Consider the following 72,089-nt stretch of genomic DNA (forward strand, 5'->3'; position numbering starts at 1 on the left):
TCCTATCAGCTTACAATTTTTCTGAAGTTTGACGGAGTGTTACCTGTCCTCAATTGTTTTATAAATGTATATAAAGTTCTTTCGACTGGTTAAGACCATGTGGATACATTGTCCTCAGCTTGATGAGGTACCTCGATTCTTTTTGGCGAAGTTCTCTCTCTCTGTCACCGCCTCTCTTCATTTGTGGCACTGTGTCTATTCGAAAGAATCTTAATTTCGTCCAGTCACCTTGATGATGTGATTCCATATGTGTCGCGATGGCATTTGCTCGATCCTTGTGGACCGTCGCCCTGACATGTTCCAGGATTCGTTTTTTTAATTCGCAGATTGTGCTGCCAACATATTGTAGTGGGCATGGGCATTCCACTATGTACACCACATATTGTGTTTTACAAGTTATTAGTTGTCTGATTTCCCATGACTTGTTATTGTTCAATTTCAATATTTTAGTCTGTTTAGCAATCTGACACACGTTACACATGTGGCATTTCACGAATCCTTTAGTTTTAAGCCAATCATCTTCCTTCTTTTTGGGTTTAAAATGGCTGTGGATTAGGTGATCCTTAAGATTTCTTGATCTACGGTATGTCACTACCGGATGGGTCCCCATCAATTCTTTAACTGTGCTGTCCATTTGTAAAATGTTCCAATTCCTCCTCAGGATACTTAGCACTTGTTTGCTTTCCACTGAATAATCAGTTATGAATCTTATTGGTTCCTTGTTGGTAACGTTTATCTTTGGTTTGGGCTTTAAGCACTCCTCCCTTTGCTTTTTGTTTGCTTTTTCCCAACTTTTCAGGACTATTTTGTTGTTGTACTTTCTCCTTTTGAAGCGTTCTGCTGTTTGTTGGCCATGTTTCTGCCATTCTTGGTCCTCACTACAGATTCTTCGAATTCTGAGGAATTCCCCATATGGGATACTGGCTTTTAGTGTTTCTTGACGGAAACTGGTTGCTTCCAAGGTTGAGTTTGTAGATGTACTTTTGCGATGCAGCGTGGTGTGGATCTGGTTTTCCCTGATGTAGATCTCTGTATCCAGAAATATTACACGTTCCTTACTGGATTCAAACGTGAATTTCAATTGGGTGGTGCTGTTATTTAAAATTTCGAAGTATTCTCGAAACTCTTCACTTGTTCCATCCCAAATTATAAAAAGATCATCTATGAATCTTTTCCATGAGATGATTTTGTTCAGATAGACATCATTTTCCGCTTTCCACGCCACTTCCTTTTCCCAGTATCCCATCGTGAGACAGGCATAGTTTGGACTAAAAGAAAAGCCCATGGCTGTCCCATTTCTTTGCCTGTATAATTCTTCACCAAAGAGAAAAATGTTTTTGTTCAAGCACATTGTGATCATCTGTCTCAACATGGTATTATGATCTTGATACATTATATTTCTCTCTTGTAAGAAAAAACTGCATGCTTCAATTCCAAAGTCATTGTCTATTGTCGTATATAACGATACAACGTCCATCGTTACCAACAAGTAAGATTCCTGCCAAGGTGTATTCTGTAGCATATTCAGTATATCAGTCGTATCCTGTATATAGGAGCTGAGTTGTTTTACATACGGTTGTAAAAAGTAATCAATGAAGTTAGCTAATGGTTCCAGCAGAGATCCCCCCGCCGATAGTATCGGTCGGCCTGGTGGCTTTTTTTGGTCCTTATGTAATTTCGGCAAGAAATAAATTGTTGCCAAGATAGGGTAATTCACAGTTAAGTATTTACACTCTTCCTCATTGATTAGATTTTTGTTAGTCCATTCCTGAAGTTTTGTATCCAACATTTCTTTAATCTCCTTTGTTGGGTTATTTTTTAGTTTTTCATAATACCTGTTATCCCAAAGTTGTCTGTGAGCTTCAATGACATATGCTGTTTTATCTTGAATTATGATGTTCCCACCTTTGTCAGCAATTTTAATTTCAATGTTGTCATCATTCATCAGATTTTTCAAGGCCTCTCTCTCCTCCTTGGTCAGATTGTCTTTGTAATTTTTATTTTTTATTTTGTACACATCTTCAATTACAGCTTCCTGAAATAGATCTACTTTGTTGCCTGGTGCCAGCTGTGGATAAAATTTGGATTTGGGTTTCAATCCACTCAAACCGCCTCCCTTTTGTTCAACCACTTCATTCAAATTTATTTCATCACCTTCAACTGAATCCAGGTTCATTAAAGTCAGATAGCATGAAGCATCTTTTGCTTGTAATCCACTAGTAATTTCCTGTGGTTTGTTTCGTGTTATTGCATTTGCTTTTTCTGCAAAAAACTTTGCTAATTTAATTTTACGAAAATAGAGGTAAAGGTCTATTCTTACTTGTGCCAAGTCCATTCTTTTTGTTGGACAGAATTGTATTCCTTTTTTTAGTAGTAAAATCTCATTGTTTGATATTTTACGATTCGACAGATTCACCACTTGTAGTTCATCTCCTATGTTTTCTTCAGGCGCATGCTCCTGGTTTCTGGGCCTGTTTTCTCCGTACTTGGTCCGGCGCCTTTTACCCCTTCTTGTGGGTTTCTTTGATACCTTGGCTTGCCACGTCCTCTTCTTCCTTGTTGCTGGAATGTGGGATGAGATTGATCCCATTGTCGTTGTTGCAGTACGAGGCGCATGTCCCCTAAAAAAGAATTCTTGCGTCTGTTCTCCTCACTGTCTTCGTTCGATATCAACGATGATGCACTGCTCGTGCAGCTTGTAGCACTACTCCAGGATAGTTGTTCCTTCATTGCATCGTATTTTCTGGCATACGTAAAGATTCGCCCTTCCTCGTAATCATTAGCATCTCGAATGAATTTTGAGTGTTTTCTTTCCCTTACAATGTCTTCATGTTTTTCAATCTGAACTTCCAATTCTTCTTTGAATTTAGTCATTTCACTTGATAACTTCATTGCTGCAATTTCTTTTTCAATTTCGTTCAGTTCATCCTTTACTTTGTTGAGGTTAATTTCGATGTGTTTAACCAAGATGTCGATCAGCCCTAGTGATGATTTTAAAATGAACTCCCCCCACTCTTGCAATAACTCGTTTGTGGAGTCTTGATGGCTGGGCATTAGCGTGATTCTCAACCCTCGTGGTACCCTTTGGACTTCAAGGTACTTCTTTAGTGTGATTAATTCCCATGACTTGTTAATTTCTTTCCGGCTTAATCTCTCCCAGGCACGCAGCTTGGATTTTGCATCCACTTTTTCCACCCTGCTCGAAGAGCCAGCCATTGAAGTTTCACTAATCTTTTCCTTTGTAAACATAGTTGTCAGTTTTTCACTCCGTTTTTCTTCTCTCCGCTGCATTCTTGCTATTTGTATAATTTATAACTTGAAAAATAATTATTCTGTGAGAACGTGCAATATGACGTTGTACTGGCTTCAAATTGGGATATTATCACCGCTTGTTCTGTTTAGAACTTTCAATTGCGGACTCTCCCCGCAGTCTTCGTCTTGCAAGCTAAGCTGGCAGCACGTTAATGCGCATTTGCTGATTCAATCGCACTGGCATTTGCAATTTCAGCCGTTTCACTCACACGCTTACCTTGTCTTCGGTCTGCGCGGTGTGAGGCTTTCCAGGCTTCGTTCAATCCAGCGATCACTGCTCCCGGCTCATAAACTTCTGGCTTTCAGTTCCTTGTGCCCGGGAATTGCAGCGCTCGGCGCTCGGTTCGAAAACCCTGCAGCAGAACCACGCTGCTAAAAAATTATACACATAAACCTCCCCTGACGGCGAGGAATAATGGGACGAACTCTCGTTCTCACTTTCTTTTACTGTTTTTATTATTTTTTAAGCCTTCAATTAAGCATTAATGCAGAAAACACACAGATCTACGCGTTTCGGGAGCACCACTCCCTTGCTCACGATCAACTGCTTCACAGGAGGTTAGTCACTTTAAAGTCCCATTTTCTCTTATTTCCTGTTTGGTGTGTTTTCTTAGCTCAAGGCATTCTGGAGGCTGTAGTTTTTGTTAAAACCCATGAGTGTAACTCATGCTGAATTTCATCATGTAAGCTGGTCCAAATTCCGACATCAATACTAATATTTGGCATAGTATGACGCCATTAAATTCATTTAATTTTAATTATTGCAATTTATTTCAAAAAGTCTCATTTATGTATGAAAATGAATCATACATAAATGAGACTTTTTGAAACCAGCTTACATGATGAAATTCAGCATTGCACAAATGGCCCCTGTTAAACTTTCTCCAGAGCCTAATGGTTGCGACAGTCCGAGGGGACTCGAGGGGACGCTTTGTGACATCGTATTCAGCATGAGGGAGCCCGCTTCAAGTATATTTCGCCCCACAAACTGACATTTGTTTGGCCTCCGTCATCACCAACCAGAGAGTGTATTCCACAGCATTCTGGGAGCTGTAGTAAGTATTGGACTTCAGAAACATCAGCAGGTGATGGGTATTTTAACGGGGGTGGAGCGACACACCTCTTTCAAATCTGTGAATGAGAGCGGGACTGACAAACACTCTCTTTGTGAAGGGCGCTGATGAGGGCACATCCATTCGCCCGAAATGCATACGCCGCCACTATGTTTCGCTGTGCCTTTTTAATAAAGCCTACCTTTGGATTCCCCTCTGGGCCCCAGCCTGCTTTCTTGGGAGTGGGATGTTTTGATATATTTTGCGCTGGCCAGTAGCGCAATGCTGGGTGCCCCTGACGCACAAGAGGCCCGGATTCTGCTGGCTTTGCTCAACGGCATTTTCACGAGTCGAGGGATCGACTACTCCGGTGTCCGCCACAACGCCTTGGAGGGACCGACCAGGTCCGAGGTACTTACCCCGGGAGGCTCGCGTGCATTGCACAAATGGCCCCTGTTAAACTTTCTCCAGAGCCTAATGGTTGCGACAGTCCAAGGGGACCCGAGGGGACGCTTTGTGACATCGGATTCAGCACGAGGGAGCCCGCTTCAAGTATATTTCGCCCCACAAACTGACATTTGTTTGGCCTCCTTCATCACCAACCAGAGAGTGTATTCCACAGCATTCTGGGAGCTGTAGGAAGTATTGGACTTCAGAAACATCAGCAGGTGATGGGTATTTTAACGGGGGCGGAGCGACACACCTCTTTCAAATCTATGAATGAGAGCGGGACTGACAAACACTCTCTTTGTGAAGGGCGCTGATGAGGGCACATCCATTCGCCCGAAATGCATACGCCGCCACTATGTTTCGCTGTGCCTTTTTAATAAAGCCTACCTTTGGATTCCCTTCTGGGCTCCAGCCTGCTTTCTTGGGAGTGGGATGTTTTTGATATATTTTGCGCTGGCCAGTAGCGCAATGCTGGGTGCCCCTGACGCACAAGAGGCCCGGATTCTGCTGGCTTTGCTCAACGGCATTTTCACGAGTCGAGGGATCGACTACTCCGGTGTCCACCACAATGCCTTGGAGGGACCGACCAGGTCCGAGGTACTTACCCCGGGAGGCTCGCGTGCATTGCACAAATGGCCCCTGTTAAACTTTCTCCAGAGCCTAATGGTTGCGACAGTCCAAGGGGACCCGAGGGGACGCTTTGTGACATCGGATTCAGCACGAGGGAGCCCGCTTCAAGTATATTTCGCCCCACAAACTGACATTTGTTTGGCCTCCGTCATCACCAACCAGAGAGTGTATTCCACAGCATTCTGGGAGCTGTAGGAAGTATTGGACTTCAGAAACATCAGCAGGTGATGGGTATTTTAACGGGGGCGGAGCGACACACCTCTTTCAAATCTGTGAATGAGAGCGGGACTGACAAACACTCTCTTTGTGAAGGGCGCTGATGAGGGCACATCCATTCGCCCGAAATGCATACGCCGCCACTATGTTTCGCTGTGCCTTTTTAATAAAGCCTACCTTTGGATTCCCCTCTGGGCCCCAGCCTGCTTTCTTGGGAGTGGGATGTTTTTGATATATATATATATATATATATATATATATATATATTCACTGAAAAAACCATAGGTTATAGACCATATATAGTTAGGAATTAGCATTTAAAAAACCTTATTTTACTCACACAAAACCATTGAAATTCCATATATAGTTAGTTGCACTAACTATATATCGCGCACCTGCAATCCACTGCTGATGATGTCACATATTACATCATTCATGACATGGTCAGTGACATCACTGATGACATCACTGATGACATCTCAAATGACATCACTGATGACATCACTGATGACATCTCATTTGACATCAATGACCACATCACTGATGATATCATTCATGTGACAATACAATGCATCTCCTCACATTTTAATATAACCTCTGTTTCACCCAGTGTTAAATACAGAATATAATTTTTGAAACCATTGACACACCAATACTAGTTACTACATACGCACTCACTGATTCCTACGTCTACACACACCTTCACTCATTCACCCATACTATCATTCATACATACAATCACTCATCTTTACAACACTATCATATGCACTCATACACCTATACAGACACTCACAGTCTGCCACTCATCCATGGAGTTACTCACACACCTAGTCAGTCCTGTAAAGAATCAATGACACTTCCATTTTCTTGTCTATACAGTTAAACATAGAGCACCTTACATTTTCAAACATATACTAACACATACTTACCTTGTTATACAATCATTGATACAAGTACACATTGATCTGCACAGAGTCACACACCTCCCAGCCAGCCACACACACACTCAGTCTCCCATACAAATACTTGGACAATCAATCAGTAACCCATATAGTTAATTATATAGCTACTGATCAAAACATGCAGCAGTTTACAGAACAACAGACATAATGATGCACAAATTAAGACACTTTAGTCACTAACCCATGCACTCAGTGAGACACATTTAATCACTCACTCATGCATTCAGTCATGCACCTACTAAATCCTTTGTCCAGACACTTATACTTCCACTCATTCTTCAATATGTAAGACACATTTTAACTTTACAGAAACATACAGTCACTGGATGTTGTCATCAGTGATGTCATCAGTGATGTCATTTGAGATGTCATCAGTGATGTCATCAGTGATGTCACTGACCATGTCATGAATGATGTAATATGTGACATCATCAGCAGTGGATTGCAGGTGCGCGATATATAGTTAGTGCAACTAACTATATATGGAATTTCAATGGTTTTGTGTGAGTAAAATAAGGTTTTTTAAATGCTAATTCCTAACTATATATGGTCTATAACCTATGGTTTTTTCAGTGAATTTTCAAGGTTTTGTAAATGCTAATTCCTAACTATATATGGTCTATAACCTATGGTTTTTTCAGTGAATTTCAATGGTTTTTTAATAGCAAATATCATAAGCTGTCGAATGTCAAGTACGTGGTAAGTGAAAACATTTTCGTGTTTATGCACACTGATCTGCTTTGAATGGTGCCCCCCCCCCCTCATTTCTATTAGGAGTACTCTCTCTTTGCAGATAGTGAAAGGTAGTTAACGCAGGTCTTTGCCCCCATTGTAATCCGTCGTGCCTGCTTCTCTCTCCATTTGATTCATTGTTATCCAAGTATTTACTGTTTTAGAATTAGTTCTCTTTGGTTCATTCTCTATTTACAAACAAACACAGAGTCGCAATACTCTGTTTAGTCTTTGCAGATAACGAAAAATCGTGTAAAAAAAAAGAAAAGGAATCGAGCAAAATCAGTAGGCCACTAATAGGATCTCTTTTTGACCTCGCTAAAATAGAAACATTAGGAACAACCCCTCATGACAAATACAAAACTAGTGAGATGAACTGAACTCCACACAATGATGGCTGCAAAACAGCTCGGCTCCGCCACCCACCCCGCCCAAAATAACGATAAAGAACGGCTGCCATGATTGGTTGCGGAATGACCACGACGGAGCTACGAAATGGTGCTGCTCTCATGCTAACCCCAGCTTCAGTCTGAAACATCCAGAAACACTGTAGACTACCAATTCGATCAGTTCCGGTAGCGCCCCAATGTAACCCGGTAGAGAAGAACTAGCCCTCCCCTCTTTGACTGATGGTTCTTGTTGCCTGTCCCTTCTGTTGTCATTTAACAGAACTATTTAGCCTGCTGAAAGGGGTTGTGTTCCGACCGCTGGTTGGTGGAGACATTTTGACTATATTCTGTACCTGCGTTGTCGCGTAATGCGTCATATGACACGCCGCGTTAGCGCATCCGGAAGTCATCCGGGGCGCGCAGCGCGTAACGTAAGCATAACAAGTCATGTGACTTGTTAATAAAACTTTTCATTGGTTCATTTTACTTTTCTTATTGTAATGATGAAAGGCTTGGTCATATGACCTAAAAATTACGCTTTTCATTACTTCCGAACATTATTTTTTCTTAAATATATGTTATAATGTTCCAGGCTAATGTACTTTCCCGGAAATTTTACAACTGTCCTGCAAGTAAAATATATTCTTTTTTCGAGAAAAGGAGCGTTTCTTCGTCCCATGACGGAGCCGTTGAGCAAAAGAGGGTCGACCTGCTGTCTTAGTCGCCGATACGCCTGAATATGAGATTCTTATCGATCACTTTATGTTGCAGGAATAGAAAATACAACAGCCCTTGACCATTTATCTTTACTGCGTTCCTTCGTATTATACCTTTTACCCTTCATGTAATTGGTCTGCTTTATTTCACTTGCCTTTTAATGATTCTAAAACAGTGACTATTATTAAAAACTTTACCAATGTATATACTACTACCATGTTTTCTTTTAAAAACCTTTATTGTGAAAATTTCATTATACAAATACGAGCCTATAACCACGTGGGCCGGCCACGGAGCAAACTGTAATCGTATATGATGAATAGACATTTACACTGTAGAGGAACGTAACGGGCGGGCCATTAGGTTGCAAGAACTAAGGTGTCTAACAGTTACGGAATCGGTGGACGTACATTTTATAATTAAAATACGACAGGGCCAGTTACAATAAAATTATCTAGATATACATTTGCGGGCAAGTACCATGGGTGACGTTAATTCGAACTTTCAACAGTACAGTAATCAATAACACATCAGAACTTAATATCAATAGGGATGTCGAAATATTCAATCAATTCTCGTCCCCGCCCGCCATGTGCTTCAAAACTGCATACGTATCTCGTGATTTCAAGGTTCTGCAACCAGTACACAACAAGGAGTTACGAGTCCCATTTATTCTGGCGCCATTTTGGGCGAGGACGGGCAGGTCCAGGATATAGTCAAAATGTCTCTACCAACCATCGACTATGATGATGTTCATATGCTGTATTTATTAGAGTAACACTCATCTGTCCACATGAAATTAATTTGCCACAATCTAAACATGTCATTTTAATCTTTCCAAAGTTCTTCTAAATATTTGGGACCGTTTCCCTTGCCTCTGAAGCTCTCAGTGCCACTTCTTTGATGAATGTACTAGCAGGTCACGGGTTCTCCTCCAAATCTCTCTTTTATGCAGCACTATAATTAATTGGTGCCACCTCTCCATATGACGATGCATGGTATAGTTACCACAACTATATTTTTTTTCGGTTCCTCTGGAGAGTTCATCGTGGCAGATGAAGCGTGTAACGTACCGGGCATTTACCTTTTTTTGCATGTACAGGAAAGGAAAAAAAAATCGAGCGTCCGAGTTCTAAGGTGTCCCAGGGCCATTTTAGTGGACCAGGCCCAAATCCAAAGAACAGGCCGCCATTTTGAGAGTCCTGTTGCAGCCGCCTGTCGCTGTAGCATCAAGAGCAGCCGAAACTCAGCTGAATGGCAACTGAAACGGTAAAGGGGCGCCCCACTACAGCAGACGAGCCAGGCCCAAATCCAAAGAACAGCTATCTCACAGGCTAATGGGGCGACCCACGCCGAGTTTCAGCATTGTAGGATGACCACACAAGTACAGCAACTTGCTAGACATCACCTCGGTGCCATCCGGATCTCGGCGCCCCACTGCAGATGAAGTGCCTCTCAACTATGAAACCACCACGGTGACATCCGGATCTTGGCGCGTTGTGCTGCCTTCGGCCTATTCGCACATCGGTCCGCTACTGACGCCATCTCACAGGCTAATGGGGCGACCCACGCCGAGTTTCAGCATTGTAGGATGACCACACCAGTACAGCAACTTGCTAGACATCACCTCGGTGCCATCCGGATCTCGGCGCCCCACTGCAGATGAAGTGCCTCTCAACTATGAAACCACCACGGTGACATCCGGATCTTGGCGCGTTGTGCTGCCTTCGGCCTATTCGCACATCGGTCCGCTACTGACGCCATCTCACAGGCTAATGGGGCGACCCACGCCGAGTTTCAGCATTGTAGGATGACCACACCAGTACAGCAACTTGCTAGACATCACCTCGGTGCCATCCGGATCTCGGCGCCCCACTGCAGATGAAGTGCCTCTCAACTATGAAACCACCACGGTGACATCCGGATCTTGGCGCGTTGTGCTGCCTTCGGCCTATTCGCACATCGGTCCGCTACTGACGCCATCTCACAGGCTAATGGGGTGACCCACGCCGAGTTTCAGCATTGTAGGATGACCACACCAACTTGCTAGACATCACCTCAGTGCCATCCGAATCTTGGCATCTCAACGCCTAGTGGTATCTTCCATACAAAAAATATTGTTACGCTGCCTTTGGCCCCATTCGCACATCAGTCCGCAACTTAGACATCACCTCGGTGCCATCCGGATCTTGGCATCTCAGCGCCTTGTGGTGTCAGTCAGAAAATATTGTTGTGCTGCCTTCGGCCTATTCGCACATCGGTCCGCTACTGACGCCATCTCACAGGCCAACGGGGCGCCCCACGCCGACTTTCAGCATTGTAGGATGGCCACACCAGTGCGGCAACTTGCTACACACCACCTCGGTGCCATCCGGATCTTGGCATCTCAGCGCCTTGTGGTGTCTTCTACACCGGAAATATAGTAGAAAATATTGTTGCGCTGCCTTTGGCCCCATTCACACATCAGTCCGCTACTGACACCATCTCACAGGCCAACGGGGCGCCCCACGCCGACTTTCAACATTGTAGGATGGCCACAGAAGTGCGACAACTTACTAGACACCACCTCGGTGCCATCCGGATCTTGGCGCGTTGTGCTGCCTTCGGCCTATTCGCACATCGGTCCGCTACTGACGCAAACTCACAGGCCAACGGGGCGCCCCACGCCGACTTTCAGCATTGTAGGATGGCCACACCAGTGCGGCAACTTCCTACACACCACCTCGGTGCCATCCGGATCTTGGCGCGTAGTGAAGCTGCAGCAGCTGCAAATAAGCTTCAGACAGTGTTACAACCGCTGCTCAGAACTCTCAACTATGACACCACCTCGGTGCCATCCGGATCTTGGCGCGTTGTATTGCCTTCGGCCTATTCGCACAACGGTCCGCTACTGACGCCGCCTCACGTGCCAACGTATTTTCTCCGCATTTTATACCCTATGCCGCATAACAGGTCATGTGACTTGTTTATAAAACTTTTCATTGGTTCATTTTACTTTTGGTTTCCTAATGATGGAAGGCTTGATCATATGACCTAAAAACAACACTTTTCATTGGATGAAAACTTTTTTTTTCCCCCAAACGATGAAAGCCCCACCTTGTTTCTGGATGTTTCAGACTGAAGCTGGCGTCAGCATGAAAGCACCACCATCTCGTAGCTCAGTCGTGGTCATTCCGCGAGCAATCATGGCAGCCGCTCCCCACCAGAAGCCTGCAGGAGTCGGAGCCCCCAAAACTTTTGATGAATTCTCAAGGCGGAGGGGACGCTTTCGAGAATGGGGTCCAAGACCTAGCAGACAAGCGTCCGATTTCCAAGGTGTCCCAGGGCCATTTCAGTGGACCAGGCCCAAAAAGGAAACAGCCTGCCGCCATTTTGAGAGTCCTGTGACAGCCGCCTATCGCTGCACCGCAAGAGTGGGCGCAACTCAGCTGAATGGCGGATTTTGACACAGTGGACCAAAAGCGGACGGAATGGCAACTGAAACGGTAAAGGGGCGCCCCACTAAAACAGATGAGACTCCACCTGGAGAGGCCCGTTCACGCCGCCTCCCCCGGGGCGCTCCACGCCGTTATTCGGAGCAGCATTGTAGGATACCAAAACCAGTGCGGCAACTTACTGGACATCACCTTGGTGCCATCGTTCTGCTGCCTTGGAACTATTCGCACAACAGTTTGCTACTGATGACCCACCCCCCGCGACGCCCCACGCCGTTATTTGCTGGGTGGCAACTTACTAGACATCACTTTCGTGTCATCTAGATTTCGGCGCGTTCTGCTGCCTTGGAACTATTCGCACAACAGTTTGCTACTGATCACCCACCCCCCGCGACGCCCCACGCCGGAAATCTGGACGTTGTGCTGCGTTGGGACTATTCGCACAGCCGACCGCTACTTCGTTGTTTTTCTCTAAAAATGTTTATATGTTATTACTATTTTTGTTTTCTTGTATATATTTATAAATTATTAAAGTTTTATAATCTTACTACTTTGTCGGAGTGCTATATATTTTTAATGTGACACATAATTGTAAAAACTTTGATGTACAAAGAGTCATCCCTGGAATCTTCCGCTTCACGCTCGGTCCCCTCCCCAATCACAATACAGGATGGTTTTCAGATAATAGCAACGCTTCTGCTGTGACGGATCTCATCGAGTGTGGGCCTTGATCTACTATAACTCCTTTGAAGACGGGTGATTCTTTACAGCTGTGGCCATAAACTACATCTGCAGGGCTAGCTGATAGCCTAGGACCGGCCTGGACAATCGGACACAGAGGAAAAGGAGTGTCAGAGGGTGCGGTAGTGAATAGGGCGAAAGGGAGGTGTCGGGCGGGCACAGGGTGTGATTCTCAGGGAAGAACAGCGCAGATGGGGGGAGGTTTATTACCCATGCATAAAAAAGAGAGCGGGGGTGACCACTGCCTGGGGGAGATGCTTGCGAGGGTGGGGAGCCATGCTAAGGATCGACAGCGTGCACAGAGTGGATCTGGTCAAGGCATCTAAAATGGCTGCCGTGCACGACAAAAGTGTGGCATTTGAAAAAAGACAAGATGGCGCACACAATGTTTTTCAACAATTCCTGATTTCCTTCGAATCGAACGTTAACAGACGTTGGGGCATATTACCAAAGTTAAGCGATATTTATCCCTAACGATGCATTGCAAAGATTTTTTTACCGTCAGAAATTATCGCAGATAAACCTTGCTATTATCAAGGTTTATCGCAAATACGATAAAAAACGAGCGCAATGCATTAATATCGCTGAAAACTCCGCGATATTCATGCATTACCGAGCTAATGCTCTTAGCCATGTTATCCACCTCCCATTGGATAACATGGCTAAGAACTGCTCAGGGCAGCTGTTACTTTTTGGAGATATTCGCGCTTATCTCGAATATTTCCAAAAGTTGATAATAGGAGATAGCGATGTTAGCGACTGTTTCCAGTCGCTAACATCTTGGCATGCCCACTTTGCATGTCATTAGTGATAAATATCACTCACATGCAAAGTGGGACCCAAGATGGTCGCTATCTCCTACTAGCCGTCGCTAACTGGTGTTAGCAACAGCTAGGTAATACACATATAATTTTATCTCCGCGAAGCGGAGCGCTGTTACAGATATATATCTTGTTTTTGAACGTTAATTTCTCAAAATGCACTGAAGCACATATATTGAGACATAGCAAAGGCACATCGGGCTACCAGTCCCTAATATTTTACCAAGTTTCGTGCAAATCCATTCAGCCGTTCGATTATTATTATTATTTTTTTTTTTTGCCCCGCGGGGCCCTTTTAAAACCTCCACATCAAACCTAGGGGGTCAGCGAGGATCTACTATGCCCCCTTATGGTCATCAGCCGTTCGATTATTATTATTATTTTTTTATTTTGCCCCGCGGGGCCCTTTTAAAACCTCCACATCAAACCTAGGGGGTCAGCGAGGATCTACTATGCCCCCTTATGGTCATTTGCCCCTTCGCTTTGGCCTCCTCTTGTCTCTCGATCCTACCGAGAGACAAGATGGCGGCCGCTACGTACTGTTTGGAATGTTTACAGACACCGGAGAGCCAATCAGCTTCGCTTCGCAAAGCTCCGTAACGCGAAAAGTACGCGAAGCGGTGCGCTGTTACAGATATATATCTTTTTTTGAACGTTAATTTCTCAAAATCCACTGAAGCACATATATTGAGACCTAGCAAAGGCACATCGGGCTACCAGTCCCTACAATTTTGCCACGTTTCGTGCAAATCCATTCAGCCGTTCGATTATTATTATTATTATTTTTTTTTGCCCCGCGGGGCCCTTTTAAAACCTCCACATCAAACCTAGGGGGTCAGCGAGGATCTACTATGCCCCCTTATAGTTATTTCCCCCTTTGTTTTGACCTCCTCTTGTCTCTCGATCCTACCGAGAGACAAGATGGCGGCCGCTACGGACTGTTTGGAATGTTGACAGACGCCGGAGAACCAATCAGCTTCGCTTCACAAAGCTCCGTTGCGCGAAAAGTCCGTGAACCAGAGCGCTAACCGGTCCGCTGTTACAGATATATATCTTTTTTTAAACGTTAATTTCTCAAAATCCACTGGAGCACATATATTGAGACCTACAAAAGGCACATCGGGCTACCAGTCCCTACAATTTTGCCAAGTTTCGTGCAAATCCATTCAGCCGTTCGGGCTAAAAGTGAGGCCAACCGCCCTATGGAAAACTCAATGTTAAAAACACGTTTTGGGACCCCCCTTTTTTCTCGGCCCCCACTGGACGAACCCCCCCCAAATTTTCAAGGGCTGCTCAGAAACAAAATGTGCCATTTTCCTGAAAATTTCAGCCGATTCCGTCCACAAACGCCAAAGTTATTAGACATAGAATTTTCAAAAAACCCATAGAGAAAAAATCCTAACTATATATACCTACTGGCGACCGCCAGTAGGTAATATATATATATATATATATATATATATAGTTAGGACGTATTATCCATAGGAAATCCGCAACATTCTATTTAGAATAACTTTGGTGCCGGTTGACGAATCTTTGCGAAATTTTTAAAACTTTTGGCCAGCTCTAGTCCGCTCCTATCCTGAAAGTTTCACTGTGATTCATCATGCGGGGGCTGACAAAAAAGGGGGTCCCAAAACATGCCCCCTCCTTGCACCACTCTGCAAACGCGCCCCTTGGCATGTTTGCAGAGGGGGAACAAATTCCCCTTGAATACTGGGGGTCCATGGGGGCCAACTAGCCCATCAGGAACCTCCATTATGCGCCAGGGGTATGCGTTGCAGAGAGGTGTTCAGAGGCCATGCCCCTTTTTACACCTCTCTGCAACGCAGCCTTGTGGCGCTTACTGGAGGTAACTGGTGGGCTAGTTGGACCCCAGGGACCCTCAGGATTCAAGCGGACATAATCCCCCAATTTAAAATGCACCACGGGGTGCGATTGCACAGTGGTGAAGGTAAGGGGCGGGGCCTGAGGTGATATGTGGGGAATTCATTCCTCTTCAATCCTGATGTCCCCTGGGGGCCACCTTCTATCATCGCAAGAAGGTGGGTTGCCACCAGGATCAGATTGGTTAGACCCAACAACTGATTGTTGTTTGACCAATTCGAAGAGTTTCTTGGGGCGGTTTGCCGCTGGGTCCAGTTGGTGCCTGAAGTACCTCGCCTTAGCACTCTTGATTTGTTTGTTGTATCGGCTCTTGGCATCTCTAAGGAGTTTTAGATGGTCCGCTGAGGGATTGACCAGCCATGACCATTCAAATACCCTAATGTTGCAGCGTTTTGAGTTTAGGTTTTCATTATACCAAGGTTTGGATATTTTTGTTGAGGCATTTTTTAGTTGAAGTGGAGCAATATTCTCCATGGTGTTGGAAATGGTTGAATTGTAGGCATCAGTGAGTGAATGTACCTCAAATATATCAGCTTGGAAGGAGAGGGCAGATTTACAGTGGGCAGCTAGTTCGTCAGAGTTTATAGCTCTTATGTCCATTTTCCAGATCTTAGATTTTAGAGGTTGAACCTTACTAATCAATACCTCCCTGTTGATATAGAAGAGGATGCAGTGGTGGTCGTACCAGTCACAAGGGCTTTTTAGAGATAATGAGGTCTAACATTTCTCCTTTGTTATGAGTTGGTTGGATACAGTGCTGAGTAAGATCTTGATCAGTTAAGAAAGGTTTATTGCAAGATACAGCGGGGTCATTGCGATTAAACCAATGAAGGTTGAAATCACCAAGGAAGATTTATTTGTGTTTCGGATGAGCCATTGCACTGGCCATTTTTGCGCACACCAGCGACCTTCCCAGAATATACCAAAACCTTTTGCACCAGACGCATTTGAGAACATTTGTATTTGCCAGATCATATCTTCATCCACAAAGAACAAAGATACTCCATTAAAATCGACAAGAAACTTCAACCAGATGTGAAGGTCAGACCTAATAGCCATGGACATACGCACTCTGTGGTGAGGGAGATAGGCACCAGACATGGAGATGCCCAAACGCCTACAGAAGGTTCTGCCTGCCCTGACCACTCTACAAGCAAAATTCAGATAACCCGTTAATCTCTGCACCTTTCTGAGCTCAGTTTCTTTTCATTATTCACAGATAACAAGAAAGACGTTATCTCCTGCACTTACTCTGCTTGTAACATGGCTACCATCTCCTTTGTGTCAATTTCAATTCCCATGAAAATCAACTTTGTGCTTGGACCTTCTGTTTTTTCCGGTGCAATTGGTACACCAAGATCATGGGACAAATCCTGGAAATGGTGCAAAGCTTTTTGGGATTGTTCAGTGTTCCTCACACCAATGAACATAAAGTTGTCCAGGTAGTGACAAACAAGATTATGACCACTAATCTGTGTAAAACCCCACTGCAAGAAAGTGCTAAAGGTCTCAAATAGAGCACATGATATTGACCAGCCCATAGGAAGCACCTTATCTACATAGAATGCACCATTGAAATGCATGCCTAAAAGTTCAAAATCAGAAGGATGGATGGGCAAAAGATGAAAAGCTGACTGTATATTGCTTTTAGCCAATTCTGCGGCTCTCCCAACTGACATGACCAACTTCAGTGCATCATCCACTGATGCATAGGACACACTAGAGACCGCTTGAGAGATAAAGTCATTAACTGACGAGCCTTCTTGCTATGAAAAGTGGTTTATTAGGCTGCACCTGGGACCGAGCGCTTTCCCTCCCATACCGCGCTGTTCGTGGAAACAGCGTTTCTTCAGGCTTTCTTGCTCCTTCCTGCTAAGTCTGCACTACAGGACCTCGCCGGACCCGCTTCGCGGGTCCCGCATCGCCCTTGGACATAGGCGATAGCTTCAAGACTTTTGGGGGCACTTAGTGGGCAACCGGCAGGGCTGCGAGCATTGGCTGGGACTCCAAGGACCAGGAGTCCCTGCGCGCCCTTGGGAACAGCTGGGCTGCTCTCCCTGCCGGCCCCGCCCGCCCGCTCCTGATTTAAAGGGCGGCTGCACCTGGGACCGAGCGCTTTCCCTCCCATACCGCGCTGTTCATGGAAACAGCGTTTCTTCAGGCTTTCTTGCTCCTTCCTGCTAAGTCTGCACTACAGGACCTCGCCGGACCCGCTTCGCGGGTCCCGCATCTCCCTTGGACATAGGCGATAGCTTCAAGACTTTTGGGGGCACTTAGTGGGCAACCGGCAGGGCTGCGAGCATTGGCTGGGACTCCAAGGACCAGGAGTCCCTGCGCGCCCTTGGGAACAGCTGGGCTGCTCTCCCTGCCGGCCCCGCCCGCCCGCTCCTGATTTAAAGGGCGGCTGCACCTGGGACCAAGCGCTTTCCCTCCCATACCGCGCTGTTCGTGGAAACAGCGTTTCTTCAGGCTTTCTTGCTCCTTCCTGCTAAGCCTGCACTACAGGACCTCGCCGGACCCGCTTCGCGGGTCCCGCATCGCCCTTGGACATAGGCGATAGCTTCAAGACTTTTGGGGGCACTTAGTGGGCAACCGGCAGGGCTGCGAGCATTGGCTGGGACTCCAAGGACCAGGAGTCCCTGCGCGCCCTTGGGAACAGCTGGGCTGCTCTCCCTGCCGGCCCCGCCCACCCGCTAGACTTCCTAACAGGGAGTTATTTAAAGAAGGCGTAGACCCCGCTGCGCGGGAGCGTGCGGGAGGGCACCGGGAGAAGCCCGGGACAAGGGCGGGACCGTCTGTGGCCGTCCGGGGCCGAAGGAGGCCGGGCTGGGCCTATTCTCTTCGTCCTTTTCATTTTGTTTTCTTTTCTCCCTGTCGAGCTATATTAGTGTGCGCCCTTGATCGGACCCTGTCACCGTAGTACCGGACACTGCTGTGCTTTTGCAAAGGACATCATTATTACCTCCTCCCCCAACGAGATGCCTAGCTCCGAGGCAAACTCTGTCCAAGGAACGTCAGGGTGTTCTTCTTCCTTCTTAGGCCCCCTGGACAAATTTTTTGCTAAGATAAAGAATGAAGCCGGTAGGGAGCTTACTCTCGCAGAGAAACGAGCTGAGCGACGTCTCTCTATCGAGAAGTTAAAACAAAGACCACTTCAGTTCCAGGAAACAGTTATAGGACCTCTAATAGATTTAACTACACCTAAAGATGTTGTTAACACTCCTTCTTTTATAGAAGATATCCCTCGTATTTTTCAAACTCAGTCCCCCGACCAGATAGACACCATAACTATTTCTGATTCAATCCCTCCTCAGTTACCAACCATACAGTCTATAGATTTAAGTACCATCCAAAACGAACCAGCTCCTCTTTATGATATAAGCATACCTTCTCCCGTATTTACTCCAATTGGGCCTGATCAACACCCCATTAACATCCTCGATGGAAAGCCTTTAATATCATCTACTAAGGTCCCCAATAAACATCCTAAGGGTTCCTGTGGCTCTCCGCCGAGGAAGAAAAGAAGAAAGTATCTATTAAAAAGGAGAATTGTTCCTCCCATTAATCCGACAAATCCAATACTTTCCAAGCCTACTACTCCCCAAGAGGATGGAATAACGGAGTCTACGAAAGACACGATTTCTAATTCAATATCTGTTCCTAGTTATGCAGGGTTATTGAATGATATTAATTGTCTCATAAAGGCTCTGATCCTTCCTCTTTCAGAAAGGATTATTAGATTAGGTGAGCGCGTTGATCAAATCCTTCAAGATCAGAAGGGTATATCGCCCGGTAAACCTCATGCCCCTAGCAACTTAACCCAGTCCACAAAAGCTCCTAACCAACTTAAGACCTGGAGTGGTACCCCTAACGTAAATCCATCACCATTATCTGGGATCCCTAAAACAGTTCAGGATAATAATAAATCTAATGAAAAACTTAAAAATAATTGTGCCACAGTTACTAACATCATAAGCAAAAATACAGGGATCCATAATACTCATTCTAATCAGATAAAGCCTCCACCTACCACATCTTATAATGCCAAAAGAAGCCCAAGGGACATCGCTGACTTACCACCAGAGAGCCTAAACTTTGTCATTGTATTAACAGGGGTTCCTCCCCCGCCAGCTGGTAAGCATGAACCTCAGGACAATTTAAAAAACAAGGTTATCTACTGGCTGCGGAAACACAGACCACTTCCTTCGCACCTAAACGGCGATATTGTTTCGGTTAGGCGATGCAACTGGGTAGGCACTAGACCTAAGGATATAGACGGCAACGTGATTATAATTAACTTTAAAGATCACAGACTAGTCACTTTTATCAGTGACTGGTTTCCCGGGATGGGTAAGGGGGGGATTTCAACGCACAACCTAGGTTATTTCTACCCTGAATCCATGCTGAAGCCACCACCACCTAATAAATCACAACCGAGGAATACAATTCCCAACCTTAGGAACAACTGGTATTTAAAAGGCTTGCATGGAGCCATAAAACCTCGGTTTCCAGCACAAGGTCCGCACATGGGACATAATCCATCTTGAGCACACAGAAGGATACAAAGTTCCCCAGGGAAAGGGGTTGTGGAGAGGTAAAAAGGAAATACAGTCAAGGAACTGGGGGGTTCCTCTGTCGGAACTAGAGAGCCTCACACACCCAGAGCGTTAGGTGTGGAACACACCCTGACTGTAGGGTGTCCAGTGTCATCATCGGCTCACTGCTCCTCGTCAAACCGGCGCTGCAATGTCTGACGGGGTGCCGAAAGGCACCCTTTTGACGGAGTTCTTTTGTTCCTTGCCGATGGTGTGTGTGAGTCAATAGGAGATAGTGTAGTCAGTGCAAGGTGAGTGAGTATTAAAAAGGGATAAACAGTCCACTATAGGTTTTATTGGCGTGGCTGCTTCCCTGATTAAAAGGGGGTGAGAGGGGAGCTGGAGACTGTGGTGAGGTTCAGACTCTAACTCAACCCCCTGGTGTGGTCAACATGTTTCTCGCCATCTGGCGATTCGTCAGGACCAAAAGAAAAGTACTACACGTGAAAAAGAAGTGGTAAGAAATTTCAAACACAGGGTAATAAGAAAATACAACCTCACTGGGTCTGGTAAAGAGAGGGCCTGGGATCCTGCTCTAGTTAAGCGACCTAAGAGTTGAGGGAAAAAAACAGGGGAAGCAAAGTAAGCCATATCTCAAGGTTATTATTATGCATTGAGATAGTGAAGGTGACTATTAGATATATTGCTCTCCACACTGTGGGGTAAAAAAGGGGGGAACGTGCAGGGAGTACATTCATACAGGTCATTCATAATCGGTCTAAATATGGCACGACTATAATCTCTCGGTGGAGACCTCAGAATCTTAGCCGTGAAGCCGAGTCTTATCCATGCAGCACCCAGTACCTGGAGACAATCAGGAAGATCTTACCCTAAGAAGGAGTAACAAGGCCTCGCAGTATGCTCCCGTGAGGCCAGCGCTGTCTGATGGATATACCTGTGGGATGTCAAGGGGCAGGTATGCATGTGTAGGTAAAGGACATAGGAAAGTCATGTGTGCCTGATAATCAGGGTTCCTACTTGGGGGGGGGGCGGAAAGAACAAAAACCCGGGACCAGTCAGTGCAAGGCGCTCAAAGGGCCAGGGTGTAGATATTTTGGAGCCCTCCCAGTTAAACGTGCCCTGTGGCAAGGCATACAGTGGTCTGGTGAGTATGAAGGCAGAGCCTCTATCTAAATGGAGAGTAGGCATACCGTAGGCGTCCCCAACGCATGGCATAGTTCGCACGGAGGGCGTCAAAGGGCAACTCGCGCTCACCGTCTGTTGGCACAGCCGTGGAGAGCGCCAGGAACCCTGGATATGCCACGTCAGGACCGACCAAAACAAAGCCACCCAAACAACACAATAGAAAGCTCCCATAGTACAGAGGCATTTGCGGACTCGGGCAGGGAGGGAGCTCCCTCAATCCTGCACCGACGTCCATGAAGTGGTAAGGGAGCGGGGGAAGGGGATGGATGGGCCACTTGTAAAGCTGACAACTAGGTCCGCGCTCGACACGGTCGCGAGGTAGCCAGAAATGGAGGCAACCTTCAGGACATCAAGTGAGCGGCAATGGGAGAAGGCAGGCAGGAGTGGGACAGCGAAGGGAAGGAAGGGAGGGGGGGGGGAAGAGGGGAAAAGGGGAAGGGGAAGGGGAGGCTTACCTCAGTCCGTGCGCTGGGATGGTGGGGACACCTACCCCTCACGCTCGCGGCACCTGGTCAGGGTGCGGAGCAGCTGGTGGCGAGTTCCGGTGGTGACCGCCTATAAGGGGGCTGGCAACACGTATCTGCACGCGTCATCGCGACAGTGGCGACTAATGCGCGTCATGCGCATGCGCACCGGGAAACTAGATCCCGGGGCTGGGGAGAGGGTTGTGATAGTCGCGGCCATATTGGAATGGTCTAATTTGCGAGTGTCATGCTTTATGCGCATGCACCCCTGTGGCCCAGGGACTAGAAGGGTCGGAATTTTTAAGGGGCGATCGTGGCAGCCATGTTCGAAATGATCGCTGGTGAAAGCAGTAGTAATATAAGTGGACTGCTGAGGGCCCATGGGGTAAATGTTCCGTTTGGATTAGTAAATTAATTAACAGATGTGGGGTCCAGTGAGATCACCAGTCAAGAGGTGAGGCTGCATGACCCTATTGTCGAGATGCTGGGGACCATAGTGATGGAGGGTGAAGGGGGGGTGGGGGTTGGAGTGGAAGAGGACTGGAGTAATGGAGGGTATCCATCTTCCCTTCAACCTAGGCCCACCCCTTTTCAACCTAAGAGTCACAGACCACACGTTCCCTATAGAATAGATTTCCCAGTGATGATAGGGGGTCAGAACCCTCATGACTTCTCTTATGTCCCTCGCTTCCCACCCTGCCAGCCAACCTATCAACAGCCAAAATATCAAAATCCTATTTCTAGTGACTATTGGGATAACTTTCAATCTTATAACCCCAAGGACACCTGGAGTGTACCTCTGGCTAATCTATTCCATCCTCTTTCTCAACTGGACGAAAATGAATGACATTTTGAGCCTCTCACAATAGAAAAGAGACCCGAGGGGCCCCAGAAACAACAGTCTACCACTATCCAACATCCTCTAGTAAGTCCATCGAAGGCAACCAGAGCTAATATGTGGTTGGGGAAACATCCATCTGGAGATATTACGATGTCTAGTGTTGTCCCTTACTATTCTCAATTAATTCCCCAGATTTGTTCCATCGTCACTCCTAGGACCCCTACTGCCATCATAAACACACCATCTTTGCGACTCCAAAATTCCCCAGTAAGTGTAGACAGCTTACATGCGGTTACCAGCAGGGTACCTTATTCCAACACTCTCCTATCATGGAATGTCGCAGGGTTAGCTAGTAAAGCCACCAACCCAGTTTGGTTGGATGTCATACACAAGCATGATATCCTGTGCTTTCAAGAGACATGGCGTTGTGAAGAACTACACCTGCTAGGGTATCAGACTATTCATTCTCCGGCCAAGTTGTCAACACTGGGTCACAACAAGGGTGGGCTCTGTATATATGTCTCATCATCTGCAGAGGTAAAGGTTAATAAAGTGCTCTCCAGCACGTTTTTTCAAATCCTATCTCTCACTTGGGGCCAAAATGGGAATATTGTATTGGTGAACTTTTATAACAATATCCCTAATAGTGAAATGGAGTCCACCATGTCTAATATGTTCCGGCATATTGCTAGAGCTGTCTATCTATTTAAGGGGGCAAGAATAATCTGGGTCGGCGATTTTAATTGCACTATTTGTCCACACACCGATTCGGGTCTATGTGGTTTGGATGACCATGGGGGGGAGGAACCGACACATTTCGTCCACATAAAGATGGGGACGTTGTTAAATGGTATTGTTTTTAATTTCGACTTTTCCTTTGCTAATCAGAATTGTGTCCTGCCCGTACCTTTTGAGCCAACCTTCTTTGGAAGGGGCTGTAAATCAACTATCGATTTTATACTTATAACTCGTGCTAACCAAGGGTTTATAACCTCGTGGGAGGTCGGAAAAGACCTATCCAGCGACCACTATCCCTTGATAATCGGTATAAATATAAAAGGGCGCTCTGAAAATAAGGGAATCTCCTGCACGTATCCATACAAGGTTGATCTAACTAAAACTAATGGCTACGTGATAAAAGGGGAAAAAATTATTCCTAGTATGTTCTTACAAAAGCTGATCACTAACTGTGCAGCGGATGTGAACATATGTTTGGAGGAACTTGGGGAGCCCACTACTGTTATGTCAGCTTTTGCTAATATATACCACATTAAAAATTTGCTGACTCGTGTTTCCCAAAAAAATCCCACTAGCCCTGAAGGTTGGTTTAACGGAAAGTGCACAAAAGCATTAAAAGCTCTAAAAGATGCACTGGCCCTGAAACCAAGATCTCCCTATAGAATTCTTGAGGCCAGGAAACTATATAAACTTGCATTGAAAGAAAGAAGACTGGCCATAAAAAATCAGGCCTGGGAAACACTGAGAGAAGCTTCTACACAGAAAAACAGTTCACAGTTTTGGAGGCTGGTCAAAACCCTATACCAACCGAGGGACAATGGAAACAAAATAGACCTCGCTATAACTGCGGAAAGATGGCTAACCCACTTCAGGCAGCTATATAATCAACCAAGCTTAGCAGATACTTCCTTACTCCCAGGGTCTAGTTTAACTGTGGATAAAAGCTCAACCAATAGTAGAGGCACACATTCCCCGTCTTATCCATTTCCGATAGACTTAACCTTCACAATAGGAGAAGTCCAAGAAGCTATCAGGGAAAGCGCACCAGGTAAAGCAGCAGGCCCCAACTGTACCCCGGTAGACGTTTATAAGGCCGAACCGGATTTTTGGGCCCCTCTGCTTACTAATGTTTTGAATTTGGGAAATCGAAACGGGTTTATTGAAACCTAGTCGGATGCCATAGTGGTACCCATTTTTAAAAAGGGCAGGCGGGACGATCCGACCTGCTACAGGCCAATATCCCTACTGGACGGCCTAATGAAAGTAGCAGGAAGGATCATATTAAAAAGACTCCAAGTATGGGAGGAAGACAATAATGTTGTGTCAGACTTGCAATATGGGTTCAGGAAAGGTATAGGGACACTTGAACAGTGCCTAAACCTGTCCCTCCTCTCCTCCAAGTACACACAGGCTAGAGGCGGAGCACTCTTTATAACCTTTGTGGACTTGAGTTCCGCTTTCGACTGCGTGGACCACTTATTATTGTGGTCCACGCTGGATGATCTGGGTATTGATGTCAGAATAATTACCTTCATTAAGGAGCTATACAACAACTCCGGGGCAAGAGTGAGATACGGCAAACAGGGGGAGTGTACGGATAAATTTGCACTGTCAAGAGGGGTAAGACAAGGCTGCATTTTGGCCCCACGGCTTTTTACGTATTATATAAATTCAGTGGGACAATATCTTTCCCTCTTTCCAAATGATTACCCTACTGTGAAAGGACTACCAACACCTATCCTCCTTTACGCCGACGACGCGGCAATAATGTCTCAAACTTAAGTGGGCTTACAGAGGGCGGTTACCAAGTTTGCAGGTTATATGCAGGAGAGAGGCCTTAAAGTAAACATATCTAAAACATACACCATGCCATGCACTAGAAAACGTAATAGGGCCCCCTGTACTATATTTCTGGACAAACAAAAATTAGCTACCATTGATAGGTTTTGCTACCTAGGGGTCCTGTTTGACAGGAGGTGTGGCTGGAAGCCGGCGATTGCAGCCAGAAAGCTGGCCTTCACCCGCACCATAGGTGCCTTGCGCGCCTTTTCTGATAGACTAGGCGGGAAACCAATCAAGGAGCTGATCCAGATTTATCGGGCCAAATGCGTTTCCACAGCTACCTATGGTTCTGGCTTATGGGGTATCGAGAAGGATTGCACCCTGCAGTGCTGCGAAAACCAATTTATCTGTTATTTAATGGGAGTACCCAAAACTACATCTACGTTTATGACTCACATTGAGACAGGCGTTAAACACCTGAGTGATATCATTAAGATGTCTCCAATTCTCCTATGGCACAAGGTGTGGACAACACATGAAGCTGGTTTTAACAGGGACCTCATAGAAGATTGCTTAGCCCTAGACGGGGTGTCTAACTTTAGATGGCTATCTTATGTAAGATTATTACTAACAGAATTAGGACTCCTGGAATATTTTGAAAATCCAAGATCCATGGAGGATGTCCCTAGATCAGCCCTCAAAAAAATAATATTTACTCACCTGGACACTGCGAGATGGAATCGTGAAAAACTTAAACTTACCATCCAAAATTTCCAGGAAATTACCCCCAACGAAGGCTTGCAAACTTATCTGAAGGTTGACCCCAGTCCATTCAACCGAATGCTTCTGTCCCGCTTGCGTCTTGGGATTTTTTACCGTATGGTAACCTTACCCGACGCGAATAACTGGACGCCTACTAAGCTGACCTGCCCCTGTGATAACATCGCGGTGCAATCCAACATTCATATATTGTTCTTTTGCACATTGTACTCTAACCCAAGAAAATTATATTTGAAACCTTTACTTAAACGGTGGGGTTTAAGAAACTGCAGGCCAGCCTTCTCAAAATTGTTAAGATTAGAAGATGACCATGTGATATTCGCTGTCTCATGTTTTCTAAGATCAGTCATAAAGTATCGTAAATCTATGTGGCATAACATCTCTCCTCTAGGTCTTACAAAACCACCTGCTGTTGTTTTGTTGATATTCCTTTTTAAACCTATTTTAACGATGGTTTAATATATAGTAGTAAGCACTTATTCTTCTTATATAATGTTTTTGAATTTTGAACTGATGTATTTGTTGTGCTTTTATGATTTTATTTTTAAATCGAATAAAGCTTATATTACTTAAAGACGAAACTCCACAGAGATTTTTTTAGGTACAACACCCAGAGGAGAAACAATCAAAAATATCAATGGGGCAATGTGAAAAAGGACCATTTACTCTGCCTGCCACTATTTCAAAGTTTAGCTTGTGCTGAACAACCTGGGGAAACTCCTTAGCTGATTTTAAATTATCTGACCACCGGTTCTGTCTAGGTCTTTGGCAACCAATCCTAATCCCTCTTTAAATTTCCAAAATATTTTGGATGCTGTCTCTGTGTCTGGATATGATTTCAACCAGTTTGACAAAACTTCCAGCTTAATTGGTGTATGAGCCCTTTGCCCCAAATTGAAATGACTGACCTCTTCTCTGTCTTCTTCCTTGTTCACCAAGCTCTAACCCACAAAACATTGAGTGAGTGGATAATTCCCCCCACATTGTGAGCACTCATGCTTGCAATGGCAAAAATGTAAAAAACCTCTGTTAAAGTTCCAGCAAGCCCCTGAAACTTGCGATTGACCCCTCCCATAAAACCCAGCCCCAGACTGGGCAGTATGATACTGAAAGGGCCGGTAAGTGCCGGTAAACCACTTGCTGTATGGGTTGTAGCTGGTGGATGAGAAAAAGCCATCCATTGTAACCACACCTCTGCCGCTGGCACCACGACACGAAGGGGAGTATGGGGGGACAGCGCCCTAGTCCCACACGTCGGGTGAGCGTAGCCTGCAGCGCGCCCCCCTGAGACGCTCCCCCGGCCAACAGCCAATGGGGAGGGCTCACCTGGGGATGGGGGAGGCGTGTCCAAGGGTATATGACCGGGCCAGCACCTAGGCTCGGCCTTTAGTTCCCGCGCCTAGTCCGAGGCTGCTCTGCGCTGAAATGCCACCGTCCTCGCGCTGCGTCCGTCTGAAATACCCCCGCCCCTCTCGAGTGTGGCAGTGCGGGCGTTGTCCGGCACCGTCGTATCGTCGATTCCTCAGGTATGTTTGCCTTTCTCTCGCCTCCCCCCCGGCCCTGTCCCTGGTATTATCCAGGTAGTACGGGGCCCTGTGGTGGATACCACGGGGGGGGGGGTGGTCACGAGTATCTCGTGTTGGGATTCTTAAATTGCGCCTCTTCGGTTCGGAGGGGACTCGGGCGAGGGGCAGCTGGGGTCTGATTCGGGGCCGCGGTAGGGTGCCACGTGGACGGGCTGGCTGAGGCCAGACGGTTTAAGATGGTCGCCGGTCGAGTTGCTGGCCCCGTTGGGGCCTGCGATGCGGCAACGGCGACCAGGAAGCTTCCCTCACCGACACGAGACGAGATCGGTTAATTAATATGTTCGGAACGGGCGGTGGCTACTCTCGTATCTCGGGTTGAGAGTATATGGAAACAGCACATTGATGTAGAATAACGAAATGAGCAATTATGAATAATGGAGGGTGGTCACATTTGTTGCGGCTGGTTGAGTGGTAATGAGGCACCGAAAATTGCTAGTGCCAAGTGAGTCCCGCCGCGGCTCAAAAGCGTGAGGATCACCGAGTCGGGAACAGCCGCAGTGTGCGGCTCTTGTCAGGGAAGTGAGTGGTCCTGCCGAGTGAAGAGAGGGCTCACAACGCGTGTTTTCTATGTGTCCTTTGCCTTCTTTGTAACATTAAGGAGTTTTACCAGTTTGTAAGATCATGTCCGTTCAGAGACTGAAGGAAAGGATAAGTGTTCCTGTTGAATGTGACTGGGTCCTCGAGATCGGTTAATTAATATGATTGGAACGAGCGGTGGCTACTCTCGTATCTCGGGTAGAGAGCAGGGCGGTCACTTCTTGTCGTGATGTCACTTTCCGGTGACAGCGTCCCCCCACTTCTTTATTTACGACTTGTGCCTGGTAGGGAGTATCTGGAGCCACCGTACAGCGGGCCATTCGCTGAAGCCCTGAGGGTTCAAGTCCCTGTTCGGGGGCATAACAGCTTATTATCACCACGGATAGCTCCGTTGGTAGAGCACCAGACTGAAGCTACGGGCCCGGGGTTCAAGTCCCTGTTCGGGGCATAACAGCTTATTATCACCACTTGCGCCAGGGGGGCTAACATGCTTCCCCTGAGCGAGAGCGCAAAGTGACCTACACAGTTTGCCCATTTAAAATGTGTTTACACCACTGTATGAATGTTGGCACATTTCTGAATTTTCTCAAGGCAGGCCGGTCCGTGCAGGAAATGCCTTACAGGAGATATTGCCTTCTGGAACCAGTCCCAAGAAACTATTTTGTGTATGCTCTTGCAGCTATTTTCACACAAGTGCTGACAAGTGAGTTTTGCAAATTGTATGCATAATTTTACAAAGTTTCACAAAAATGTGTTTCCACACTCTTATATATGCCTCCTCCGGTGGCTACTATAAAGTAGGAGAACTCTATATAAGTTGTGTAGGTACATAGAGAAGTAGAGGAGGGAGGGATTCACAGATAGGGAACCAATGAACACGAAGCTATAGGTAATTGATTTATTCAGGTGTTAAACTGATATATGCATGGAGAAGTGCTTGCTCCGACAGTGTTCATGTGTTAAAATTGTACAAAATCATAACAGTACTGCCTCAAAACATGCTGCATTATATAGAAAGTTAAAAATTAACTTTTTTCGTAGCTGCACAATTCAGTCAACCCTGAAATATAATTTAGTCCTTATTACTGTAAAATGCTATCATGATTTTGCATGTGGCTTCAGTCCATGGGCATGAACATCCTAGCATCTTAGTCACACTGCTTGCGCCTGGGGGGCTCTGCAGCAATTCTTATCACCCAGCAGCGGGCCATGCGCTGAAGCCCTGATAGCTCCGTCGGTAGAGCGCCAGACCCTTAAGCTATGGGCCCGGGGTTCAATTCCCTGTTCGGGCGCATAGCATTTTAGTCGCACTGCTTGCGCCTGGCAGGCTCTGCAGTAATTCTTATCGAATGGTAGCCTTCTGGGTTTCCTCCCGCATTGCTGTTTTCATGCAACACCCCATGCGTCATTCGTTAGGGCGGTAGTCATCTTTTCTTCGATTGCTTACGTTAGAGTTCAACACGAGGGGGGGAGCACACGATTACGTGGCAATTGCATGAGGTATGCAGCTATGACCTATAACAGGGGCTCGAAAGGGTCTCGGACACGAGCACTGGGACACGCAGTCTTGTGAAAGCACACTAAGGACTCCGTAGCAATTGTCAAGGGTCGGCAGCTTTAACAATAATAAGGGGGCTCGGAGCTTCAGAGCCAATGAATACGCGTGTTAAGTATGTAATGAGAGGCATGCCTCGTGACCTCCCACTACTCACAGTTCAGCACGGTGAGTGTCTAAAGACCTCACGAGTCGTTTGCCGCACTGTACGTGTCCTTGATTTAGCATTAAGCATTTGATGTAATAATGGGAAAGTTCGGTTTTCAATTGCTACACCCCCCCTTATGTCAGATCGGAATAACATTTTTCCTTTGCGGTAAGATCTGTCCGAGGGTAAATCATCGCCTGGAAGGTGGGGCTGCATGGTCCCTCGCGGGGTATGAGCTGGCGGTATGACATAGAAATGAGTTAAAGTTTTAACTTCCAGGACTTAAAACATTAGGTTGATTCTTTCTGTGAGCATGTGCAGGGCTTCAACTGAGAAGCAGCTTAATTTCACAAGTCCGCGTGCGAAACAGGTTACTTAAAACCAGTGACTGATGGAAGTCGGAAGACAGATTTAAGTTGGAAGCCCTGGCGACAAGATCGAGAAGGGATAGAAGGGGTGCAGATTAAAGGCAAGGCTCAGAGTTGAACTGTTTCCTTTTATTTGTTCTTTAACTTTATCCTTTCGAACCGCAGACATCCGCTGTAGGCCGCGCACTTTACTAATACTCTGTTGAAAGTGGGAATAGTTTACACACACATCCATCCTCTAGTCCCTTAGACCCACTCGTATTTCTCACTACGTAATAACTGCATTGCCCCACTGAGCTGTCTCAATGGGAGAACAGTGGCGTATACAATTATGGTGCAAGAAGTCTCTGCACATTAACTATTTCCAACCAAGAAGGTGGCATAGTGATATCCTATCGGAGATCCCGATATTACAGGAAAGAGCAGGACCAGGGTTGCATATGTTACCGTTATTATTCATACCTCTGTGGCTTGGATTGGAATTTGTTTTACCCTGTCATGCCACACCTTTGAAGAGAAGGGAGTCTCTTGATACAATGCTATCCCAGGATGAATGTTATGTAAGAAAGTGGGATCTGCTTGCGGCTATGATGTGTCAGTCCGTTGACACTAAAGGTAACGTTTAAGCACTGTCTAGCAATTTTACGTAAGAGCTAGCTACTAGCTACTATATACAATTACAATTTTCTTCAAGGCATTGCACCTATCAGAACGCTCCCACACCAACGCACACATCCCAGCACCGTAGTACAAAGGTGAGTGCATTCCTTGGAGCATAAGTTGTGCAATAGTAGGACCCCCCCCCTTGTACAAGAACTATCCTTGAATACTTTTACAGCTTTGTGTGTGTGCTCTAAATACCTACCTATAAATGTTGCTTGATAGAACGCGGTTTGAAAACCCATAAGTGGTTGCATTGGAGAACCAATGTACTACCTATAGAACTCCCTCATGACTCCTTAAGTACTGCAAAAGAATACACAGCACTTCCTTGGGCTGGTTAGGCAATTTTCCAACGCTATTACAATTTGTGTTGGAAAGTAGATCCCATCACAACTCTTTGCACGTGCAAGCCCACTGCAAAAGTGTTTGTAAATATGGGTCGACGTGTTCCATTAGTGCCCAGAAAAAATCATCATTATTGGGCCATGAATTTTTTAAAATTCGTAAAATACTTTCCCAGGAACTACTGCTTCAAGCATAAAATGACTTCCACAACCACGGAAGTCGACACCAAAAGACATTTAGGTATACCTGTTTGTCGAGAAACCAACAGTTGTTAGTGCTAGCATATGTGCGGCGCCTGAAACACAAAATGGACCTGAAAGGCGAAATGAAACTTATAACGAAACCAGAGCAAGATATGCGAGATTAGCAAAGAATGTTGCTTTCAAGAAGCCATTGAAGCTGACCTCATGAATGCACAGTGCTAAGTTGCCATAAAAATAAAATGTACACTGCAATTAACACGCTGGCCTGCTTCATATAGCTAGTGTTTTGACATGACTCATGCCAGTTAAATGCGGGAACCCGGTCACTACCGTCAACTTGTACGAGGGTTCAGATGTCAATTTTGGAAGCCTTGGCGGTGAAAAAGGCAGAGGAATACGTATGAGATTGTCAATAAGGTATTGATCTCATGCAGTCTGCCAAGCAAAACACGGGGCAGGTGAGCGCGAAAAATGCACTGGTGGATTGCGCAGGCGCCAAATTAGAGCGGCAACGTTGGAAGCAATTAGAATTACAATGCATATGAGTTGGTGTGGGCGCTAGCCTTTATAATACTGAAGTATAGCAGTTTGCTGCATCCCATGATCGCTAAGGGCAGCTCCCCTGGTGCATCATGGAAGGCCGGAATATTCAAAACTCCGATAAATATATCATTTTAGCGGCCACATTGTGTTCGACTTTGTCGCAGATGGTTTTGCAACTGTCCTACACACTGATAAGGAATTATTTCAAACTCAGGCTGCTGCCTGGAGTTGGGTTCGGGTCTCGTTAATGACGCCAGAAACCATCTTCTCGACCTCAGACTTGGGGAGTGGGGTCATCGCATCTGCCATCTACAGAAGAACCATGCGGGAATACACCCACCTGACACTCTGATAACATGGCCAAACCATCATGTCCAGCTTCAACAGCAGTTTATGGACTGACGGCTAACGACTCTATTAAGGACTTCAATTGCTGGCACATTGTGTAGGCTCCTGAGAAACAGATGGCAGGACAGAATGGACATGTGAAGGGATAGTGTTGGCACGCATGACTTTGGAACCCGTCCACGTCGCACAGACGGACTTGTGACACTAAGCTTCTGGGTAGGCCGACCCCTCCCATTATCAAATGTCGAAGCACAAGCTACCAAAAACAGAGCAGGTTTTAGCAAGTCGGCCAATTACGTCGGCATCATTGACGCTGATCAGGGTAGCCTACTGTCCAGGTATGGGAAGTGTCCACTGCCTGCAGTATCGGTTCAATTACATTAATGGATGGCCCGGTGTATTGTGGGGCAGCTAGCTTACTGCCTAATGCTCCAGTTCATACTAATGGTACAGCATCTTCATGACCGTTGATGGCCCGTGTCTTGTACGACGGGGAAATAGCCAGGCTTGCCCAGTGAACAGTAGCCGCAAGCGAAAGCGTGTTCTAAGACCAACACTGTCAGAGGAGGCCTGGAGTACAGTTTCCTGTCAGAGGAGGCCTGGAGTATAGTTTTCTGTCTCCAATGCAGGAACAGCACTGGGAAATCACCCCACATGGCTCAAGTATCACCTGATGTAGCAGTTTGTAATTTACAACCTCAGATGGCTGTGGGAGGTAGACTCAATAAGATTACGTAGTAACGAATGTGACGAACATTCAATACACCTTATCATAAAGCGTCTAGGATATAATGCATTGGTAATAGGGCGAATGCATGTGTGTCATATGTGGGAAGGGGTAATCCATTCACGAAACGCAACTCAGGCACTAAGTGCAAGTCGCTAGTGACATGTAGAACACCGATAGCGCAGGGGTATACAACCAATCCAGTGGGTCATGCCCAGGGCCAATTGCCAGATATACATGAACATTGCGATCCACGAACTCTGCGGGACATACAGTCCAAGCGCAGGCCAGGGCTTCTCTCACGATGGAAGGTAATTCAGTTCAGGTCGGGATTGAGTTGCAAGGCGAAGGCTACAGTAACCCCTTCACCTTTTAAGTTGACTAACAACATCTTCCTTGCCAGTAAGATGTAGCTGTCCCAGGTAACGTGTGCACTCCAGGTGGGTAGAGTGCCATCTCCAAGTATTACCATGGCGGATTTTGTTCCTCGGCACACTAAAAAACTGTTTCACTTAATCTTGTGACCCCAGCAGGGTACTTCAACAGACTTGGATACCCAGTTCTTTAAACGGAACTGTCATGCTTTATCCTAAACGTGAGGAATATGTAAGAAAGGTGCTAATATGACATCTTTAAATAACACCCTTAAGTTCTCTGAGGGGAAGGATAGAGCATGAAAGCGAGGCATGGCACTTGAAAGGCCTCTAGCAATGTACCGTACTTACAACATTACACGGGAAGGACGATTGACGGTAAATCCATTGTCATATGACTACTATGCCGTGCCCGCATTACGGTTACATGTTACAAAAGAGTACGAAACACAGGTACAAGGATAATACAGCAGCAAAATGGCAGGGACTCAAGAGAGACATGCCTGACTTTGCTCACCCTACATATAAGTACAGGCACTGTAAGATTGCCGGATGTCTTTCTCTGTCCTTGTACTACCCAAATAACGTTTGATGTAGCACTATTCATTCCTATAGCACCACCCTCCCCATTGCAGGATGGTAGTGCGCTTTTAGCAACATGCACATTATACATGTACAAGACATTGCGTAAGTGGGTAATCACAGCAGTATACATAGGGTTCCATGTGACGGCGAGGGTCACAAGGTACAGGAGTCCCATATCCTCACAGTCCACGGTGGTACGTTAGAAGGATTCTAGTTTATGAGCTGCAAGTAACAAGCTATAACGAATACTATCAGTCATCTGCATGATATATGATGGCTTTTCACTGCAGGCATTAACGTTATGCCTGCCATACGCATCCCTTTTGGTGCCGGGGATCAATACAGGTCTTTCATTAGCATCCGATAAAATCTTGCAAATAACATGCAGAATGCAACAGAGAAGCTCAATTCAGGTCTTCCATTAACATCCGATAATATTGCAAATAACATGCAGAATGCAACAGAGAAGCAGGGACCAAGCGAGGACATGCGGCCCCTCTTGTAGATATCGACAGCTAATGCCAAACAGCTTAATCAAACTGCGGGATTCACAAGAGGTGGAGGGCCCTGGGCCAGGTACATATTAAGCGGGCGCCCTGAGTCAGTGAATCATGGGTTATTCAGGTCCCAAGGTGGCGAGAGCAATGTTGTGGTAACTAGTCCTGTGTGAGTGGGACCTACCCTTGTAGCATAATCCAGTGCGGGCAGGTTCAGATGGGGCGTTACCATGCAACAACTGGGTATCCAGTATGTTATAAAGCACTTTGAGGCTCAAACAAGTACAGCACCCTGTGTACAAAGGTGTCTTTCTACCTGTACCTACACATCCCCATATGAGGTGCGGCTGTAACTAAGGGCGTGTCTACGCAATTCTCATTAGAGGTGCGGCTTATGGAACTAAGGGCGTGTCCACACCATAGTGGTGTGGCAAAGGGGACTATGATAGAGGTGCATGAAACAAAAGGGGAAGATGATAGAGGTGCACGAAACAGTGTCAGAAAGTAGATAGGTGGGTGGGGGGCTCTGTCATCGACGGAGGCCTCCTCCAGAGCTGTGGCGGAGTACAGGGCGATCTGGAAGCAGATGGACAGTAGGGGTACCTCTGCGGCAGAAGGATACAGTCTAAATACCTCTGCCTGGCACAGTAGGGTGCCCGAGCCAGGAACCTGGAGCCGAGGGGGTTCCAGGAAACAGCGTCGGCGCCCCGTTAGTCCTTCGGGCGGTCGGGGGGCCTGAACCGACCGGGGGTGTGCCTCATCTCCCGCCCTGACAGGGGGGGCGGGAGCCTAACGAAATAAAGTGATAATGGACTGCACCGTCAGAGCATCGCCTCGCCGTGCAAGATGGCTCCTTGGGCATGCGGGTCAGCGAGAGGCTGCTGCATTGGATCGCCTGTAAGATGACCCACCTATCAGTACCTGTGTTGTACGCAAATAAACCTGCACCACTGGTTTCCCACAAATATGTCTCATGAGTTTCCTTGGTATGTAAGTGTAATGAGCGCATGGGCGAAGCAAGCACTGATGGTGTGGGCACTATGCCGCTGGCACCACGACATGAAGGGGAGTATGGGGGGACAGCGCCCTAGTCCCACACGTCGGGCGAGCGTAGCCTGCAGCGCGCCCCCCTGAGACGCCCCCCCCGGCCAACAGCCAATGGGGAGGGCTCACCTGGGGATGGGGGAGGCGTGTCCAAGGGTATATGACCGGGCCAGCACCTACGCTCGGCCTTTAGTTCCCGCGCCTAGTCCGAGGCTGCTCTGCGCTGAACCCACCCTGAACCCTGACCCAGCTGCAGAGCGCCGGGCACAGTTTTGAAGACCTTAATGATCATGTTTTATGTTGCAGGCGGAGTCACAGGGCGATCTGGAAGCAGATGGACAGTAGGGGTACCTCTGCGGCAGAAGGATACAGTCTAAATACCTCTGCCTGGCACAGTAGGGTGCCCGAGCCAGGAACCTGGAGCCGAGGGGGTTCCAGGAAACAGCGTCGGCGCCCCGTTAGTCCTTCGGGCGGTCGGGGGGCCTGAACCGACCGGGGGTGTGCCTCATCTCCCGCCCTGACAGGGTGGGCGGGAGCCTAACGAAATAAAGTGATAATGGACTGCACCGTCAGAGCATCGCCTCGCCGTGCAAGATGGCTCCTTGGGCATGCGGGTCAGCGAAAGGCTGCTGCATTGGATCGCCTGTAAGATGACCCACCTATCAGTACCTGTGTTGTACGCAAATAAACCTGCACCACTGATTTCCCACAAATATGTCTCATGAGTTTCCTTGGTATGTAAGTGTAATGAGCGCATGGGCGAAGCAAGCACTGATGGTGTGGGCACTATGAGTCAACGTCACCCCATGGTCTATCGTTAAAAACACTCATCCTAGCTTCATCGCAACTTAGCCAAGCTGAACCGCCAACATATATTTGTGCCTTTCTTATTATGTCCATGTAGTCGAACATAGCCACCGCTCTATCCTGATGCTTTTCAAAATAAATGCTTGCATAAATGAGAAAAGCAGATGTCCAATTCTCAATTGTTTTGGGAACTCTAGATCTCTTGGCTAATTCCCACTCTTCCTCCTTTGAGCCTTCTTTGGCTTGAATATCTCGATGCAAATGCTTAAAGATGTCAAGAAATTCATGTCTCCATATTCTTCTTGTCATGTCCGATAAATGAGAACCTAAAGACATACCAATACCCATGTAAGGAAGTTTCCTATGAATATTTTTATCCTCCTCCTCTTCTTGTTGGTCATCTTTTGCATTTTCAGTCATCTTCTTAGTATATTTACCACTGATCATCCCCACTATGACCGTCCATTTTGATTTGCCCTGGCACTGAACCTCAGATAGATCCTTACCCAAACCCCCCCAACACCAATAGATCTTGTCGCTGTCTGTATTTTTCCTGATTGTTGCCATGCTGCCAACCACTCCGGCTTACATTTTGGCAATTGTGATGAGCGTTTGCAAAACTCCTGAGGGTCATCTTGATGCTGTCCGTCGTTTGATTTTTCCTGTTCAATTGCTCGGTCTGCTCTTGACTTCCGCAATAGACTAAGAACACTGGTTTGACCCGATAATCCCCTTTGATCCCCAACATTTTGCATAAAATGTCCCCCATCTTCCCCACAATCCACTTCCCTCAGTTCACCTTCTTCGAGTTCATTGCTGTCTGCTTCATAATCCAAATGTTCTTCATAACTGCCCAAACCATCCCCACTGCCATCCAGAATCTCCCCATCCCCAACGCCACCAGCGTAAAGCCTCCTTTAAAACTTTGTCATAAGCTTTGCTTTTTCTGAAGTGGAAGGAAAATCTGCTCCAGATCTCCCTTTGTCTTCGGGCCAATGTGAAAAAGCTGGTTCGTGCTCTGTTGGCAAACCTCTTGCGCTAGCCATTTTCACCATTTTGCAAACTGGAGTCTTTCTCTTCAAGCCGCTCAGACCTGACTGTTTCATAGAGCCCAAAGCACCCTCCATACCAAACTAACTAGAATTACTCCCTGCCCTCACCTATCGTCACATTCTACCCACACCCACTGACCTTCCCCTGACTTAGGAGTGCCATGCTGCATCTTCCCTCCCATTCTCTGACACTCTTGGCCCAAACCTTGCCTGGGGACTAATTGTTGCCCAACTGACTGGCAAGTGTGCCCACCTTCCAAAAGTGAGGTATCTGGGTAGCTTTCTTGTCTGGACCATGTAGGTAATTTAAATGACTTAACACAGTCTCTTAATTCAGACTGAAAAAGAACCTCCCCACCACTGGAGGTCTTCCTCACGAACAATCCTTGTTGAGCTGAGCACAAGTCGCCTGATAACAAACCCCCACCTCTCCCCCTGAAATATTATCACTGGGCAATGTTGGTATGTAAACACATTGTAAAGTTGGTGCAGGCAGCAAGTACGTCTGACCCTGTACATTAATCATATTTGCCCTGCCAGGCAACATAAATACAGAGAGCAGCCCAACAGGGGAGGGGGCCGACTCCTTTAAAGTGTACTGCCTTTGGTTCATAGCAAAGGCACTCTTGGTCCGCCTCCCTTTAAGGTTCTTCCGTGTATTAAAAGAATTTCTGTCAGAGGTGCCTCCATTCATTCTCCCAGCCCCTCCCACATTCTACCCCCTCCATCTGCCTACTGTAGAACCCTGAGCGTACGGTGAGCCTCGAGGGTCCACAATAACCTGATGAGCAGCTGGCGGTGAAGCAGAGAGTGCTGAAGCCGTCCCTGGAATGGTGTACTTGAAGGGTGAGTGAACTGGTACATTTTTAGCATTGCCCACATTCCCCGCTTCCAAAGGGGTTGACAAGCATGCAGCTACCGCTACTGAAACGCCGCGCGCTGCCTTTCTTTTAGGCCAGTCAAGCCCCACCCACGCCTCACCTGGAATCCCCGGCTTAAGCAAATCATCTCTGCCTGCCGCACAGAGTACGCATATAGCCGCCTTAACCTCCTTGGGACCCGCCATACTGCCCTCAACAATTCTCGCAACTATGACGTAGCTGTAAAATCACTAATACAATGAAAAATTAATTACCTGCCCGCCGCCCTCCGACGCAAGTGTTTTTTCCGCCCCGCCAGACCTCTATAAATAGATTCCTTCAAGTGCCCCGGCCTTCCTTAATGATCCCTAATCACATCTGGTGGCCCGCTCCATTGTGCAAAAATACCCAGGGGGAGACCAGCTCTCACCCTGCTCCCCCTGGGTCCCGCCATTCGATTTTCTAACCTGGCCATGATTTTAACTCAGTTGTTTCTCACATCCATTTGAGTGAAGAACGTCTTTCACCCACGCCTCCATTTAGTGAAACTTAAAAAAAATCCATGTATGTCCCCTATGTTGATCAACCCCAGAAAGCACTCAATAATCTAAGCAAAAAGTTGCCTCCTGTTGAGATTTAATCCAAGCATGTCAATATTCCCTGAGCCGATGCGCCTTCTAATATGCGGCATTAAAGCTTGGTACATCTCAGGGTTTAAAGGGTCAAGTGTTGTTATGCGTTATACTCCAACCTTGACTTATCATTAATGAGCGGGATGTACTGCTGACTTCGTCTCTTCTGTACATATTGTACGGGGCATTGCATCATATTTAAGATGAATGTAATATTCTTGTTTGGCATCTGAGTATTTCATATGTATTTAAAGGAAATAAATAAAGCTAAACAATGTCCAAAAGGAAATGAGGTTTTGTGTTTGATACATCCTATTGCATATAAAGCACCTCATGAGGCAAACAAAGCGCTTATGGTGATGGTTAACATTTCACTCCTTACATTTGAAATATATTTAGGCGCTCACTGGAATGAATATGAACTTTGATTCTCTGCCCTAGTTGGACACAAATGCAACTGAATGCGCCTCCTTGCTCAGGGACATGGGCTCAGAGACAACATAAAATTGTACATTCAAGGTCCTTCCGTGAGCAAATGAGAATGGGATTTCAGTGAAAACTCGACTTGTCTGAATCTGGAGAAAAGTGTTAATTAAAGCTCCTTTATTTGAAGCAGCAATTATCAGTTAACAGGTGGGGTACTGTGCAGACTCTCGGATTCATAGCTCGTTGGCTCACAGTGTGAAATGCATGAATTATACAGATTGTGAACAACACAAAGAACGTCCTTTATCCAGCAATAATATGTTTTAATTAGGAAAGTATGGCTCTGAACCGCCCCACCCGTGGCCTTGTTTATCAACTAGCTCACGGTTAGCTACTAATGAATACAGTATCTGCAGAATAATACACATTTTAACAGTCACCTTTAAAACTGAAACACTTTCATTAAAGCGCACAGAACATTCAAACTAGGTGCTGTGTGTGCTTGTCTCTTCGGCAGTGGTCTCAGCTGCAATGCTTAATTTGAGCCGGTGGATAGAGGAGGTGTCCATCAGTTCTTATTTTTAAACTTCAAATTTTAACACAGAACAAAATAGCGGTGTGTGCCCTAGAATCGAAGACAGAGTATCAAGGGAGACAAACATTTAGGGCAAAATATTGAATCTAAAGTATCAAAAAGTAAGGTTAGATTTTCAATACCTAATTCGACATATATTTACCTTGACAATATATACATATATGTATATATATATATTCACAGTTAGAGGGACGTTATAGTTAGTCAGACACTTCACTCATACAAAACCAGAGAAATTCAGCTATTATAGTTAGCTGAGGTAACTATAACTCTCTCACCCTCAGCACCACTTATGACCTCATATATTACATCCCTCATGACATGGTCAGTGACATCACTGATAACATTTCAAATTACATCACTGATGATATCAGTGATGACATCATCCAGTGACTATGAGTGCTTTTTAAAAGTTTATGAGTCTTAAATATATATACCAGGTTGTATTGGTGAATCGGTTGGATTATGAATGACTGTATGGAGGACTCAGTGGGTGCGTGACTGACTATATAAGTGAGTGATTAGGTGTCTCAGTGAATGTATGTGTGATTGACTGGTTGTGTGAATGTGTGTATCTGTCTGTCAGTTAATGTCCAAGTGGGTGTATGAGTGGGTTAGTGGGTGTGTGAATGGCTATATGGGTGTTTTAATTGGATGTCTGACTATGTCTATGGTTGTCTGGGTGTCTGTGTTTATGGGTGAAGAGGTGTGACACTGCCAGTATGGCTCAGATAGTGGGTGGTCAGTAGCTATATGGGGTACTGTTGCATGTGTGAAAAGTTGTATGAGTGAGTGTCTGTATGGTTGTGTCGGTCGATTGAGTGAATGTGTCAGTATGGGTGAGTAACTGAGTATGTGAACGGCAGTAGACGTGAGTGACGGGGTAAATGAGTGACAGTGAATGTGAGTGGCTAAATAGATGAGTTAATGCTTCTGTCAGTGACTATATAACTGAGTGAGTATGTGTTCCTATTTGAATGAGTAATTAAGTGAGTGTGTGAGTAACTGATTGGGTGAGTATTTGGCTGTATGATTGACTGTACGGGTGAGTGTCTAGGTATGTGAGTAGTTCTATGGGTGACTCACTAAGTGTGTCAGCGCCTCTATGCCTGTATGCTTGGATATGTCAATGGCTGTATTAGTAAGTGAGTGGGTCTATGAGTGCCAGTATGGGGGAGAAAGTGGATGTGTGTATAGATAAAATAGTGGGTGTGTAAGTACTAATATGGCTCTGTGAACAGGTTTGTGAATGGTTGTGTGGGAGCAGCAGTGGGTGTATAAAACACTCTACAGTGGTGTGAGTGGGTGCGTCAGATGCTGTGGATGATGTCATCACTTTGTCAACAGTGATGTAATGTGAGATGTCATCAGTGATGTCACTGACCATTTAACCCACAGGAAAAAGTTAAGAGAGATTGAGCCTTCCCTCATTCTCGCAATCACTATACAACTCACTGTTTGAGAAGGACTTGTAACTAAAGGTAACCAATGGACACAATTTTTATGTATATTAGCTTCCAGGACGTGGGCCAATTGATCCCCTCCAACTTCAAAAAGTTTTTTTTTTCAAATAAAAATTTAGGAATACCATTCTTCACCTACACAAATGAGGGAGGTAAAAGCTGAAAAAGGAAAAATGAATGATGAATGACCCAATCTGGAAATCCCAAAAAGTTGTAAATAATGCCCTCACCCACTCAATGAGTGTCATGCTTCATCATAGGGCTGCTGCAACTCCCTGGTGCAGGCCGACATACAGGGAGGAGCGCTGAGAAAAAAACAGAATATAGGAAAGAAAGAAATAATACAGTAGGGATTCCTCACACAAACTGTCTAAGTGGGTAGCCGCTGGCCTTATTATTGATCCCACTTGGCAGGATATAAAATTCAATAACAGGATATATGGCTAGAAACAACACCGATACCCTATCTGCTGTATCAACATGTTTCTGCCGTAGATTATCACCCTCATGGGTCAATGGCATTCGTCAGGTTACGGATACCTAAGAAATTATTTATATAGGTACCCTCCTAGCTCTTCAACTATATGGTAGGGAACTCCTAGGGGGCTTTAATTGCCCTTATTGTAGACCTTTAGTTTTTTCAGTGAATTTCTAAGAATTTTTAAATGCTAATTTCTAACTATAACGTCTCTGAAACCTATGTTTTTTTCAGTGAATTTCTCAGGTTTTTAAATGGTAATTTGTAACTATAACGTCCCTCAAACCTGTGTTTTTTTCTGTGATTTGCGATGGTTTTTTAATTAGAAGTCGTGTTTGCAGAGTGGTGGAGAAAGGCGGCTGGGCCTCCAACCGGCACTCGGGAATTCCGCTACGTAGGACATACAGGAGCTACAAGGGGGGCTTCTTGGCCCCCAAGGCCCCTCAGGAGTAACGTGGACTTCATCCCCTAACCAGTAGTGTGCCAGGAGAAGTGTTTGTAGAGGGATGGAGAAAGGGGCATGGCTTCCGAAGACCACTTAGCAATCCCACTGTGTGGGGCTTACTGGAGGCAATAGGAGGGGTAGTTGGCCCCAAGGACTTCCTTGGGGGGCGACTACCACTCCTATTACCTCCAGTAAGTCCCACACAGCAAGAATGCTGAGCTCCGAAATCAGGCCACCCCTCCGTTTGTCCACCACTCTGCAAACATGCTTCCTGGTGCACTCTTGGTTGGGGGATGGAGTCCACTTCATTGCTAGGAGTCCTTAGGGGCCAACTAGCCTACCTGTTACCTCCAGTAAGCTCCACACAGTGGGATTGAGGAGGGCTGGTCACAGGCCGAGCCCCCTTTCTCCACCACTCTGCAAATGCACCTCTTGGAGCGCTCTTTGTTGGGGGGTAAAGTCCCCTTGCCTCTTGATGGTCCCTGGGGGCCAACTAGCCCTTTTGTTACCTCCAATAAGCGCTACACAGCTGGATTGCTGAGAGGTGGTCCGAGGCCACACCCCCTTTCTCCACCACTCTGCAAACGCACCTCCTGGTGCACTGCTGTTTGGGGGATGAATTCCACTTTAGTCCTGGAGGTACCTGGTAGGCTAGATGCCCCTAAGGACATTCAGCAGCGACGGGGACTTCATCCCCTAACCAAGAGTGCATCAGGAGGTACATTTACAGAGTTGTGGAGAAAAGGGGCGGGGCCTACAGCAAGTTGCTAGTTCCTATTTTATTCAATTTAGGAAAGGGTGCTGTGTGCCCCCCCCCTTCTCTTGGTGCTTTTGGGCCCCGGTGACCCCATCCCTCGGGGCCTGGCCCAGTTTTTTATTTTAATGTAATTTATAGGGAGGGAGGCCACATGGCCCCCCTCCAGAGGCAGATATATGCCCTGGGACGGGCCTTTGTGGGTTTTTTTAAAGAGGAGGGGGCTATGCGGCAAAACTCCCCGGGCCAATTTCAGATCCGGGGACCCCATCCCCTGAAGCCCAGCAATTTTTTTTAAGGTAGGAGGGCCAAGCAGTCTACCCACCCAGGCCATTTTCGGCCACGAGGAGGACCCCATCCCCGGGGGCTTGGCCTTTTCATTTCTTTTTATAATTTATTTTAAAGAAGGGGGGCCTTGCGGTCCCCCCACCCCAGGCTGATTTTGCCCCTGGACCCCAACTCCCGGGGCCTAACCATTACATTTTTTTAAAATAAAAGGCAGGGGGCTGAAAGGCCCGCCTCAGTGCTTGGCCTCTTTTTGGGGACCGAGGGGGAAGCCCAAGGCCTCTGCAGTCCTTGCCTCCTCCCCGCCTCCTGTGGAAGCTGGCATTGCTATTGAGCAGAGGAGCTGCTAACACACAGCTGCATCTGCTCAAAAGCAACTCTGCTTCGCTTCATGGAAACTAGAGTATTTTCCATGCTCTTGCTTCCATGAAGTGAAGCAGTGTTTTCTGCGGCTTGGAAGGAGCAGTGCTCCTGCAAAGCCATAGCATACTGAAATGTCCCGTGGGTGGTTACCCCGGTACAATGCTGGAGCCGGCCCTAGGGGTTCGTGGTCAGCAGGACCATGAAGGGCTACAGCTGGGAGGCTGCAAGGACCCCCTTCCATCTTCTGTGTAGCCCCCAGGGATGTGGTGGTCCCCAGGGCCGGGTGTCTGCAATGGGAGCTCATGCCCCTCACACTTTTTAAAGATAGCCCCAGGGTGTTGGCGCTCCCTGGGGATGCGTGGGAGAGCAGGAGCCACCCCACGCTTAAAAAAAAAAAATAAAGCCCCGGGGAGGTGGGTGTTCCGGGGGCACATTTAAACAACATAACCCTGGGGAGGTGGCAGTACCCGGGGCTGCAGGGGCCCACGCGGGACCCCACATGTATTTTCATGATTGCGCCTGGGATCTGACTCACCCAACGCGACTCCCGACAAACTTCTTTTAAAAATATGCTTTTTGGGCACTGAGGATCCCTGTGGTACTCCCCTGAGCAGGCCTAGGGGGTCAGGGTGTTTCTACTCTGCCCCCTTTTCTTGTTTTACATTTTTTTTTTGCAACTTAATTTAACCGAGTCATGAAATGGCTATCTTCCTGGTTGAAACTGTTGGCAGACAATCAAATTGCAGACTTGCGATTTATGGATATCTGATAAATGTTTAAATTTCTCAGCAACTACTGAACAGATTTACGCCATTTAACAGAAAAGTGCTTTCTGGCCCAAGAGCAACCTTTTTGCCAAATTTGATGAAATTCCGTTCTGCAGTTCGGACTGTAGCTGTGTCTAAAGATTACCATGGAAATTAACATGGAGAAAATTTTTGGGGGACCCCCCTTTTTCTCGGCCCCCACTTGACAAATCACTCTGAAACTTTCAACACAAGAGCTGACCTGACTGCCCCATTAGTTTTAAAAAATTCGAAGCCAAAGATATTGGTAAAAGGAAATCTAATAACTATAGCTACCTAATGGCAACCGCCTTTTACCTATCATTGTCTTTCATTTTCCTATCCTGCACATATCAATTACAATATCAGTTATATAATGTCACTGAAAGTCTTTGCACATGAAAGTATGAAGAATAAAAAAATGACTAATTCAAATATCCTAATCTCATACTTTCCAAAGAGGAGCAATCCCTCATTTTAGGCAGATTTTACAGCAACGTTTGATTTCACTGTTCTTAACGGATCGGTCACCTAACAGAAGAAGAAAAGTTACTCATAGTGTTACCAAGGATCTTATTGCAAGATGTCACAAACTTTGGCTGAGTATTCCCCCATCTGCCCTAAACGTATGAAACCATGTTCATTGGCAATACAGAGGGGTGAAAATACTTCTGATTGCATGATATTGCAGGAAAACAAGTAGGGATCGGTGTGTCTGCATCAATCTCTGCAAGTGTTTCTACCGTTTCGACCAGAGAACACCTTAACAATTTGGGCCTCATTTACTACAAAATGGCATAGCACTGTGTCATTTTAACAACAATACAATGCATCTGTGTGCTTTCCCCTGAGCTGGCGCCAGTGCAGGCACCCTTGCATCATGTTGTAAGAGTGCCTGCATTGCTGGGATGATTGTTTTTGTGCAGGTAGGGAAACCTTCCTGCAGAAAAACAATCAATGACCGCATTTTCCTCTTTCTATGAATGCTAAGAATGCAGCACAAATACAAAGAGTAAAAAACACGGAGAAATATTAGAAAGAGGTAAAAACAAGGAGAAATAAAAGTATTTCTCCTTGTTGCACCACTCCTATGCCTCCTCTGGGGAGGAGTACGTTTCTGAAGCATTCCCATCTTCGCATAACGTGGTAAATCTTGGAATGAGTCAGGTTTCATGGAAGTTGCGTGGGAACACCCACAGCAAAACCCACGGAATGTCCTTTTTGTGCAGAGTAGTGTGTGAAAGGAGCCTATTTTAGCAGGCCATGAAAAGTCACACAAGGTGACTTTACATTGCCTTGTAAATGAGGGCCTTTGTTTGCTTTCAGCAAGCAAAGTGTCTGAGTGAATGCACTGGACATGAGGGAGAGTTTTAATAATAATGAAAAAATAATACAGTTTGTAATAAATGTGCAGAATTAACATGTAGGCATTAATGAAAACTGATGTGTTTAAATGCAATAATTGTGGTAGGCAACCATATTTACTCTCTAGTCCTGAAAAGCTGAAATAACATTGCTTGACCAAAAGCTAACATGACTAAAGATGTTTTTGAAGCATTGCTAAAGACGAAGAATGGTGTGAAATAACATTGCATTGGATAAGAAATGTTTCACTCCACACTGCTCATGGTATTCTTGGTGTGAAGAAGAGGAGTGAAACTCTTCCCATGAGAGCATCAAAATATGATTGGCTGGCTCAATAGAAGAATATGAAATATAGCATTAAAAAGTGTACAGGAAGTTGCTCAGCCTCCTTAATTTATTTATATTAGCTATTTTTATATAATTTTAACTTGACAAATTGTAATGTTGTTTTATTTACATAATTATTATATCCCATACTTGTTCTTCCTTTCTTTAAGCCCTTTATAGTTTTTTTCTTTTTGTCATGCTTCTCCTCCTTTAATATGATTATTTAATTATGTACCATTAATAATATGTTCTGTATTGCTCATTGATAATGCTTTGTTATTTGATTATCTTGTCTTTTTTCCTCTGATATATTTTCAATAAACTTTATTTTTTGAAACTTAAAAAAATATGTGTTGTTTATATAAGTGAGTGTTCCTAGAGTGGTGCAGAGAAGCTTTTACCCATTCCCAGCTTGCCCCATTTCACACTGCTCTGAGGCTCTACTCAGTGTCTTACACCTCTCTGTAATGGAACGTTCTCCTTTGATTGATTATTGATTTATTGAGTGGACTTGAATGATGGTTTACTGATGATTTGATTAATAAACTAATACCAACTCTCATTATTGACTATAGTTTAGAAAATTGTGTTATAATTTATGTGATGTGCAGCTCCTGGTTAATCTAGCCAACATCAAAGACCCATAGCCCTGTTGAGTGGCAATCGGTGGGGATTTCTCCTTGAATGGAAGCGGTAAACATTCTTCTCGTGTTATACCAATATAATTGAACTGAGATCCCCGCTCCACCAGACACGAGACATAAATGTGGATTTTGTAATGCCATTTGGGCCAGGTACACCAGTTACCTGCCCCACCTGGATTAGCGGGACACTCATGAAAAGGATAAGTGACATTACATTTAATCCGTAGAGATTCTGAAATGCCTTCACATCAGTCTAAACATGCTCCCTGCTTCCCAAGAAAGTATGTCATGGTATCAGTAATAGCTTTGCCCAAAAGAATCATCTTCAAATAACTGATTTAAATATTTGGTATATTCACTTATTTTGTAGAAGAACACCAGGTCCTTCTTCCGGTATTCAAACTAATTTAGCCCCGCGCCAAAACACAGCTTATCTTTTTAAACTATGTTTAACTCATTAGAGTCACAGATTCATTACACACAAAATTTACGTTTGCATCACTTTTGTTGAACCTACTTATTATTTCACGAGATACAAGTCTAAAATCAGGATTTTATAGAGTTTATTCTAATGCTCAAAAGTAAAAGACTCCAACTGACATTTACATAACTGCATAATAAATCGTCATCCTGCTATCAGCTTCTTACATATTTTTCAAGTTAATTTTAGAAAAGGTGTACTATATTGCACGAGTATGGACCCTTCCATGTGTCATAATGTCACAGCGTTTTTCGTTGACCTCTTTCCACATATTTTTACAATTATTATCCATTTTTAATGGGTGTTTAAAAGCCAACATGAACAGAGCACTTCATAAGTGTTTTATTAAAAAACTCAAAGATAGGAGACACAAATTTTGTTTATAGCTCAACTAAAAAGCAAACGTCATAAAATGGTAAGAAGATGGCTTCACCATCCCATGGAGCACGATGTGGCGGGCAGGACTGCAAGACCAGAAGAATGCAAGGAGAAAAGCGGGCAAGTCTGTGGCATCGGAAGGGAGGTGCAGTGGGTGGGGGGTGCCCCAGGTGTCATCATTGAGGGGGGGGGGTACCAAAATAGCACACATTTTTGCCAATTTGTCAAGCGTGGGGTGACAAGAAATTTTCCGCACCGGGTACCACCTGGGCTTGCTATGCCACTGGAGCAAGTGTTGTCATTAAAGGTTTGGCACTTGGAGCAAGTGGGCAGAATGAAGCTGGACCTGGGGAACACTGCACGATACAGGACATTTTTGGCCAGGAAACTCTTTTAATGGCAGAATTCCCCATTAGCCAGCCCATGCTTTTTAAATAACAGTTACCTCCAGATTTTCTCTGGCTATCCATTCTTGAAAAATATTGTATTGTATGTCACAAACCCTCAGTCTTAGGTCCAGCTCTTGAGTTTGACAGATGTTGCTCCATCTGTCATTCTGTGATGATTTTTTTAAAAACAATTTTTATTAGTTTGACATCAACTTACAATGCCGTACTGGTAAGTGTCATAACAGCCATGTACGTCAGCATTCCACATTGTATTCCCTAGTTAACCGAAACCTTTCAGCAGGTAAGTCTATCGCCTTGTCTGCATTCATCTTGTTCCTCCAGTTTCAGTGCAGTTCATGTGTGGGTGCATATAAGTGTCCATTCAAAACTGCCCCCCCACCCCAACCCCAATCCCAACTCAGTCATCCCCAACAACTCCCCTTCCTCCATAGCACCCCACCTCCCAGGCATGTCATAGTGGGCCACTCACTGTTGCACAGAGGGGCCAGAACCCTGAATGTATCATGCAACAGGATCAATGGAAGCACTGTGGTAGTAAGCGTCTCACATGCGAGTGGGGGCAGCATCTCGTGGATAGGCCATGGTGGTACCCCATCAATTACGGTGGTATGTTATGTTGGGCGTGCCTCGGGACTATTTGCTGGGGCATCAACATCTACATCCTCAGGGGCTGTAAAGTCCATGACTAGCCTTTCCCAGGCTCTCGCCCTTTCCAACGCCTTTTCATTACCCGTTCTGCGTGCAATTTGTAGTCAGGTAGCACCTCACACTCGGCCCACTTTCTGAATTCAACCCTCCATTTATCCAAACTAGGGCCCTTTTTCGCTTTCCACTGGGAGGTTATAGTTCTCTTGGCTAACAGGAAACCCAGGTCTATGAATTTGCTAGTGATTTTTTCTTTGAGGTGTGGGGAAACCAATGGAGGATACAGTGTGCCATGGAGGGTTGTAGGTGTCTCTCCGTTACATCCATCAACAGGGCCGTCACCTTCCGCCAAAAAAGGTCAAGATATGGACAGTCCCACAACATGTGTTTAAAATCAGCTTCAACCATGGCGCACCTCGGGCAAGACGCTGACTGGGTCGGGAAATATTTATGCAAGCACAGTGGCGTTAGGTATCCTCTATGTAGAATGTAAAAGTGCACTAATTGGAATCACTCTTTTCGCATGCTTTTCCAGGCCCTCTCTACTATCCCATTCCATGCCGTATCTGGGATGTCCTTCCCTATGTCAGTTTCCCACTTCGCCTTCAGGGCTGCCAATGGGGGCAGGGCTTCTTATGTCATGCGCCTGTATAGACATGTCACCGCCTTGATGGTGCCCGCGGCCGCAACAACATATTGGCATCCCAAGGAAGTGGGTGGTTCTGTGGCCCACCCTCCAATGCTTTTGAACAGCTGCAGTGAGTGCAGTGTGTAGCAGAAAGTCTCCCGCCGGCAGATCATAACAGGCTCGTTGGTTGTCAAAAGGTATCAGGGCACCGTCCTCATGCAGGTCTCCTATCATCAATAATCCCTGCTGTTCGCAGGCCTCCAGTCTCTGCCAGGTGCCCCCATGTGGTAGGGCGCTGCACATCTTCAACGGTATGTCAGGGGCGTAAGGGATCTCTATAGACCCTCTCCGCAGGTATCTGTTCGAACATTACCAAGCTGTGGCAAATTCCCAGGTAAGGTGTGTGTTCCCGAGCGGAAGTCACAATACTATGCAAGATAGTACAATCAAGGGCCCCGACAGCTCCCCATGTCCACCCTCTTCCCTAGTGGCCCTCGCTACCCATTGTGTAAGCTATTGGAGCTGGGCTGCTATGTAATACGTTTCATAGTCCGGGACCGCTAGTCCTCCCTCCGCTCGGGGCCTCATGTGTTGAGGGCCACTCTGTGCCTGCCCTTACCCCATAGAAAAAAGATGACCATTGCTCTGAGCTGCTTAAAATAGGCTGCCGGAATCCAGATCAGTAGGGCCCTGAAAAAGTATAGTAAACGTGGAAGGGTCACCATTTTGAGCAGCGCCACGCGTCCCGCTACTGATAACGGTAAGGTACCCCTGAAGTCAAAGTTAGCCCTGGCTCCCCTGATCGCCTTCCCAACACTCCCCTCAAGTATATCCTCCTGCTCGTGATAGATCACCGTGCCCAAATAGGGCAAACATCTCTCTTCCCAGTTCACCCCTTTAGTGGTCTGAGGGCCTATCCTGCCTTTGAGCAACGGGAAGAGGCACGATTTCGCCCAATTGACTTTTAAGCCAGCTACTGTACTCAGGGCCCGCAGCAGGGCCGGCAGCAGGGACTTCGCCCCCTGCAGTGCCTTGCCTGTATCCGCCAGGAACATTAAAAGGTCATCTGCATAAAGTGTGATATGGTGGATCTGACCATCAACGTTAAGGCCCCGGCACGCCAGCCCCGATCGAGCATGCGCCGCCAGGGGTTCCACCGCCATAGTGAATAATAATGAGGAGAGGGGACACCCTTGCCGTGTGCCCCTCCCCACCCTAAATGCTTCGGAAATCACTCTTCCCGTCCTGACTCTGGCGGTCGAATCTGCATACAATAGGGCCGTCCATCTCACAAAATCAGGGCCAATGCCCATTCGTCGCATTACATGGTATAGGTACTCCCACTCTAAGCTGTCGAAGGCTTTTTCTATATCGACAGCAAATATCGCCGCGGTATCCACCTCATAGGAAACCACCTCCAAGATATGTAGGAGCCTTCGTATATTAAGTGCTGTGTTGCGAGCTGGGATAAACCCAGATTGGTCGGCATATACGAGGGTAGGCATGTGGGGAAGCAGTCGAGTGGCCAGTATCCTGCTCAGGATTTTGTAGTCTAGGTTGAGCATGGACAGTGGGCGGTAGGCCGTTCTGTCCCAAGGTTGATTGCCTGGCTTTAGTAAAGAAATAATGATCGCCTCCCTAGTGGAATCCGGCAATTTGCCTATCCACCTAGCTTCATTATATAAGCACCTGAGGTGAGGGGCAAGGAGATCAATGTAAGTGAGATAAAATTCCACTGGGAGGCCATCTGAGCCCGGAGTTTTATTACGGGCCATACATCTGATGGCTACTCGCACCTCCCGCACCTCAATGTTTCGCCCCAGCAGTTTTGCGTCCTCGTCGCCCAACTTTGGCAGGTCCACACCCTCAGTAAAATTCTGCAATTCTTCCTCAGGAGGGAGTACTCGGCTGCGATAAAGCTCCGTGTAGTAATCAAAAAACAAATCATTTATCCCCTGTTGATCAAAGCGGGCTATCCCCATCTGATATCGCAGCTCCAGTATGACTGAGCCGCGACAAGCCGGATTGGCCAACCAGGCTAGGAGGGCCCCCGACTTATATCGCTCCGAATGCACCCGTGTGACATATTTTTTGTAATCGAATCACCACAGGCGCTCAACATTCGCTGCCACTGCTTCTTTGGCTTCTAACAATTCATCCTGCTTGGCCGGATTTTCAGGGCGTTCCCGCTCCAGGGCGCGCAAGCTCTCATCATCACTTTGGATATCTTGCAGGAGGACCTTCCTGGTCTCAGCCACAGTCGAAATACATCTCTCGCTATTGACCGTTTTACAGGCGTCCCACTCCACGGTCACCCCCCCAGCTGTTCCCTCATTAAACTTGAAATATTCTGTAATAGCCGTTGCAATGGTAGTGCGGAAAACTTGATCGTCAAGCGCTTCCGGTTGCAATCTCCAGGTGGGGATTTTGGGGCGCAGTCGCGACCATCCCAACTGGACCAACAACGGATTAAGGTCAGAAATACTCCTAGTGAGGTATTCACTACTGCGAATCTCCTCGTGCACATCTGGAGAGCATAAGAAGGCGTCAAGGCGGATGTGCAATTCATGCAGGGCAGAGAAAAAGGAGTAATCCTTTATCAACGGGTGTTGGGCCCGCCAAGTGTCTACTAATCCCCAGGTCTGTTGCCAGGTAGTAAGCGCCTCTGCTAGTTTATGTGCTGGTGCATTCGGAAGAGGGGGGTGGGAGCGATCCAGGTCAATATCCGTGATACAATTAAAATCACCCCCAAGTAATAGTGGATGTGTGTCGCTAGTTTGCATGATAGAAGACAGAAAAAGGCAGGCTGGTCCACATTAGGTGCATATATACATCCCAGAGTAAGGTCCCTACCATCTAATTTCCCCTGTATTACCACATATCTACCCTCTGGGTCAATCAATTGTGTTGTGCATTGGAACGGAACCCCAGCTCTTATCCAAATTAGAACCCCCCTCGCATTTGCAGAATATGTAATGTAATAAACCTGACCCCTCCATCGGCATTGTAGTGCTTTCCCTTCTTTACCGATGAGGTGGGTTTCCTGGAGGAATGCGATGTGTATGACCCTACGAGTCAGAAATGAAAATATCTTGTGGTGCCTAATCATAAAATGTGTTGGACTTGGCCCTTCGGGCAGGTTCACCCCTAAACTTTTTGCTTTTGATATGTAACTTGGTGTTAGTGATTTGTGGTTTCTGCCCACTATACCACTGTGTCCCAGGGTAAAGTGCGTGCGTGTGGTAAGGTTGGTCTACCCTCCCATATGAATGCATGGGGAATGTATGTGTCCCTGGTAGTTCCTGATGCGAGGGGAGTGCAGGGCAAGTTTGGTATGTGCAAACTTGTGAGAGTGAATGCTGCGCGATGATGCGTGCAGCGTTATTGTGTCTAGTGTGGAAGTGCCACTTCTAGAAGTTGGCATGTCTGTGTAATTTATGTGAATTGGCTGTCTGGCTTGTGATTGGCTGGAGCTGGCTGGTGAGCCTGGCTCCAGGAGTAAGGATGGGTCTGCCCCGGTGGTGAGTGGAGAGATCTGCATTATTGATGTGAGGGAGGAGTGCACCTGGGACCTGAATAGGGCTGGGCTTTCCCCACACAATGCTGGTTCTTCCTCCTGTGGTGCGACTGATGACCCTAGCCTGGCCAGTAAATGGGGAGAGGGGCTGAGCAACAGAGTGCTCCAAAACCAGCTGCGTCTGTTTTTCCCCCCACCCTGCACCCTAGAGACAAAGGGATTTTGTGTATGAAAAGAGGCTGTGACCTCCTGTAAAATGCTTTTGTTTCCTGACTTGAATCTACCAGGGGCGTGCTGCTGCTGGGGCCCGGGGGAAGGCTTGCCTCCCTGGACCCTGCCCAGCCCCTGGATGCCTGGAGGACCCCTCTACTTCCTGAACCCTGACAGAGTGGGGCTTGCTGATGGTGGGCCCAGGAGGGACCGCCATGGGGGCTGTCTCCTTGCTGGAGTGCCCTGTGTGCTGGCCCCTTGGCCCTACATGCTCCCCTGACCTCCAGGACCTTTTGCTGTGCCTTTGTCCTTGCCCCAGGGCTGTGGCTGTCTCTAGCGCCTGGAAGCGCTACATTCCCCTTTGCCCAGCTGATGGAGAGGGCGTGGTGTACTTTGGGAGCACTCCTGTCTCCCCCTGGCAGCGCTGGGCTGCGATCACCACTGAGGGAATCCCGGCGTAGGGATTCCCCCGTTTTTTTGTCCCGGTATTACAGGTGTACACCCTGCGTTGTGGCCGATCCGGCATTTTTGCCTTGATATTTTTACTGCGGGTGCCCACCCCGCTTATTGGTGTCCTTAACGGGTACCCACCCCGTTTCTGCTTTTATTTTTCACCTCGAGGGTGCCTACCCCTCACTATTGCCCCCGAGGAATCACCACCGCAGCCGCGGGCGAAACCGGAAGTCAGGCGGCATCGCGCCTGGCTGTAGGCGGGACTTCTGGGTTGTCGAAGGAAGTCCCGCCTGCCGCCGTGCGCTGATTGGGGGAAGCCTTTGCCTGTTTTTCCGGTCCCCCGTGAGGAGAGGGAGACCGGAGATGCTGCCCACCGTCGCCGGGAGACCAGGCGGCAAGAGAGACCCCCGCCCGTCGAGTGTGGAGGGGGCCCGGGTGAAGAGGAGGCGGCCGGAGCAGGCTGCGACCCAGGAATGTGGCCTGCGGGACTCCCGTAGGGAAGAGGGAGTCCCGCGGGCAGCCCCGCTGCAGCATGAAGTCCCCCTGCACCGGAGCCCGGTAAGTGAGGGCTGGGCAGGGCAGCATCCTCTCCAGAGCAGCCCCCGCCTGCTAGGGGGTCGCTCCAATGTCGGGGTCAGTTGTTGTGGTAGAGCGGCCCGAATGGCAGTGGGCCACTCCCACGTTGCTCAGCATTTCCTGGATAAGTCAGAGCTCAACGGCCTGGGGGCAGTTATTGATTTCGAGTCCCCCGAGAGGGACTCCAATGATTCCGGCCATGTTTTATCTCGAGCCGAGAGGCTCCAACGACCCCGGGGGCATCATTGTATTTCGAGCCCACGAGAGGCTCCTACCTACGCCCACCTGTTTGGGGGGAGTTCGGGATGTAGAGTGGCCCCGGCTGGCAGCGGGCTGCTCCCCCCACAGTGGGCAGCATTTTCTTTCGAGCCACGAGGCTCCTGAGGCCCCCTTGGTTTCTTCAAAGCCCACGAGGCTCCCATGCACACAGTTATTTCAGAGCCTAGAGGGCTCCCCCCTTGCGCATGTCTGTCCTAAGGGCCAGTGAGGGCCCCCCCTGTCATCGTTTTTGAGTCACAGCTACCCAGCAAGTAGTGGGCGGCTGCTACGTTTAGGTTTTGGCGCAGTGGTGCAACCTGGACCCTAATGTGATTTATGTGCTAAATGTGATTTATGCGCTAATGCTTTGGGTGTTAGGAAATGTACTGTGTGTAGTATGTTTTGCGCACCCTGTGTTCTGACACCTCTGAATGTGTTTTTATGCATCATGTGTGAAGCTTCTGGCCTATACCTCTGAATGTGTTTTTATGGATCATGTGTGAAGCTTCTGGCCTATACCTCTGAATTTGTTTTTATGCATCATACGTCTTACCTACACCTCTGAATGTGTCTGCATGCATCATGTGGCATACCTACACCTCTGAATGTGTCTTCATGCATCATGTATCTTACCTACACCTCTGAATGTGTCTTCATGCATCATGTGGCTTACCTACACCTCTGAATGTGTCTTCATGCATCATGTGTCTTACCTACACCTCTGAATGTGTTTTCATGCATCATGTGTCTTACCTACACCGCTGAATGTGTCTTCATGCATCATGTGTAAAGCTTCTGGCCTATACCCCTAATTGTATTTTTATGCTTAGGTGGTTGTTTTTCCTAGTATAGTTATGCTAGTGAGTTCATGGTTTCCTGCGTGATATTTTCCTAAGGTGGTTAGGGTTGCGTAGGTGGTACTTACCTTTTACCAGTGGTTACTGGTTGTGTTCTACATTTGCTATTTGGTGCTACAGTTATCATATGTTCTATGTGCTAAACATTATTCCTACCAAGTGCTAATTCTACCAAGTGCTAGTTCTAAAAGTGCTTATTCCTCACAGTGGCCCATGTGGCCCTGTCCCATGTATATACTCCCCTGTAAATTCTGCCTGTGCCTATGGCACAATGTACATCCTGTGATTATGCTGCTGATGTGTTCAAAGGCTATTTTTATATAACCTTGTGTGGAGTTCCTTTTGTGGGGGGGCCTTGGATGTTGTTGCTGGTGGGTGCGTGCGCAAATACTTAACTTACATTGCCTCCGGGATAAGCCTTACTGCTCGTGTCACGTTGCCTAGTGGGTGAGCAGGGGTTATCTTGGCGTGTAACTCCCTTGCCCTGACTAGAGTGGTGGTTTCTGCCTGGCTTTGGCGCAAGCCTTAGCCAACCGGAAATCCCCATTTCTAACAGTGTGCATGCTCCGTCCATTCCATGTGAGACATGTGTAGCCTAATGTGGGTCCCATTGCATGCAATGACATTGATGATGTCCCAAAACTCCCACCCACGTGACACACTTGGTTCCCCGTAAAAAAAACATAGGTAAAATATCCCCAACTCCCCCTCCCCAGGACAGGCACCCAACGAGGCAACCCCATCCAAACTATGAAAATGTGCTTTCAAAAATCTATCAAGATAAGGCAGCTCGGAGCTTCATCACGATGGACCCAGAAACCCCCCCAACCCCCTCCCCTGCAATCTAATACATCCATCCAGGCCCCCCATGCCTCCTGTAGAGCACCCGGGCAGCCCGCCACCACACGACAAAGGAGTCTCGGGGTCCAATAGTCAGCGCAGATACCTCATAGATCTTGTCGCGCTGCCCCTCCTGCCCTCTCATCCAAACATCCCATCTGCCATTTGCGGAGTAACTACTGGAAGATCTGCATCTGAGAGCCCATGGGCGCTACTTGAACTTGGGCTCTCCGCTCCACTCTTCACACGCTCCGAGTTGCTACTGGCTGGACTAAGAACTCCCTGGCTAATGGCTGCCACTGCTAAAACTGCCCCGTCTGGCTCTTGGCGCCAGTCCGTGGGTGAGACAGGCCTCTGTGTCGGCGGTGTGGTGGGTGGGCATCCTCAAGGTAAGGCCGCAGGCGGCGAGCGCACACCGGGCTCCCCCCAGGCTTCCCGAGAAGGCCCAGGAGGCCTGTGGCATGAGGAAAAAGTGTGTACCCTCGTCAGCAGACACTCTTAGCCGGGCCAGGAACAGCATTGCAGAAGGGAGACGTAGTTGACGCAATTTCCGTTTAACTGCCAAGAAGGAGGATCTTTGGCACTGTACCTCGCTAGCATAGTCTGGAAACATCATTACGTTGCTGTTCCCAATGCTCAAATTCTGTAGTTCCCTAGCCCTCTGGAGGATAAAATCTCGGTCTCGGTAGTGTAGGAGTCTCACCACCATTGGGCGGGGCGGGGCCCCAGGTGTAGGCGGGTGAGCCAGAACCCTGTGTGCCCGCTCCAGCGTGTAAAATGGGGATAGGCCCTCCGCGGCCATTTCTACTTTCAACCATGCCTCCAAGAACTGTACTGCATCAGATCCTTCCTCTCGCTCTGGGACTCCCACTATGCGGAGGTTGTTGCGCCTTGAACGCCCTTCACTGTCCTCTGCTCTCACTTCCAACACTTTGACCCTATGCCCCACCACATTCAGTGTCTTTTGCAAGGCGGTGACCGTATCCTGAATGTCTTTCATTGTGGTTTCGTTAGTCGCCGCCCACTCTTTGAGTTTCCGGTGGTCATCCTTTAGCAGGGAAAGATCCAAGCCAATGGCATCCATCCTCTTCTCTAATGCCTCCCTCGAGGCTATGATGGCTTGCATGATGTCACCCAAGGAAGGGTCCCCAGGTTGTGTGGGTGCACTACCCACAGGGGTAGTTTCCTCTTAGTCCATGTTGTGTCCCGATTCCTCAACCTGCAACACCTCAAATCCCTTTTTCTTGGTCACTCTACTCATCTTGAAATCCACAGGCAGTAATAGATGGCAAGAGCAGCGAAGTCTTTGTGCTCACTCCCCCTCAGGCAGGTATCCAATGTCTCTCCTCAGGTCCAGGCTGGTCCGCACGGGGCACTCCACTGGGCGCTCCCCACCAGCCCTCTACTCAGTCAAACCCGCAGCCGAAGCGTGCCAGCAGGTAGTATGCCCCAAGCACCTCGTACTCTGGAATCACACCGCTCAGGAACCCTGCTCGTATTCCAGTCCTCGAAGTAGCCGTCCGTACTCCAAAGCCGCTTACAGCGGCAGTCTCCACCGTAGCTTTGTCGCACAGATCCACTGTGTGGGCCAGATTCCGCCAATTCTCTTTAGGTCATGTCAGTCTTATAGTCCTCATAGCTCTATAGCTCTCTTCAGCTAAGATCTCCCGGGGCAGTTCCGACAATGGTCGCCTGCACTTTCAGTCCAGAGTGCCTCCCTGGAGTGCCGCCCCCGGAACCCTCCTCTCACCTTGGGTCCAAGGAGGTAAAATCTGCCACCACGCTGCTCCGGTGGCTGCTCAACTTGCTCCCAGGGCTATGTCCTTCAGCACAGGTCTGATCTTTCGTGAGGGGCCACCATGAGGAGCACACAGGCAGGTAGGATGCTGCGAGGATAGTCAGTGGTTCCCCTTCCTCAGCCTCGGGGTAGTCTCCAGCGCACCCCTGCTCACTCGAGCCACTGTGAAGGAGGTGCTGCACTCCAGCCAACGAGCCGAAATCCCCACCAGCAATGGAGATGTGGGCGCCAAATCACAGAGCGGGCGCCGCCATTTTGAAGTCAGACAAAACGCAGCCGGCCAGCAAAATAGGACCAAATGCTCAAACTTGCCATCTCCTTACTGTGAGTAGCCGCGGGGGTCTGCCTCCTCTATTCTGGTTACCGTTGGCATGATCAAGGGCACTCCCAAGGCCCCCCCTGCGACGGCAGGTGACTCTTAATCAGGCATCTCCCTCGCCACTGCTGGCCGCCATTTTGAGCCTCTGCGCCATGGCCCGCTCTGAAATCAGGGAAAAGTCCGATCTGCCCCTTTGTTGCACTTGTTAGCACCTCACGCTCCTTCAGCTGTGCTCACCGGGCCTTCCGCCCCACAATGCGGTGTTGGGGGCCCGGTATTAAGGTCAGGAACAATGTGGGAGAAGGGCGGCCACGGAGGAGCTCTGGAGACCGCTGCCGCCTACATCGGCTTCCAAGCCACGCCCACTGCACAGCTCTCTGTCATTCTGTCATGATGTCAGAGGACTTTGGTGAACAGTTGCCCTTGGTTTCGACATCAACCCATCCAGCTTTTTCTTTTTTGCTTTTCTAAAACCAACTTCTAAAGTGGGTATTTGCAATTACAAAACAACAAAATGAATGATATCCACACCATGGAAATTTTCCCCTAGCAAGTAGGGTCATTATTTGTTTTCTATTCCTCACTCCCGGGATCAACAGGGGAGCTAGTGTGTCATGGGCCCTAGTGCAAGGATGGTAATGGGCACCTTGAGTGCTATTTCAGTTATAACAGAGATCAATATTTGGGGTTTAGTCGGCTTTCGTACCACTGCACCTGCTGTTGCTGGAAGCTATACCTCTACCCAGGTTTTTTCTGTTGGTAACGAGCAGAAAAAAGTCTGAATGTCTAAACAGAGTGGGCAGTGTAATGGCTTATCTCTGACAGCCCCTAGTCTGCCATGCTGTTGGAATCAGATTTCCATCAATAGAGCCACCGGAGTCAACAAGCACTCTGTTGACATGAAGCCAGGGCTTTAAGTGGGACAGTTCCTGCCGGTGCTCAGCACTGGCAGCTCTATAAAACAGGGGCTGAGACGGGTTCCTATCGGGCTCTCCATTTTTGCCCTCAGGGTGAAAGAAAAATCTTAACTCTGCAGCAGTACTACTTTTCACTGCCTTTGATGTAACTTCAAAGAGACCCGCTATAGTTCTCTCATAGTCTCATCATTTCAGAATTTAAGCATTTTCAATATTATATACAAAGAAGGCATAGTTGTTGCTTATTTATCTTATACAATTAATAACAAATGACAAAGTCAATACTAATCCTGGCTTGTTGTAGGTATAATGATACTTGGACAATATGTCTGGATGCAACGACTGAAGCAGCAAAATACCAGTTACACGGCACACTATACTAAGCACATGTTTTTAGCTTAGGTGTGTTTAAGCCGCGCCCTTAATTACATAAGCCATGCCCCTTAGAAAGTACCCCCCACCCCCAGGTTTTACATCCCACTTAAAGCCCTGAATAAAGCAGAAGGTTCACCTGTCACTAAATGAGTACCCTCTCTGTAAAACTCTAAAAAAACATCCTTGGGGTTTCATGACATGTGTTCTTTATCTAAATGTTGTGGAATACTTTGTAGGGAGGCTTGAGTTATTTACTTGGGGGTAGGGAAGGTTGCTTGGAAGTACAGTTTGAGGTGTCTGGGATATGTGTCTGGGATGGGTGAGTGGCCTGTGAGCAAGTGAGAAGATGTAGTAAAGCCTGGAGGAAAGACAAGAGGTTCCCCAGTGACACAGGACAGGAGCCACTAGAGAGTTGTTGGTTTATTAAACATTGGCAGGCAGCAATTTTGAAGGAAAAGGCCAGGGCAACAGAATTCATGGTAACCCTACTATATATACCATACTCCACCAAACAGGCTAGTTTGCCCGACACTGGCAGCCGACACACCTCCAAGCAATGACAGAGTTGACACAGATTGACATGTAATGTGAGCCACACCGGCCACATTTTACAAATTATCCTTTAAATGCTGGAAATGTGGCCCCCACTCTCTGCCTCAGTTGTTCCGTTGACACTTCTCTTCTCACCCACAGCTCAGTTATTCCTGCCCAATCAGGTGCTAATCAAATGTGATGAAAGCACGCCCATTCACACTTTTGGGCACACCCCTACATAGGACTCCCTTTCCCTTCCAGATAAACACAACAAAAATCCCCAACAGTGAAAAACAAACACCAAAGAACGCCAAAGGCTAGATCACCCAGATAGTGAAAGGTGCATGTAAAGCGTTACATTCAACCCAAACCTAGCATAGGAATAAGAAACACCTAAGTACCACAAGGATAAGTACTGCACAAAAACACAGCCAATAGAAATATACTTTCAGGTGAGGGTGTTCAGATACCCCAACCACACCAGACTTATGCTCAATGCCATTTTGGTCTCAGACCAGCCCATCACTCTCATGTCAGGCAAACAGTGCTCTTTCTTTGAGGCAAAAGCAAATCATTTGACACTGCAGCCTCCAACACCTCTACTCCTCAGCCCACCATGCAAGCTGCTCTACCCATGTTCTCTTCCTTAATTACCTTGCTACCCTTTTCAATTCGACTTTTGCAGAAGATTGGAAACCTATCAATCTTAACTGCATTTCTCTCACACTCATCTGACTGGAAAGATGCTCGAATGCCATATTTCAGTTCTGAGCTGCCTGCTCTTGCTGCATAGCTAAATAGCTCACAGAAATCTGGTACTCTCTAGGAACTAGAGATCCCCTCCATGGCTCTGTGGGTTAATTTCTGGGGCATATTTACAATAAACTGGTAAAGCACGGTGGAGCTCCAAAATTAGTAACGCCACACTCCGTCAGTTGAAAAACACAGGGATGCACCGTATTCACAAGAATGCAGTGCACCTCTGTGTTTCCCCTAGTACTAGCGCCAAATCTAGCTGCCTAGTGCCAAAGCTGGCACTCTTGCACCGTAGAGCAAGGGTGTCTGTGTTGCAGGGAAGGATTATTCATGTACAGGAAGGTGTCCCTTCCTGCACATAAACAATCCAGAATGGTGATGTGTAACTTCTATGTGTGCTGCTTTGTGCAGCATACATTGTAGTTACAACTGGTCATTTTTAAATGATTGTTTATGTGCTGGAAGGGAAACCTTCCTGCACATAAACAACCACTAATAGTGATTGGCTGTTTCTGTATGTGCTGCATAATGCAGCACACATAGAAAAAGAAAAAATTAGAAGAAATGTATAATTTCTCCTCATTTTGCCAGGTTAAGACCAGCTTTTCTATGGTTTTATTTTTGGTGCTTCCCAATAAATGGCCACAATTGTAAACAGGGGCAGCGTCAAAAGCAATGGGTAATGCGGTGGAAAGCCTGATGCAAAAAACATTGCCAGTGGCTTTCACGCTAAGGGCTGCATAAAAATGGGCCCTATTTACAAGGCGGTTTTAAGCCACATTAAATGGCTTAGCACCACCTTTTTAAAAAAGTGCAGGGCTCATCGCCATCAGAATGCTAGAAAAAGTGACGTTCTCGTGGCAATGAGCCCTTGAAAATATGCCCCTCTGTTTCTCCCTTTGAATCGTTCACCTCAAGAGGTTGGTCATGCTTGCGCCCACCTGCATATCGTCATTTTTCTTGTCATTACAAACATTAGTGTCATTCGGGAACAAGATGTTTTCTTAGGAATATTCTTCAGCAAAAAGAAGGTTTTGCTAGTGAACTTTTCCTGGAAAAGCATGTTTGTGGTTTTCATTTACTCCTTAAATGAAGCTGCAGCAGTTTTGCCCAATGCTAGCATTCATTATATTATTTTCATACCCACTTTAACTCGGCTCTCTTTATATGAACCAGTGGCGGCCGGCAAGGCTCAGTGGTGGCGGAGCAGGCGCGGGGAGGGGGCGAGGACAGGGGGGTCAAGGAAGGGGGTGCACAACAATATAAATAAATAAATAAATAAATAAACGTACCTTGCTGCCGAGTCCTGGGTCTCTGCTCCTGCTCTTCTCGTCGAACTCAAGAAACAGGAAGCACAAACAGACCCCACTGACCAATCACGACTCCCCTGACCAATCACAACATTGCAATGCAGCATTGTAATTGGTCTGAGCGTCCTGGTTCTACGCTCAGCCAGGTAATGGGGGCTTGGGTATGTTCTCCATGCAGGCTGTAATGCAGCCTGCATGGAGAACAGGGAAAGAGCGTATGTGCAGGCAATAGGGCAGGCAAGCAGTCATGTGCACTTAGGAATCGGCAACTCACTCCTCCCATGCCCTGTTCCAGGCACAGACCAGCCCCACCCACCCGCTCGCCCGCATAGCAGCACAAGCATAAAATGATAATAGCTCAAAGTAATTATCATTTTATGTTTCAACTTTGCACTGCTTAAAAACAGTGGGGTGATGTTCCTCTGCCATAGCTGAGGAGCCACTACTGGTTTCACCACTGAAGAAAGCCTCTACAATAGGGATTGGCTCATAATTAACCCTGGGCGTAGTGTGCGGAGTGGGGCTCTGTGGAGCTACGCAAAGTGGGCGCAAAACTACGCCCACCCGCGCACTCCGCGTAGCCCCACTACGCGCCGTCCGCCTCCTTCCCGCCCTCCCTAAATACATAAATAAAAGGATAGAAAGCTTTTAAAAACACTTACCTTGTCTGCCGGGTCCCCAGGGCTCCCTATCGCCGTCCCGCGATTCGCGCCGCCACCGATTCAGATACTAATGCGCATGCGCGGGCGCCCGCGAATGCGCATTTCTCATGAGAAATGCGCATGCGCGGCCGCCCGCGCATGCGCATTAGTATCCGAAATGGCGGCGCGAATCCAGGGACGGCGAGAGGGAGCCCCGGGGACCCGGCAGACAAGGTAAGTGTTTTTAAAAGCTTTCTATCCTTTTATTTATGTATTTAGGGAGGGCGGGAGGGAGGCGGGTGGCGGCCGGCTACGCACCGTCTGCGGAGCGCACGTAGGGCCGCCTGGCTACGCCCGCTACGCAAAATGCGTAGGAGACGGCACTACGTGCACTCCGTGCACGGAGCGTATCTGGCCGCCCACCCTTACTCATAATGGTTTTGAGAAGGAAAAACTGACATACGAATTACATTGGAGCAATTAACAAAGGGTAAAACAAGCATGCTACCTGTGCGGAGGTTTCATAGTCAACTGCGTTACATCACGAAAGTTGTAAGTGTCATGAGTGCTTCAGAGGAGTGATCTGGGACATTTAAACGAGATGAGATGAGCACCCACGCAAATATACGTTTGTTGTTGTTCACATGCATTCGCTGGTTTGCATTTCTAAATTTACACCCAATTAAACAGCTTAAAACTGCACACAGTGGGGCAGATTTACAAGCCCCTTGCGCCACTTTTGCGTCACTTTTCCCATGTTAATAATGACGCAAAAGTGGCACAAGGGGCTTACAAATCTGCCCCAGTCTTTTATAACATTGCATCTGGCATTTGCCCAATGTGTGTTTATGAAGGACAGTTTATTTAATGGAAATATATATGTTTCATTTAGATAAAGGGAACAAAACACTGATATCATTTGACAATTTTTCTAAACCTACTCATGGAGATTCATTTCAGTGGTTGGATTTCATACACTTAGGGTTAGCAGACGAGGCATACTTCATCAATGTATATGAACACAAAACCTTTATGTATAGAAGTTCTGACACTCGTATGCAATGTACAGCTGAGCCTGGGAGTTGCGACTATCAGGGAAGGACTGGGTATCCAAAGCTTCTCTGGAAATTTTTCTCGGATCAGCCCTTTGAAGAAGCACTACCTGTCCCTAGGAGGCTGGATACACTTCCAGACTCCCAGGTAAACACCTGATTCCCAGTACGGCCAGTCCGGCCTTCGCCTCTATAAGGCAGTCTGATATAATTTGTTTCATTGCAGAGGCATGCAGCCATACGCACAACAATTTAAAACAATTTCAAATCATTTTTTTAATCAGGCCATGAGTCGCTTATAAAGGTATACAAGTTCATGGGAGGTTACGAACACCATAACCTTGCATGAAATATAATATTTTGGAACTACAATATTTTACTCTCCAGCCCTACATGGAGACCCGAAAAGAAAGGTGCCAACAACATAGCTGTAAAAGAAGTTTTAGTAGTAACGAAACTGGCAGCCATTGCTGTATTATTTTGAACATGGCCGTTTGTGAGGAGTAACCAACATAATCATAATTTGAGAGGGCCATCTTCAAAAATCTTCTCGAGCACCAAATGCCTACTGTAGACTTCTATTGTCTTTTCCAGTTAGGGGTTATTATCACATCAGCTCCCAAAAATTACGGGAAATGATCAACATTCTCCAGAGAGGAAAATGTGTGGTAACAGGACTATGAACAATATTTCTTTTTATACACCCATTTTTTACATGAGACATGTTTTCAATCAAATAAAGGGTTGCACGTTTCGAAGTTAAGATCTTTTTGCAGATTTTTAAGACTCTGGGGGCCATATTTATGGCCAAGCCACGCAGGGCTGCGTAACGAGTCAACTTGCTGTGCTACACAGCATCGTAGGAAAAGGGCACAAATTTACCACATTTAAGGCAATATGGTGCATTCATGACTTTTCCCCTGTGCATGTGCCTTTTTGCCTTCCAAGCGCGAATGCAGGCACCTGTGCACCATGGTTCAAGGATGCCTGCATTGTAAGGTGGATTGTTTTTGTGCAGCAAGAGACACCTTCCTGCACTTTAACAATCCGCAGAGGCTTTTTGATTTTTCTATGTGTGCTGCAGAATGCAACACATATAGAAAGAGGAAAAATTATGAGAAATACAAATATTTCTCCTCTGAGGAAAAATAAACATATTTCTCCTCTGAGGAGAAAAAAAAACGTGTTCCTCCTCATACGCTTCAACTGGAGAAGTGTAGGTTTGCGGTGCATTTCCAGGTCAACTACTTCTGTTAAATCTGTTAATGCGTTAAAATTAATCGATGTTGCATGCAAACTCCCACGCCATGCCTTGGAAATGCCTCCGTGGTGGAGAGTAGTGCAATGCAGTGATTTGCGCTGCATTGCATTACTCGAGATTTATGAAGCCACTCAGTGCCACGCAAGGTGGCCTTGCATAGCTTGATAAACCTCGGGCCTCATTTATGAAAAGTGACGCATCGCTGCGTGAAAACAGCGATGCGTCACTTTTCATTGTGCCCTCCTTGCGACACCAATGATGTGTCATATTTACATTATGACGCAGCATGGCGCAAGGAGTTACAGATACGTCAGTATTTCTGACGTATCTGTAAGCGCAAAAGTGATGCATTGCTGGAGTGTGTCACAAAAGTGACGCAACTCCAGCAATGTGTCCTTTCACATGGGGCAAGCCCCATGTGCAAGGGCCTGCGTCAGTCTTACGCCTGCTGTGAGGCAGGCGTAAGAAATTGACGCATTTGTGTCCTAGAAGTGGCGCAGTGAAATCACATAGATTTCACTGCGTCACTTCTATGACCCTTTCTTGCGTCAAAACGCCCCCGTTGCATACATTATACCTGGCGCAGGTATAATGTGACGCAGGGGGTTACAAAGTGACGCATCTACCTAGATACGTCACTTTGTAAATATGTCGCAACAAGGGGCATTTTTTACGCCACTGGTGTGTCACAAAAAGTGACGCACCAGCGGCGTAAAAGTGACGCATAGCCTCATAAATGAGGCCCCTCATTTTTTATTTGCGTCGCTCTTGCACCATGTTGCGTGGTGCAAGAACGACGCAAAGATGCTCGCAAAAATGCCCCTGGATTTTTTTTACTTTCTGAAACACTACACTTCTGGATTCTTCTGGATCTTTGTGATCTGCAAAACCACTCAAGCTATTGGAAAAATAACAAAACAACGAATTATTTTCCTAAAAACAAAGATCAATGCACTGTTTTCTGCTTTACCAGAACAAATAGTTAATTCAGATGTGTTATTAGTAAATCTTTGCATGTACCTGTGTTAGTTACGTTCTTACTCTGTTTAGCATGCTGTCACTTAACAAATAAACTCACCTCAGCTTATAATGAAGGAAGAAATTCAGAGGACATTATAAAGGTATTGCAATACAGAGTCATGCTAAATGATCTGGATTAATGTAATTATTCAATCAGATAGCAGACAGTAATTACATGCAACATTCACAGGTCAACTGCAAGATATTCACAGAAGGCTTGTCTATTAGACCTGAGCAAATTAAACATGCTTCCATCAGCGTGCTTACATAAACAGGGACATGAATGTCAAGGTAGGGATCAGAGTGACAAGATCAGTGGAGTTGTCAGCATGTTAAATTGCAAGGCACTCAGGGCGCGACGCCTAATAAATTACAGGGGCATTTGAAGTGTAAATGCAGAATAAAGTATGAGCCAATAATCATCGTTGGTAATTCCAAGAAAGAAATTACAGCAGTAAGGTAGTGAATCGTGTTATATTGCAAGTAATACAAAGCAAAATTCACAAGGTTTGTGTCTGTAGCTGACACAAGATCATTGTATGAATATAAAATCCAAATGTCGAATCATGCAAACAGAATTAATGGAAGATGACATCTGAATATTTTTGTTAGGAATATATCAATTCTGCTACTATGGCCCGAATTGTCGCATCCACAACTTTTGAGTTAATGGCTAGTACATTGTGAACTATCCTACAAAGGTTTGTCACTGCCCACAAACACAAACGTGTTAGATTGTAGTTACATTCTCCTTGCAGGTAGTTTCACACTGTAGAACCGCACAATAATATGCTCCTGCAAAAGAAAAGAGTTAGGGGCCGATTTTAAGTTTGGCACAAAGGGTACTCTGTCGCACTCGCAATGGTGCTCCTTTTCCAACAAACTGAAGGTCTGCCCACCTCATTTAGAGACAGGCGGACCTTCATTATGTGGACGGTGGGGATGACTTTGTCTGTGCAGCAGAAATAACCCTACGAACGCCCAACAGAGTAAGGGCTATTGGAGGTCCGGCCATGTGTCCACCGACCGGATTTAGATTGTGTGAACAAATGGCTAGTTTTCACTATCCATCACCTCTAGGTAAAAACGTAGTGTTGATGGGCAGATAAAGTTGCAAAATGCCCCCTTGCCATGCTAGAAAACTCCCATGTCATGGAGGGCATTGTTTGTTTTTTTCCAAAACAAAATCTTACCTTGGGTTTTTGCTTAGAAAATCAAAAAAAAACTTTGTAAGTTTCCCATGCTGCTCCATCATGTTGAAAGAGCCATCCATCGAATTGACAACGCATTGACAGAAACATCAGTGACAGCGTTCCTGCTAATGCTAGTGGTGCGTGCTGGGCCAGAGCATATGTCAGAATTTGGCAGATGGTCACTCCATAAGGGTGACGCGGTCCTTTACTCTGTTGCCCTGAAGGAGTACGCACCTGTCCGCCAAACTTTAAATCAGGCCTCAGTTTTCCATAATCTTATAAAGGAACTCGGCCTTCAGCCTCCTTCTTCTATATGGACATGGAACTCTGGGCGACTTACAATATCAATATAATGTAGAGCTGTGGGTACTTTATCCCGTACAACTCCCCTTTTCTAGATATTTAAGACATGAAGATCACACTATTGCTTTCAGTTTCCTGCTAGTCGCAAACAATTAACTGTGGTCCAAACAGAAATTAAAGTCTTGGAGGAAGTTCTCTACATGTACACAGCTGCTCTATGGAATTATCTATAATACAATCTGATACTGAAAAAAACTCCCTTCCTTTCCACAAATGTCTTAAGGGCTCATTTGTTCTGGACCACCTTAAGTTCCAGAACAGAGTATTTTCCTTCATTAATAAATTGGCAATTTGCTACAAATGTTCTTGCCACCCATCGGTGTCATATGGCAACAATTTTCACATAAATCTAATGTGCATGATATAAGGATATTTCACAAAGTCATTTGTACTCCTTAGTACATTTACATGCTTTGTGACTTGCCACTCATGCATTTAAAATGGGAATACAATTGGAAAAGTCAGTAAATAGTGTGAATAAAACTGCTCTGTCATCTCAGCACTTTGCACTTCTACTAATAGGAAGTTGGACGCTTCAGGACTGATTCAAAAAGGCTTATAAGAGTACAAAAAGAGTACTCCTGTATTACCATTTCCTGTACTCATGAATGCTTTCGTGTATCGGCCTCACATGTGCCTTCCTTTTTTACTAAGCAAGGCCTTGTCACGATCAGTGTATAGACAATCACAATTACACTCCAACAAGATGGTGTACAGTTGGAACAACAATTGTATTTTCAGTTTGGCTCTGACTTGCCTTAATTGTGTGTGCTTATTTCCTCAGTATAGATTATAGATGCATACAAGCACAGATTTGTATAAGCTAATAAAAAAAAGTTTTTAAAAAACTGCTGTCATAAACGGATTCTTACATTCATAAAATCCAAGCACATTGAGGAAGTTTTGGTGATTCTCTAAGAATTCTTTGTGAAGTATTGGAAAGCTACAAGTCTTATTTCCAGTAACACTTGCACAACATTTCTGCCTGAGAAATTTCCACCGGAAGAAAGGTCTGCAGGTGAAAATGTGTCACCATAGTTCATTTGCACGTTTACCATTTTTGTTCTACGTTTCTATAGAGGGATAATATTTTTGCAAATGGAGCAACCCCTTCCCCTACACCCATTTAAAGTTTCGATCTAGACCAAACTAACACATCCTCCTGAATCCAAGCTATGATTTACACTTTAGATTTACTCATATCAAAGTTGTGATGTTATACATGTCACTTCTTAATATGGCCTCGTAGCAGTTTTCTGCCGATCAAACGGCGATAATTTTATCGCCTCTCTTGATAATATGCCCCTATGTGAGTGGTACTTTCATTGCAGGTTAAGCCCACTTCAGTTGGCTATAAGGATTTTAAAACATTCTGCCTAATAATTGTGGAATGCTCTATTACTTACCGGTAAATTTCATTACTCCAGGTCCCGTTGTCCTCATCCCATTCATTAACAAAGTGGGGATAAACATCTCCTGACAGAAAAAAAAGACCAGAGTTGGAAACCTAACCCTGCCCCTCCCACTGGGAGTACATGAGCAGTACTTACCCAGCATTCCGCTTGAAAAACCAAGCCCACACAGGAAGACCAGCTGTCTGGGAGGGAGGGCGGGTGTATGAATGGGACGAGGACAACGGGACCCGGAGTAATGAAGATACCGGTAAGAAAGAGAGCATTACCCCCAAGTCCCTTATGTCCTCGTCCCATTCATAAGCAAAGTGGAGAATACAAAAGCAGAAAATCGGCCTTCCAAACCCGCAAGCACACCCAGGAAACCACACCAATGGCAGCAACGCAAGGGAAGCAAAAAAAGTGGGAAACCACAGGAATCAACTGCCCAGCAATCGAGAACAGGTCAGCAGAGACACAAACAAGGACCGGAAACTGAACCAAGGAAAACAGAAGGTCATAGCCACAACAAGGAGGCAGCCAACCAGAGAAACCCAAAACAGAGCAACCAGGCCAAAAAAATTAAAAAACTGAATCCAATAGGACACGGCCCAGGGAACCTACCAGACAAAGGCTGACTAGCCCAGAACCACCAGGAAGGCACACAAGACCCAGCAGCAGTAGAGACACCGAGCAAACCCCAACCACACCGGAGAAAGCAAAAGAGAAGAAGCCGAGGCCGGCCAACAGGGCGCAGGCACAACCACCCAGACCAAACCATGAAGGAGGGAAGCACAGGCCAGGTACCGCCCACCCCCCCCAACAGAACAACACAGCCCCCGGAGAGGCCAGAGGACAAAGCCCCTGAAATCCCGCAGAGGAAGCCCATGCACCAGTAAAAAATGGCCAGCACCACCAGGGCAGTCAAACGACAACCATCAAGCACCCAGCCCAGAAGGCGGAGCCACAGCGAGAACCCAGGATCATGTCAATGCCAGACCCCAACTAAACAGAAAACGACAGGGAAAGATCCAGAGACCAGAAAACCCAGAAGCCAAAAGCCCTATCAGGAAAGAGGCCGCAAACCGAACCAGGACCCGGAACGAAACCCCAGAGTAGCAGGGGCAGAGGAGGCCAACCCCAAAGGCCACAGGTCAGAGACACCCCCAGAAAGAGTACAGAAGGGGCGGGACAGGGCCAACGGCCACAACCCCAAAACCCCCAACCCCAAAGGAAGGGAAAACGAACCCCCAAAACCAGGCAAGCCAGAGAGACAAAAGAAGCCGGGGCAGATGCCGAACGGACCGCACAGGCACACAAACACCAAGGTGCAGCAAGGGCGGGCATGAGCAATGGAAAATACCCCATGGCGCACAGCACCCCTGATCTGGAACCAACCAGGTACAACCCCACCCAACTCCAGGGACGAGACAAGAACAGGATACGGTAGGGACAAAAGGCCACAACCAAGGCAACAAATGCAAAAGGAACCAGGAAGCCACGACCCAAGTCAAGTAACCCACCAAAGCCGGAGTATCCCCCTGGCCCAACTTGCATCTAGAAGAAGCCCACACAGCACACAGGCCGAAGCAACGGGCAGGGAGGCCAGAGACCCCAAGCACACAACCGCTGAACGACACAGCAGGCTCGATGAAAACAAACAGAGGCAACCGCCAAAGCAGAAACCGGAGGAAGCAAAGAAGCCAGAGGCGCAAGCAGCACCAGACCCCGGCAACCGTCAGCAAGGAGGGCATACCCCCACAGTGGCAAGACAAACACCACAGAACCGCACCCCTACCGGGGAAGAAGGGAAGGGGGGCACGCCAAACAGCAGACACACACCGGGAGCTTGGCTCAGGGGAGCAAGGTAAGACAGGAGCGGTCCACGACACCAGAACCAGGAAAAGGACCGGGGACGCCAGGCAAAACACACCCCAGAGCCGGCAGAGAAGTGACAGCACAGCCAGCAAAACCAAGGAGGCAAGGCCGGAGGCCACGCTGAAGCAGCAGCAAGCCAGCAGACCAGAAGAAACAGGAGGCAACCCCGGACACGCCAACCCAGAAGCACAGGACACCCGAACAAGGCCAGACGCAGCCCAGGGGCAAACAGGACGGAAATGGCCACTGGCCAAAAGAACGGCCAACGATGGAGAATCACCGGGGTGACAGGGGGAAGACCCGAAGCCCAACAGCAGCTAAAGTAAACCCAGCAGGACCAGGCAGAAAACACAGACACCCAACCAGAGGCGAACCAAGCCCGGGAAGAGAACATCTGGCAGGAACAGGCCTAGAAGGGCATACCATGGCATGGTAGAAACCACCTGAGGGTCACACCAGGAGACCCAGAGAGGGCACAAGCAAGGACGCAGGGCCGAAGAAGATTACCAACCAGCGCCGAAAATTCCATAGGAGCAGGAAAGCCCAAGCGGCCCCCACCCAGGCACCAGCCAGGCCTAATCCCGCCCAACGACGGAGACCAGATGGGACAAGGAGCCCCCAGGCAGCAACCTTACCCCGAGCCCAGACAGACCCCCAACAGGGAGAACCACAGAGAAGAAAGGAAACCAGGTGCCAACGACCAGGACACTGCACCAGCAAAAGACAGCCAGGCCCAAACTGCAGCAGCAAGAACCGAGGACCACCAGGGACCACCGGAAAAGAAATCGGAATAGGTGAACTGCCACACGGAATGCTACCCGGGGGGTGGGAGAAAAGAACAATGCCCACCCCCTCCAGCCAAAGGCTCGCCACCACTCCAGGGCAGGAAGACGAAACAGCCCGGGCGCCAGACACACCGGTGTACAAGAAAAACAACCCTCAGCCAACAGCCAGGCACGAGAGGGCCGAGGCATCAAGGCCCCCAACGGACAACCAGAGGCAGACCCCAAGTCTCACCGCACACCTAAGGAAGAGCAGGTGCCCAACCACTCCAGCCAGAAAAAACAAAGCAAGCCACAGCACCCGGCAGGCCCAGCAGACACCCAACGAAGCACCGACCAGCCAGACCCTGCCAAACTTAGAGGCCAGACAAGGAAAGGCACAGACAGGACAGGAGGACTTCAGGCCCACCAGAAGCCCCAGCAGCGCAGAGCCACTACCAGCACCAAAGACACAACCTCCGAAAGGAATCGCACAGAGCGGGAATGCGGCCCGAAGGAAGCAGGGGCCGAACACCAGCACCAGTCGCAAAACAGGAGGACACCGGTTCCAGGCAGAAGCATCCAGCAGACAGAGGGCAGCAGAAAGAGCAGCCACAGACCGAGCATCACCGCCAGCGGAAACAAGGAGGGAATGGCCAGGACCCACTGAAGCAAGCCAAAGGACACAAAGGAAACAGAGCAGAGCCCGCAAAGACAAGGCCAGAAGACCCGGCAGGGCAACCCCGGAGAAGCAAGCAGAGCGCAGCAGTAGCA

The sequence above is a fragment of the Lissotriton helveticus genome, chromosome 4_1, assembly GCF_964261635.1.
Source record: "Lissotriton helveticus chromosome 4_1, aLisHel1.1, whole genome shotgun sequence".
In the NCBI taxonomy this organism is placed as follows: Eukaryota; Metazoa; Chordata; class Amphibia; order Caudata; family Salamandridae; genus Lissotriton; species Lissotriton helveticus.